This window comes from Vombatus ursinus, unplaced genomic scaffold (genome assembly GCF_900497805.2).
Source record: "Vombatus ursinus unplaced genomic scaffold, bare-nosed wombat genome assembly UNPS02014786.1, whole genome shotgun sequence".
Classification (NCBI taxonomy): domain Eukaryota; kingdom Metazoa; phylum Chordata; class Mammalia; order Diprotodontia; family Vombatidae; genus Vombatus; species Vombatus ursinus.
The window spans coordinates 46,717,575-46,789,663 of NW_020954564.1; the positions used below are offsets into that span (position 1 = coordinate 46,717,575).

Here is a 72,089-nt window from a genome sequence, read left to right on the forward strand (position 1 = left end):
TACCAGGCTAAGTGGCCAGAAGGCTGGCCATAAAGGGATAAACACATTTGGCCACTGCCATTCATGATGTTGTGGAGGCAGGATTCATCGTGATAAAGCATGGAAATCCACATATACAGATATGGATATACCCATATATATGTATATCCATACATACACATACACACACATATTTGTATACATACACACACATAAGAGGTGATACTGAGCCATATGTGCTTACTGGATTTGGGGAACACATGCTATTGGGGAAACTCTAATTTTCCAATCCAGGGAGAAATATAACATGATAGCTCTGCTGGTCCCAGCAGCGGTTATATACCCGTAACATCTCATTCCATTACAAAGGATTAAAGGCCAAAACAGACTACCCAGAAAAGAGGACAGGTCACCTGGGAAGATTTGTCAGACTGAGCAAGAGAGCAAACATGGCCTTTTACTGAACAGGTTTCCATTAGCCCAGGTTCACACAGGAGAAGGCCTAGCCTGAGTATGCATGCAAACTGGGCTAGTTTAGGGCCTGGGACAAATCATCAGCCCAGAACCTGCAGGCAGCTGGGGGAGCTCCAAAGTCTATTAGTCCCAGCTCATGGAGGGTGTGATCTGTCCTGAAAAAATGTGAGGTAGTTTAGAGAGTCACACCTCCCTGGCCAGGGCATTTAGCAGGACAGTAGCATGGTGAAAGTTGGTTAGGGCTAACTGGCCCAATTCACAGAGCTGTAGAGTTGGAAGGGATCTCTGAGTGTACCTAGTTCAGCTTGGATCTGAAGTCCCCTCTGAGGTACCCCCAAATAAGCATCCAATCTCTGTATAAATAATCGATAAGGGAATTCACCACCTTTCAAGGCAGTACATTTCACTTGGAGACACATTTCCTCATCTCAAGTCCTTGTGGTTGATGGGAACCTGGTATTATCTTTGTGTATTTTTTCAACCTCATTAGGAAGTGAGAAGCAGGCCTCCTAGATGGTGCAGATAGCTCTGGGCCTTGGAGAAAAGTCCTTACTAAATACACTCAGAGCAGTCACAGACAGTACAGGTAGGCCTATTCTATCGCTCTGAATTGCTCCCCTCCCACTTTAAATACAGGCCCTAAGTGGTAGTGGAGGAAAAGCACCCTTGGTCTTCTAACATTTCCTACCATTCCAAAGTAGAGGAAGCAACAGTGAAGAAAGGGGAAAGCATCAATTTCAAGGTTCTAGAGTACCTGAGTCTTGTCTCAGTGTCTGTGATCAGTTGGTCCTTTTAACTGCCTACCACAACTCTGACATTTCCAGGGAGAGAAAAAAATGTGTAGGTTTGGAGACATGAAGAAGAAGGGGAAAGGGTTAGAAAAGTTTTGGTGACAAGCTGGTTAGCCATTCCACACCAGACCAGGGGTGAGACAGACTGGGAGAGTCCTTATCTGTGCCAGTGCAGGGTTGGTGTCCTATTCAAGCTGGTTATCCCTAGGGCCTGGCAGGAGGCCTTGAAGGTATTTAATCAATGTTTGTTGGGTGACCAGGGTGATGCCTGCAAAGCATCCTGTTCTTCTCCTCTTTCATTCACTTAGACAACATTTTATTTTGGCATCTAAACTGTTGAGGACTTTGTCGAGGGAAATGTAGCTTAAGGTACTGGCTGGGCTAGATGGTCTCTCAGTTCCCTTCCAACTCTAATATTCTCTTACCAGAAGATCTCCAAGCTCCCTTCTGGCTCTAAATCCACTGATCTTACGATGAAATCATTTCAAAGGCCTTCATTCCCAGAGATGAATTTAGCTAGCTGGCCAGCTGGCTAAACTGTGCTCTGCCCACCTTGATTCTTAGCTTAATATATCAACTTAAAAAAATTAACCAACAAAAAAGCCCCAAGCCACCTCCCCAAGACTGATGGCAGGTGTACATTTGCTTAGTGTTTGCTGGTAGAAAAAGACAGTTTGCTCTCTGGCTCAAACCTGTGAGGTCTGCTGAGAAAATAAGGGAAAAGTCAGTACTTGAATACCACCTTTTCCTTGAGGTAGTCTTAGTCAACACTATTGAAATAGTTAGCTCCCCCCACCCCCCACCCCCCAAATATAAAGAAGAACAAGACCTAATTAATGACAACATTGTAACATTAAACATTCTCACATTCTGTAAACTGCAAGGAAATGCATCTTTAAATTCATACAGAAGTATGTGCATTATGTTGAAGGTCATACATTCAACTCTGTCGTGAAATAAATATATAGAAAATGAGTTTTTAAAAAAACAACAAACAAACAAAAAAGATTCATGTTAGAGGGGCAGTGCTGGGCTGCCTCCATCCTGGTCTCAGCTCTCCTATTTTCTGCTCGTGAGCCCCGTGTTCCCCTGCAGGGGGCAAGGCAGGGAGCTGGCTGGGTGGGCTTATTCCTTGCTCCCACTTGTCTTGCAGGAGTGCAGAACAGCTTTAAAAAGCAGCGGCAGCTGCTCCAGCGGCACATTTACCATCTTTCCTGGGGGGCGGGGGGGGGGGGGGGGGAGAGAAGAGAATGAGTTAATGCAAAACTCGCAGTCTCTCTTCCCTAGGCAGTGTTTTAGAGGAGAGAGGTCACAGAAACACAAGGGGATGTCCCAAAGCTCTGGCAAGCCTTATGGAGGAGCCATCAGAGTCTGTTAGAGCTCTCTCTGAAGCCTTGCATTCATTTCTCTAGGTTGTTCTGTTACAGCTGGACATGTCCTTAGATATGGAACATTAGAGACAGGAAGACTCTGAGAAAATAGTTCTGTTAGGACATACACAGAACGTTAGAATACACAATGTTATGAGACAGAAGGGAGAGAATGCTACCACACTGAACACTGAATTTTAGCACACAGAATGTTATTCATAGAAGAGATCTTGGAACCCTGAACGCTAAGGGTCAAAGGCACCTTAGAAATCGTTTTGTCAATTGCCCTCATTTCACTGTCGAGGGAACCGAGGCCCAGGAAAAAACAAGTGACTTGATCAAAGTCTCATATGGCAAAGCTGCCTTCTAGTCACATGCCAAAAGAGAGGTGAAGGAAGGAACAACAGAGAAAGAACTAAGAACGGTCTTTGAAAATGTCTGGAGGATTAAGGCCTTGATGGTGATGGGTAGTTGGAGGGAAAGGGAAAAGGGAGTAGGGGGGAGGGAAATAGAAGAAGAAGGGAAAGAGAAAAGGGGAGGAGGGAAGGACAGGGAAAGGGAGAATTACCTGCAATATATCGTATCTCTGGTAAACACATCATTAGATCAGGAAAACGATTTGGTTGATGAGGGTACTTATACTCAGTGAAATCCTGGCAAATATACCAATAGCGCTTGTTCAACTGCTCCAGCTGTGAGGCATTTGTCAGGCCCCGGATATCTGAGAATGTGCAACAAAATGGTTATGGAAGAAAAGTTAAAAAAAAAAAGATACACACACACACACACACACACACACACACACACACACACACACACAGAATAAGAGGGAAACATGAGACCCATGTTCAAGTATCTGTAGGGAGAAGTTTGGAAAAGGGACTTACACTTGTTTTTCTTGGTCCCATGGGATAGAACTAGGAACAATGGGTGGAAATCACCAAGAGAAAGATTTTGGTTCAATTAAGAAAAACTTCCTAACAGAGATGAATGACCAAGACTCAAATGGACTGCTTTGAGTGGTGGTGAGCTTCCCATCACTGAAAGTATTCAAGTAGAAGTTGAGTGATCACCTACTGGGGATGTTGTAAAGGGAGGGGTTGGACTATATGCCCTCTGTGGCTGCTTTTAGCTCTGAAATTCTGATTCTATCCTTAAAGAGTTATTATTTAAATACATTTTTTGGGGCGGAGGGGGTAGCCTTGTGTGCCTTACTTAAGCTAGATTCCAGTCTCAGCTCAGCCATTTATTACATGAGGAACCTTGGGCAAGTCAGGCCACCTCTCTGAGCCTTAGTATTCCTCATTTGTAAAATGGGAGCGATAAAACCTATATACTTATCTCTGAGTTTATTTTTGAATTTTTTTTGTTATTCTGTGCCTGACAAACATTATTAAACAGGGTCATTTCCTCATATACAGAAGAAAAGACAGACAAAAAGGGACTGTACATGAAGCCACTAATTCCTATTATGCAGAGCCTGACTTTAAAAAACTCAAATGGTAGTGTCAAAGTTGTCCCACCTGTCTCCTTCTGAACCTCCTTCTGTTTTTTTCAGCATTTAAGAAAAATGCTACAACCCTCTTTTCTCCTTCATTTTTCTTTTGTATCTCTATCACTAGTTCGTCTCTCCTTCCTAAATTTAAAATGAGCAAAAAGCCCTCCCTTGTAACAAATAAACACATTTAAGCAAAATAAATAAAGACACTGGACATGTATGTGTATGTCAATTTGCTGAAGTCCCCTAACTTGTCTCATAGGGACACTGTGAGGAAAGTCTTTTGTAGACCTTAATAGTTCTAGAGAGATGGGAGCTATTCTTAGTATTCTGAAAATAACAATTCTCTTTCTTTCTGAAAGGGACTGGGCTTTGCCCATAGGGAGTTAAGCAGTATAAGAATGAATGAAAAAGGTTTAAAGAAAGGCTCATGGGGAAAAGAAGAGGCCTGCTTAGAGAAGGTAAGACTAAGAATGGTGACAGCATCCTATAAGGGTATAACATCCCCCACTTTTCAAGTGCACAGTATTTGCCACATTCTCCGCAGAGAGGCAAAAAGACTTTCCCAAGGTCATACCAAGCGGTGGAGCCAAGACTAACAACAGCTTTGTGGAAAAGGTGCCAGAAACATTACTATTCCTGTCTCATAAATGGGAAACTTTAAGTAGTCTGCTCAAGGTCCTATGGCTAATAGGTGGTAGATGCAATGCTCAACAAAAGATTCCTGTGAGGTAGGAAGTGCAAACATTATTCTCTTCATTTGACAGATTGGGAAATTGAGGATCTAAAAGGTACACTGACTTGTCCAAGGACACAGAGCTAGAATAGTTGGGACTTGAAAATAAATCTTCTGATTCTAAGTCTCTTGCTGCTGCTGCTTCTTTTTTTTCCCCCCTCTTTTTAATCACAATACCTGTGTAATATGGTGTAGTAGAAATCTGCTCCTAGAGCACATAGCCCAGAGCCTGGAAAGAAGTGTTTTAGAGTTAACAACTAAGATAAAACGTAAGCCATGCACCTTTCCAATGCAGAATAACACACACAAGAAGGGAAACATAATGCTTCATTCATCTGCAAACAGCATTTTTGTGCAATACTGTCATGCTGTGATTGGGCTTTCAGAACTGGCAATCTGTCACATCAGTCTTATCTAGGCCGGCTTCATCAGTCACTCTGTTCTTCCTCAGCTGCTAGTAAACTTGGGACGTATTTTACATGACGCATGTACTGTCCTTGGTGTCTATGTTTAAGTGCATTAAAATGGACTAAACAAAGTGGAGTCTCTTCCTTCCTCCATGAGTTATAGGATTGCTGCATTTCAATTTTCGAAAAATACTAGATGACTTTCCTTACACTAAGGGGACCATGAGCCTGCCATGCCTATGTCCTCAAATGTGAGAGTACTTGAACCAGAAGAGAGCCTAGCAGGTGTCTAAAACCACAGAAATCAGAGCTGAAAGGGGCACTAGAGACTATCTCCTCCAACCCATTCATTCTCCAGATGAGGAAACTGGGGCTAGAGAGAAATGACTTGACTAAGATCACACAGTAAAATAATAGGCAAGATCTGAACCCAGGTCTTTTGACTCCCAAGTCCAGTGCTCTTATCACAATACCATGGCTACAACCATGACATGTAACAGAAATGCCCTCTATCATACCTCGAAAAAGTGATCATCTAGCCTCTGATGGAAGACCTCCAAGGATAAGGATCTAGCATGGGAAATTAGGCACTACAATGTACCTGTCCCTCCGAGCTTCCTGTGGCAGGGTCAGACAGCTTTCACTGTCAGCAAGTTTATCTTTATACTGAACTAGAACCCGCCTCTCTCTATAACTTGCCATCTACTATTCCTGGTTCCATTCTCTGGGGCTACGTAGAAAAAAATCTAATCCCTTTTTTTACCTGACAACCCTTCAGATATTTAACATAATGACGATGTCCACCTTATCTTCCTTCCCCAGTTTTTGCTTCAGGCCACAATGTCCCTAGTTACTTTGATCATTCCATTTCTAGCATGGGGTGCACAACCTCACTCTTCTGGATCCATTTGTCCAGATATAGTCTGACCAGACTGGACAACAGTCAGGCACCTTCCTTGATCCACACACTACACTCCTATCCACGAAGTTTAAATTGACTCTGGTCCCAATGTCACACTGGTAACTTACCTTGAGGCTGTAGGTCCCCAGATCTCCCAAAGTGATTTGGATATCTGCCTTGACCTAAACTTCTGCAGCTGATTTTGTTGAACTCAAGTGCAGGACTTTATATTTTTCCCTTTTGAATTTCACCTCTTTAGGTGAAATTTAAGGATGCTGGTCCCACTTGTGGAGCTAGTAAAGGAGGGGCAGGTTTGTTATCAAGGTAGCAGTTAACTCTGAAAAAAGCCTTGTCCCCACACTCACCTTGATTGAGGAAGTTGATGGCTTTCATGCAAGCATACTCCTCATTGCTGACCTTCAGTTGGTGAAACTTGCGATACAGGTAGATCAGTCGCTCCATCACTTCCATCCCTTCTTCACTAAATCTGTAGGGAAGAGGAGGACGTACATTTCAGGTGGTACATGGGCTAGGGCACAAATGATAGATTCAGAGATGTAGTGCACATTAGAATATAGTGTTAAAATATGGAACCAGAAGATCCCTTAGAACACGATATTGTAGAAAAAAAAGGAAAGCAGATATCATTTAGTCCAAGTTCTTCATTTTATAAATAAGACGACTGTGACTAAAACAGATTTAAGTAACCTGCCCAAGGTCACACAGTTACTGAGTAGAATAGCGGAGATTCTAGTCTATATCTTCCCATTCTAAATCTAGTGATTTTAAACTCTACTATGATGCCTTCTTCTTGAGGCCAAACCCCTACCTACTCCTTGCAGCACCAATAAACCTTGTGTCCATCCATCCTTCACAATGTTGCCTGATTAATTTTTCTAATGGACAAATCTGCTGCTGTCATTCCAGTGCTCAGAATCTAGAAATGGATTCCCCTGTGGCCAACTGAATAAAGTCTGAGGGCTAGACTATGGTGTTTGAGGTCCTCCACAACCACGCTACTTCCAAATCTTATGAGGTTTATCTCATACTACTACTCCTTAACCATGTGCAACACGCCTCAGCCAAGAGGGATGATATATAATCCCCTTCCTTATATTTAGGATCATGAAAGATGGAATGCTTAAGCCAAAAGGGATCGATCTTAGCCCACAGAATGTAAAGGGAAAGGACAACTTCTAGTCAAGAAGACTGCTTGAACAGAGGCAGACTCGTCCAGTTCCCACATACTCACTTCACTCAAAATCGAAATCATCACCAGACAAAATACTGATCAAGAAATTCAATGAAGAAATGACATGGCCAGCTTCGCTAGAACTAAAACAAAAATCAGTCAAAAGCCTGGTGCAACAGGAAAGGGAGCCATCAGCAAAGCCAGGGTCAGTGTATATAAACAGATGGGCATCCTCCCAGTGCAGACAGAAAGATTGGAGGGCTTCCCTAAGAAATCTCCAGGGTGGTCAGAATTCCATGGGGGGACCTTGGAAGCCCCAGAGAATGAGAGTAACCAGGACAGCATAGCAGTGCTGAGACCAGGATGGCTCAGGCACACACACAACCAGGGGAGGCTCTAGCACTCCGACCTGAGATGACATAGAGGGTCCTGATGATCTAGCACTCAGAACTTCAAAGATCCAAAGAGGGGGAACGGGGCTAACTGCAGAAGGTGGATGTCAACACAAAAACTCGGGGCAAGATCAACCAGGACCGAAAAGCACAGCATGGGGTATGGCCTGGTCCTGGCACAAAGTTTTGATTCAAGAACTAAAGCTGGAGAGATGAATAAAACAAAGAAAACATTGACCAGAATTTTTAAAAAATCTAGAGATGCCCCAAAATCCAGCCTAAAATTAAGAAATTAACTCACTAACAACTGTAAGCAGAGACTGAAAGGAAAAAAAAAAATTGATTTTTCTACCAGGATTACATGATAACCTAGAAGCATGAAAGACATAAAAAATGAAACCAAAGCTCTTCAGAAAAGAATGAGAAGAACTAATTGCTTAGAAAAGTGGTATTCTAGACAGCAAAAAAATTAAAACAAAATCAAAAGATTGAAAAAAAAAAGAAAATACAAAGCATTAAAGAACAACAGCAACAGCAACAACTGGGGAAAAAAAAAAACCCAGACCTGGAAAATAGGAGATAAATTTAAGAATCACGGACTCTCTGAAAACCATGATAAAAAAAAAAAGTCTAGACACAATATTTCAAGAAATAATAAAGGAAAACTACACAGATCTGTTAGAACCAGAGGGCAAAGTTGGGACAGAATTCACCTGAAAGGAATCCCCAAAGAAAAATATCCCAGGAATTTCATAGCCAAAATCCAGAGCTCCCACATCAAAGAAAAAAACAAAACCCAACTATAAGCATCTATAAAGGAGTTGCAGTACCATAGTCACACCAGACTTTGCAGTTTCTACTATAAACCAGAAATCTTGGAATATTATATTCCAAAAGGCAAAACATAAATGCCCACATAATACTCGGGGGGGGGGGGGGGGAAGAGAAGAGAGGACCTTCAAGCACTTCTGAACAAAAGCAGAGCTCATTCTTGGCTTTGGTCTTTGCATAAGAGATGAGTAGGAACTTTGAAATACAAACACAAGAGCCAAAAGAAATCTAGAAAGGTAAATTTATTTGAGCAATTGGAAGGGGTTGAATGATGATGGAAGGCAAGCATTCTAATAGGGGAGAAGAAATAAGTTTCCCTTCAGAACCTTAATGTCTTCAAAGGATATCAAGGGAGTCAATGAAAAACAGAGGAGACCTGGGGGATGGGGGGTGTTCAGAGAGTTTTAAGAGGGCAAAGAGAAGGGAGAGTGAAAAAAATACACTGGTGTAGAAAGGAGGAAAAAGGGGTACAACTTACTGCTTCTCATAATGGGTGTTCTTGTTGAAAAGAATATATAAACATGGAGAAAGAGGTAGGATATCTATCTATCTATCAATCAGATGAATCTTATTCCTATCCATTACAGACAAGGAAGGTTGAAATACACACACACACACACACACACACACACACACACACACACACAGACTTTGGTCTAGAAATACATTAAACTCAACAGGGAAACATGGGGATAATGAGGAGTTGAGGAGTGGGGATAAGAGAGTAGGAATAATCACAAGCAAAATAAAACTTCCTGATCTGAAAGTGGGGGATTGAAAGGTTAAAAAAAAGTACAGAACTAGAATCTAAGGGGGCACCTGTCAATTGGGGAATGGCTGTGGTATGTGAATATGATGTAAAGATGCATTTAGAGAATCCTAGTTAGTATGAGCTGATCAAAATGAAGTGAGTAGTATCAAGAGAACAGCTTACATGAGAACAAGAATGTAAAGAAAAACAACTTTGAAAGACTGAAGAACTCTGATCAGTAAAAAAAGATGGGATCTGGAAACATAAAATACTAGAACTGAAGGGGTTTAGAGATCATCCAGTCCAAGTTCCTCATTTTACAGATGTGAAAACTTTACCCAGAGAGTAAATAAATAATGACTAATATGACTTGCTGAAGTTCCCACGGACAGTGCATGACAGTGCTAGACTTGAACCCGGGTCTTCTGACTCCAGTCCTAGGCTCTTGTTCCATTACTTATTGGAGTCATCTATGTTTGTCTCTTACCCCTTATTGGTTCAAGTTTTCTCACACTTTACCCTTCACCATGCACTCTGCTCCAGGAATACTGGCATCCTGGCTCTGGGCATCGTCTCTCGCTGTCCCCCATGCCAGCTAGGAATCCTTCTTGATTGTAGTGCCTTCCTTCTCTAACACAGCTCGGTACATGTTTGCTTGGTGTTGCCTCCGTTAGACTGTGAGCTCCTTGAGGGAAGGGACTGCATTTTACCTCTTTTGGTATCCCCAGTGCTTAACACAGTGCCTGGCACATAGTAGATGCCTAATAAATGTTTATTGACGGATTGCTGGTAAATTAATCAGGATAAGACCACAACTTCACTAAATGTTGTATCTATCCCTTTACCTGAGTGCATGGCTTTGCACTGCACGGTAGGTAAGAGTCAAATAGATGTATTAGATTAATAAGTTATGTTTCCATAGCACTTTTCAGTTTACAAAGCATTTTATTACATCAGTCCTATAAGGTACATTAGTTTAAATGTTATCATTCTATTTTTCAGTTGGGAAAGCTGAGGTTTACGAAGAAGAAATGACTGGACCTGGCTTAGTGAGCAACAGAGTTGATTGCCCTGAATCCAATTCCAGGGTCATGGATCACATTGCCAGTTACTGGTAAAGAGCGGCTCCATGATTCAAAGCCAAGAATTGGGTTCTTTACATAATACTGCCAAATGGCACTTAATGGTGAATTCCTTCAAACCATTTCCAAACGCTATGTGTTAATGACATTATTTAACATTTTCGTTATTTCCAACACTCAAAATCTTGCTGCGGTACACCTGAAGAGTATTGAGTATCTGGGAGACACCTGACGTAGAACCTTGGTTCTGCTACTTACCTGTATATACCTGGGCAAGTCACTTCCCCACTCTGGGCCTCAGGTGTCTCACTTGGAAAACAAGGAGGACGGACTGGATGATTGCTAAGGTCCCTTATAACTCTAAATTTTATACTTCGAAGCTACTTCTTTGAGGCTCAGTTTTCCATTCTGTAAAATGGGGGTATTACTTGTAATACCTACCTGCCTCATACAATGTTGTAAAGATCAAACAAAATGATGTAAGTCAAGTTTAAAGCACTATATAAACATTAGCCAGCTCTTGCTCCTGCTGAGCTGAACTGCTGAATTTTAGAGCTGGAAGTTCCTGAGAATTTAATTGCTGGGTCAGATGGGCCCTTCAGCATCATCTTGTCCAATCCCTTCATTTCATAGATGTAGAAATGCAGGCTTAAAAGACGTGAAATGATTTGTTCAAGGTAATACAATTAATAAGTTTTAGAGTTGGGACATGAATTCACGTCTCCTTATACACAGTGCAGCAATCTTTTTATCAGTAAAAACAGACACCTAATATTCTGATGGCTTACAGTGGATACAATAGAAGTCAGTCTGAAGCTAATCATATACTTCACTGTTTCCTTTCCCTTCTGTGATTATTGGAAAAGTTAGAACTTGAATTAAGAAAACAACTCTGCCATCCCAGCCTCTCTAAGGGTTCACAAAGCGCCCCAAGGAAGACCAGTCCATTTCTGCTTCTGATCTGTCATCCCAGGCCAACTGCTTTGCCAGGTGGAAACAATATTCAGGGTCACAGGTGGGAGCTCGTAAGAGCCAGGGGAGAGATTACAGCCAAATGGGGGAGGCAAATCCTACCCTGAATGAGAACTTGGAAGGCAAGGAGGAGGAGGCATGCAACTGCAGACACACTAGCTGGAAGCTTAATGTTTTCAAATCAAAGAGAATACCAGAGCATGGAGAGGTGAGTTAAGGCAAGTTACCAATACTCCTTAGAGCCAAGGACTTCATCTCCATCATCATTATCAACACTGGATTTGGAAAATCAGGGCTCAGATCCTAGTGTTGCCAGTCACTCCCTTTATGCCTTTTGCCTTGGGGCAAGTCACTTCCCATCTACAGCCCTCAGTTTCCTCCAAAGTTAAATTAGGGGATTGGACTAAATGATCTCTAAGGTCCCTTCTTGTTACACATACTATGAACCTTATCATCATCAAGAGATTAAGAAAGTATTTTGCAAACTAAAAATGCTATGTGTTATTATCATCATCACTGATTTTTATCATACAGGACGTTAGATGATTCTTAGGTAACATTTCATCGTTTACTAGAATTGATGTCATTCTCATCGTGGATGGAGGTAACCCTGTACTCCCTCTGGAAGTTCTGACAGGTGGAAAGACCTGGTGAAATACAGCCTGTGTTTCGGTCATCTATGTAAATGTGTAAATCACAGAACAGTGAGTGTGAACAGATTAGGAAATCTTCTGGCCACAGTGACTCATAAAACAAAGAAACTTGAAGGGCTGGGACTGACACGAGGGGGAGGACCACAGATGAAATCACAGACGTTTTCAAGTATTGACAGTTAATATCAAATTCAGAGAATGAAGTTGCTTTGAATAGGCAGCTGTTCATTGAAAAGGCCCCCTAGCATTATAGGATTTAGAGCTGGTCAAGGTCCTTATAACATAGAATTTTAGAGCCACAAGGGACCTTAGAACAGAGAATGTCAAAACTGGAAGGGACACCTGTAAGAAGAAACCATGTAATTCAATCTTCTCACTTAAAAGAGAATTAAAATTCATCACAAAGATGCGAAATGACCTGTCCTGGATCACACAGCTAGTAAGTCATACAGCTGCAGCTTGAATCAAGATCCTCTGATTCCAAAGGTGGAAGCTCTACCCAGTATGCTTTAAGGTTTCTGTGTTGTTGATAGAACACCTATTCTACTGCACAGTGAACCTTGCTTAGATGGGCAGTCACAGAAGGCTGAGTAGGGGATTAAGAGCTTCACTCTTTTTAACATGGTTATGGATGATAAAGCACTTGTAAACCATCAAGTGCTATAGAAATGGGAAATGTTATTACAATGACTGAAGCTTCCTTTCTCTAGCCCATTGACAATGCACACCCTCTCTTCCAACCTCCCTAGGAGCTGAAAACGGCCACTGACCATTGGCTGTTTGCCCCAGTGAGCTCTGCCTCATCTTCCAACAAACTGGACTGCTGTGTTTCCACACCTCCCCTTTTCAAACAAAGCAGCTCTCTGTTCTGTGGGGCACCAACTCTTCCCCAGTTCTGGCTTTCCCTCCTCCACAGGCTGCCTCCGCCTCAGGGCTCTGACATCCATATAGCCTCTGGCTACAAATTATCAGCATTCAAAGCAAAAAAAATAAAAGCTAAGACAAACAAGGTCTTTCTTCTTTTCCCCATTCCCGTCCACAAGTATAACAGGACAAGGAAAACATTCTCAGCAGGTTCTCCAAAAACCACTGGACCATTTCATCAACAATTGAAACTGACATCGAATAAATTATGTCTCATTAAAGGTGTAGGGAGACCAATTCTCTTCTGAAATGTAGTGCCCAGGACTGGACACATTATTCCAGATCTAGTTAAGCCTCAGCTTTTTCCTCTGTAAAATAAACGGATTAGACTAGATGGTTTCTAAAGTGCCTTCCAGCCCTGGCATTCTAAGTTCTTCATTCTAATACTCAAGGTTCTAAGGTCTCTAGCAAGAAGGGTCCCTGCTAAGTTCTTTTTTTCTAGCATTTGATGCTCTAAGGTCTCTTCTAGCTCTAATAATCCATGATTCTATGATACTTTATTACTTCACAATTATATGTGTGTGGTCATTGCCAAGAGGAGATGTCAAGTGAATCTAATGGGTCCAAGATAGAAAAGTCTTCCATGGCTCCCTAACTTATTTCCATGAGTGGGTTTAGAAAAAAGAAACAAATAACCCAGGGAGAAATAAAAGAAATATTTAGCGAGCTTAGTGAACAGCATCTTGAGAGAGGAAGCAGAATATGTGGGGAAAGAGCACTGTATTTTAAGAGGCACAGGCTTAAGGCTCTGCTTGGCCACTCACACTGCCTGTGTGACTGTGGGCAAGTCATTCTCCCTTTTCAACTTCAAGTTTCCTTTTCTGAAAAATGGGGCAGATAATCTTTATAAATACTCTACCTACAGGTTATTGCGGGAAAGTTGTCCATCAATCTTAGTACAGAAATGAAAATTGTCATGATTATCCATTCTCCTCTCCTGAATACTACTTCTCAGTCCCCCTTCTCTTCTTAGGAGTAGGGAAAACAAAACAAAACAAAACAAAAAACAACTGAGTCTATCCCTCAGATGAGGACTAAACAACTCATCAGAAAATCAGAAAAGACAAGTCTCTGAATCAGGTTCTTACTAAATGCTGCATGGTCAAAGGCAGGTTGTTCCACCCCTCTGAGCCTCATTTTCCTCATCTGTAAAATAGGAACAGCATGCTTGTAGTACTTCATAGGGTTATTGTGAGGAAAATCACTTTGTGAACTGTAAATTGCTATAGAAATAAGAGTGGTGATGTTGAGGATCACGATAATGATGAAGACTACCATGGCCTGGATTTGGCAGTTTAGGAGTAAAAGCACAGGAACCAGAATGAACCATTAAAAGAGAGCTAGAAGAATCTTAGCAGCAAAGTTCAGAAGAGCTCATTAGGGCCAGGAGCAGTCTCGGGCTGGTGCTATAATCTGCTTTAAATCAAACTCACTAAGTCTCACTCTCTGATAAGAGACTGATTAAGGGAAATAGGGACCATAAATTTGATCTAATATTAGCAATGCAAAAAAAAAAAAAGAAGAAAAAGAAAAAGAAAGAAATGAATTGCTCCTGCAGTTAAAACTCTTTTTTACTCTAAAACTGTTAAAAGGTAAAGATACATCTGGGCAGGGGATAGGGAGGAGAGGGAGCAGGAGAATAAAGAAAGAGCTAATGCCTCCTCGACGAACACAGGCTCATACTTTAATCCTAGGTATACACACTCCCCAGCACAATAGTGTGTGTTTTACATAGTAAAACAACCTGGTAACTTTCTTTCTCAGTCTACTGCACTCTGAAGTTCCTCAAACTTATATGTATGCCTATTGACAAAGAACTTTATATTGTGTAATCTTTGGCAATTCACTTAATCTCCCTGTGCCTCAGTTTTCTCACTTGTACAATGAGCATTAGAATTTTTACAAGATTTCATCTAGTTCAAACATCTGTATCTCAAGGTCCCTTATAGAGCTAATGTTTTAGGTTCCATCATTCCATGATTTGAAATCCCTTTTAGTTCTACACTCCTTTGTTCTAACATTCTAGAAACCTAGATTTGGGATGAAGAGAGCAAAAGATTCAAATCCCATCTCTGATATTAGCTGTGTGACCGTGGTCAAGTGATTTAACCTCTTTAAGGCTCAGTTTCTTCATCTAAAAAATAAGGATAGAAAAATCTGTAGTACCTACCTCACAGGACTACTGACAATCAAACAAGATCGTCTGTAAAATACTCTGCAAAAGCACTGCAGAAATGCCGGCTACTGTTATTTTTATTATTATTTTGGTATAATGTCCCTAACATCCTGTGTTTGAAAGTTCCTGCTAGTGCTAAAATTCTATGATTCCAAAAGACATTTTCATGATCCCTAAATCAGATGTAGGAATAGAACATACTTGTTAATTCCTTCTAAACAGGTTGATTCCACTAAGGAAAAAAAAGAAAACCTTTTGCTATCTGGTCTCACTGTCTCTCACTATGTTCTTGTTCCCCCTAATTCCACAATAACACTGGGGCCAGAGGGAGTGCTGGGCCTCACCAAGCTCACATCCCTAGAGAACACAGACTGCCAACAGCTCTATGATATCCCCTGACCTGTGAAGTGACTCCAAAAATTCATCACCCTGGAATGAACAGCGCCCAGCAGCTGACCCTGCAGAGAACTCCAGGCATGCCAAATGCAAACAAGGAGGGCTGGCAGCCATCTAAGCAGACCCTGACAATATTAGGATAGGCCGCCTGCTATCCAAACACTTGGCTGCCCAATGCTAGGTCTGAAGAAGACCAAAAGAAGGGATGAAAATAATGAATTAGCATCTCTGGCACTGGTTAGGTCACTCAGAACATCAGATAGCTCTGTTTACTAGACAGAGTGTCAACTCGGTTAAAAATACTGTCATTTATATCTGCCCCCCAACCTCCACCCCAGCCTTTAAAGATCATTTATAATAGAATATTATAACAAGGTCAGGAAGACCCAACCTTCTCCTTTCATTAGCCTCCCAGAAAAGATACAATTGCAAGAGCTTGCAGATCCAGCCTCTGCTGGGGGCCTTCTCTTCTCTCTCTCCATTCTCTCCTGGTAACCTCATCAGTTTCCATTGGTTTAATTATAATCTACATGAAGAGGAGTCAGTACTATATATCCAGCCCAGTCTCCTGAGCTCTAGTACCAACTGCCAATTGGACATTCCAAATTGGATGTTCCAGAGACACCTTGAACTCAACACATCCAAACCAGAACTGATTCTCTTACCCCTCAAACCCATCCCTTTACCAAACTTCCCTATTTTCATCAAGGCCACCACCATTTTTCCAGTCACTTGGTTTTGTAACCCTGGTGTCATTCCTAACTTCTCGCTTTCCCTCCTCCCAAAGATCCCATCAGTTGATAAATCTCACTGTTCTCACTTTCACAGCATCTCTCACAATTGACACCATCACTCTACTCACAAAGCCATCACCTTAGCTCAGACCTGTATCACTTCTCACTGGACATCTGCAATGGCCACTCAGTTGGTCTCCCTGCCTCAAACCTCTCCTTCCTCCCATCCATCAATCCACAGAGCTGCCAAAGTAATTTTCCTTAAGCACAGATACGACTATGCTGATGTTGTTCATCCTTCCATTTTTGAAGGGGACCAATGACATCACAAGGCGATGTCCTGACTTGCTCCTGAATTGGATTTAAGTGAGGCAGAGTTGTACAAAGCCATCAGCCTGACTCTCTTCCTGAGTCACTGAAATGCAGTAGCAAGACAAAGGTCAAGATGATTGGTGATGGCCTGGGATGCCACGGATGACCATGGTCTGTTTGATGCCTGACCAAACTCTAAGTGCTTCAGTCACCTTCAGAACAAATCGTTCTCAACCACACATTCTACTGGGGGAAGTCTTCTCATGCTTGGGGGTTGACATCCCCCTACTCACTGACAGATTTGAAGCCTGTCATTACCCTTAACTTGTTTTAGCCCATCCACCAAAAGGGGGTGAGGCCACTGTGCACGTTACAGCTTTTCGGAGCCACAAATGAGAGTTGGGTGAATCGGGTGGGACACCAAAGGAGGCTTAGAAGCCTTGAAAAGGGCTTGGCAGCCTTCATACCCTTTTACTCAAATTCTAGTGGTTCCTTATTGCTTCTGGGACAAAATAAATTCTGGATTAGCACATAAAGCCCTTCATAACCTGGTCCCACCTATCTTTCAGTCTGTCTGCTACTTCCCTTCCTGTATGCCATGGTCTGGCCAAACTGGCCTTTTTGCTCTTTCTTACACACAAGCTCTAGCTCTTCTCTCAAAGGCCTTTGCGGAGGCCATCTCTATTTCTGGAATTCACTCCCTCCCTCCCTCCTTATCTCTAACTCTTAAAATCTCACATTTCCTTTAAGAGTGGCTCCAGTATCATCTTTTACACTAAGCCTTTTGTGATTCACTCTACTGCGGCTAGTGCCCTCCGTGACTGCCTTGAATTTATTTTGTCCTTGTTCTGTGTACACTTGACAATGTACATCTCCTAGTAATAACAAAAATAATGATAGCTAATATTTATATAGCATTTACTGTGTGCTGGGCACTGTGCTAAGTGCTTTACAACTGGGATCTAATTTGATCTTTGCAACAACTCTGGGAAGTAGGTGGCATTATTATTCTCTTTTTACAGTTGGGGAAACTGAGGCAAACAATGGTTAACTAAGTTGCCCAGGGTCACATAACAATTAGTGTCTGAGGCAGGATTTGAACTTGGATCTTCCCTCTGCACCACCTGGCTCCTCTGATAAGCTCTCCAAGGGCAAGGACTGTTTCATTTCTGTCTTTGTCTCCTCTGAACCTAGCATAGTGCCCTCAATGTGAGAAGCCATGATAAGCACTTGTTGATTTGACTGAGTGTTCTGATACAATTTCCTATTGGCTTTACAAGCTTTATTCTAGGTTCTTCTTTGGGAAGAAGCCATGTTTTTGAGAGAACACTCGGTTCTTCAATATTCATATACAAAAAACTGGAGTTTGGCATCAGCATCAACAGACCTGGGCTCTGCTTTTATTTTTGCTACTTTGGGCAAATTACATAATCTCTCTTGGTCTGTTTTTTATAAATAAGGCAGGGGGGAGGCGGAATACAGACTAACATGATCTTGGAAATCCATTTCAAATCCAAATTCTGACATCCTGGTACCTTCTGGCTGCAGGATTTCCCCACTTGTCTTTTTGCTTCTCCACTTCCCTATCAAACAGTTTCTATCCTCTCCTGTCAACAGCCTAACACATGAGATTCAGGCTCATGTGAGGTCACCTAAGGGGGATGACTTGTTTGGAGGGGGTAAAGATTACGCATAGATTATGTAATGTGAGATCCAAGGAAAGGGACAAAGGTTCTGTTCTCTTCCAACAAGGCTAACTCCATGCACATTGCTTGATTGATAAAAGCACAGAGGTAACTTTGTTTAATGATCCTCAGATTATCACTATCAGTAGGGGCATAAAATATGCTTGCTAGAGGATATCTGTCACTGTCACAGAGACAGTATCTAAATGGAAGAGGGTTTCCCAAGAGTGAGATCTTGGACAATGTGATGATATTACATTGATTGCATCAAGTCCCAATACTCCTCAACAAGATGCAGTTACTCAAGACACTAGTTTAACAATCCAAATAGGAAAAGCAAAGTACATGAAGAATGCCTATTGCCCAACCAATCAACAGCATTTATTATGTACTTATTATCTTCTGGGAACTGTGCTAAGTACTGGGGATACAAAGAAAGGCAAAAACACTGCCCCTACCCTCATGGGGCTCACATGTAAATGGCAGAAACAACACGTAGGCAACTACATACATATAAGATATCCACAAGGAATATGGAAGGTAAGCACAGAGGGAAGACTCTTTGGAGTTGTGGATGGGTTGAGGGGGAAGACAGATAATATGGTACTCGGAAAGGCCTCCCACAGAAGGTATGGCATGCAGTAGGACGGGCAACCACTTGAGTTAATCATGACAGCTGACATATAGCTCTTTCAGGTTTGCTCTTTATGTCTTAACATAAAGGTGGGTTTCACTACATTGTAGGTTATTACTCATGATAACCTGAATGCAAGAAGTGACATAAGGAATATTCATCCAATAAATGTATAAACAGGAAAGGCATGAACAAGTAACATAGGTAAATCAAGGCATGACATGATGGATGCTCTGAGTGCTATATCTAAGAAATGTCGAAAGATCTAGGGCAATGCCCCCCGTGTGTTGGGTGAAGAATACTATTCACAGGAGAGTACTATCAAGAATCGCATAGGATGATATAAATAGATTGTAATTTGATTAGACCCTGGCAGCTCTAATATTCTGAGTCTCAGACCTGTAACACCTACACATCACTGTAGGGGCTCAAATGAGATGGTGTACCTAAAAATTTTGCAAACCTTAGTGCTAAACAAATCATTTGTCAGTTACTGCCATTTCAGCCTACAGCTCAGAGCCCTTCATATTTAAGTTTTATGTGAATTATTTTCACCTATATTTGTCACCTTCACTTTCATGAAGCCAAAGGCTTTGATCCCCAGAAAGAAGGCTGAGTGAAAGCTGTGGAATGGTGGCTCCTGAAGGTCTCCCCAACCCCTCCCTCACCTGTGCAGCTCCTCATCAGAGGGCGAGTACTTGGAGGTCACATCTGCCAGCTCCCCAAAGATGTGTTTGCTGTACACGGTGAGGGATGACAGCAGAATGAGCTCCTGCCATGTGGAGCTCAGGAGGCAGGTATAGTCCTTGATTGAGAGCTCACAGAAGAATGGCAGCTTCTTGATCCAAGCAATCTGCCTGAACAGCAGCTCATCTGCCAGGCGACACAGCAGCGCAAACAGCTCAGCCTGAGTTACAGTGTACCTGGGGGCAAAAGCAGGAGGAACTGAGAATTTACCAAATTGAGACTTCTTGTCTAAGGGTGGTAGGGAGGGGAACTTCACCTAAATCTCTCTTTCCACCAAGACCTGGGATGCATACACTGAGATGACCTCTAAACACATACCTGACCTTCGATATAAAAAGTCACACCATAAATTAGAGAAGCAAGCAAGAAATTATAATGACAGCTACCATTTATATAGAGCTCACTATGTGCTAGGCACTGTGCTAAGTGCTTTACAATTATCTCCTTTGATCTTCACAACTCTGCAAGGTAGGTGCTATTATTATCCCCGTTTTACAGGTGGGGAAACTGAAGCAAAGAGGTTAAGTGACTTGCCCAAGGCCACTCAACTAGGAAGTAAGAAACTGAATTTGAACTCAGTTCTTTCTGACTCCAGGCCCAGCACTCTATCCACTGTGCCATGATTCAAATCTATGGACTGAAAACAATTCATGATGAAACAAGCAACAGAGATAAGATAAAATGGGCAATTTTAGTTATATAAAAAGTTTTATTATAAACAAATCAAATATAGTGAAAATAAAAATGGAAACAAGTTACTAGGAAAAAGCTTGCAACAAGTTCATTTTGAGATTTCATACACACACGCATGCTCACACACACAGACACACACATTTGTATGTATAGAACCGATTCAAATTTGTTAAGACTAAGAGCCATTCTCAAACAGATATATGGTCAAAGGGTATGGTATGACCTGGCAGTTTTCAAAGGAAGAAATCTAAGCTATCAACAATTTTATTAAAAATTCTCTAAAACAAAGGTGTCAGACTAAAAAAGAAACATAAGCCACTAAACTGTATATAAGGATCCCTGCATGCCCCATATTGACTAGTTTTAAAATATAATGCTATCTATGTTTTATTGCATTTTTACTTGTTAAATATTTCCCAATTAGCTTTATTATGGTTTGGGCCATACTCAGGGAATGTTTTGGGCCAAATGTTTTGACACTTTTGCTCTAAATCACTAATAATTAGAGAAATGCAAAATAATAAAGCAACTCAGGGCTCCATCTCACACCTATCCAACTGGCAACGCTGACAAAAGAAGAAAACAGGGCCATGAGAAAACAAGTATGTTGGTGGAGCTGTGAACTGGTTTAGTCATTCTGCAAGGCAATTTGGAACAATACCAAAAAGTGACCAAACTGTGCATGTTCTTTGACCAAGAAATACCACTACTGATTCTATATCCCAAAGACATCAAAGAAAGGAACATAATCTACATATCTATATCTATACACACAAACATAATAATAGCATAATTTATTCAGCCTTTCTTCAATAGGAGGATACCTTGTAATTTCTAATTTTTGATTGCCATGAAAAGAGTTGCTATAAATAGATTTGATGATATGGACAATTTCAGAGGAAACTAAGAAGATGTACAGAGCAAAACGAGCAGAACTAGGAGATAAACTTATACAATGATGATAACAACATAGAGTAAAACAATTTTGAAATACTTTAAAAGTATGAAGAATGAAGTATGCCACTTCCTTCCCCGAGAGAGAGAGATGATGAACTCAAAAAAGCAGAAACACATATTTTCAGATATGGGTAATGTGTGAATTTGTTGTGCCAGACTATGTATTGAGGAATTAAAAAAAATTTTTTTGCTTGTGGGAAGGACAGATTAAATTTAAAAAGAAAAAAAAAAAACCCCAACAACTTAAGATGGCAAGTTAATTGATTGCTCCAAATAGTGACTTTATCCTGCTGCCCACAGTGTCCTCTAGTGGTGAGGACCCACAGGCTTGGAGCCTAGGTGGGAGCAGCAAGCAGCCTGCTCAATGCTAGTCTATGCCAGAAGCTCAATAGAGAAAGCCCCAGGTAGACTGCTAAAGCTGGAAAGGCCTTTAAAACACAGTGTGTTAGAGCTAAAAGGGACCTGAGAACACACAGCATGTTAACAATGTGACTACATTTTACTGATGAGGAAACTGAAGTCCAGGGAGTTCAAACAATTTTGTCCAAGATCATGCAACTGGATGGGGACAAAGTCAGGTCTAAACCCTGGATATCTTAACTACTACTAGATCCATTTCCATGTTCTTTTGCTGGCACCACACTCATGTGCATGCAGACATTCAGTATCATTTCATTCTGGATGTGTTGTGATCTTTTTTTTTTCTTTTGGAAATAACAACTCCAGCTCAGCTGAATTTATGGTTCTTATGAAAGGCCATGTCAATGGTAATACAAGCATTATTACCTCCATTTTACAGATAAGGAAACAGATATTCAAAGACATTGATTAAGTTGGCCATGGGGAAGGGGTAGGGAATAAGCATTTATTAAGTGCCTAGTAGTGGCAGTCAACTAGGTGGCATAGTAGATAAGAGTTCAGACTTGGGAGTCAAGAGAACCTGAGTTCAAACCTGAAGTCATTTACAAGCTGTGTGATCCTGGGCAAGTCACTAAATTCTGTGTGCCCCAGTTTCCTCATCTGCAAAATGAACTGGAGAAGGAAATGGCAAACCACTCCAGTATCTTTGCCAAGAAACCCCAAAAGGGGTCACAAAGAGTCAGACATGACAGAAATACAACTTAAAAAAAAAAACCCAGTAAAGTGCCAATTACTGTGCTAAGCACTTTATATTTGATCATCATATGGGAGCACCTGGGAAGTAGGTGCTATTATGATCCCCATTTTATAGCTGAGGAAACTGAGGCAGATAGAGATTAAGTGACTTGCCCAGGATCACATAGCCAGTAAGTATCTGATGCTAGGTTTGAACTCAGGCCGTCCTGACTCCAGACCCAGTGCTCTATTTACTGTTTCACCTAGCTGCCATGGTCCTGCTGAGTGTGTCCCAGAGAGAATTTGAACTCAAGTTTCCTGACTTCAAGTTACCTGCTCTTTCCATTATGCCATTTGGTCTCTACAAACATCTCTTAAGGCCCAGACATTAAAAAAATGGGCTTCAATGTAAACTGTTCAAATAACAAATATTTTAACCTTAAGTCTCTGCCTTCCTTGCTCCCCAGTATCCCATTCCAGTCCCTGGAGTGTATGGAAAGAAATGCCAGATAGCTGTTGGGAAGCAGGAACCTGCGATCTAGTGCTGAGTTTCAGGCCCCCAAATGACCATCTCTCGGTGTCTCAGGTCATGAACCACTCACCCGTCTTCAATCAACATGGGTGTGCCCAAGGGCTCCAGGTCCTCAGCAAGCACCAACTGATGGATCAGGCTGTGGGACTGGGGGTCCAGGCTCCGGGCTTGGGGGGGCAGCAGAGGCGAATGAGCGGAATAGCTAAAAAGGTGCGGTATATACTGATAGTGTGGGGGTACCGGGGTACCCATGTATTGCTCCCTGAAGGCAGTGAATCCATTCAGCTCCACAGACCTACTAGAAGAGAAAAATTTTATCTTAATCAAGGCAGCTACAGGCTTGACCATCTTGTATTCACCTTACGCCACTTGAAAGAATGAAGCACACATCATACCACTACATTTGTCCTTGGCACCTGCCCAGGAAGGATACAAGCAGCCATGTGTGGTGAGAAGAGGTTTCAAATGAGAATCAGGAAGCCTGATTCTTAAGCTTTAGAGCTGAAAGGGGAAGATGAGGAAATTGAAACCCAAAGAAGGGAAAAAACTTCCCCAAAATCATGGCTAGTGAGCAGCCGAACTGGGAAGGAAGTCACTTAATCTCAGCTTGTCTCAGTTTCCTTCACTGTAAAATGGGGATAATAATAGCACCTACCTCCCAGGGTTGTTGTGAGAATCAAATGAGATAATAATTGTAAAAAGTGCTCAGCACAATGCTTGACATATAGTAGGAGCTATATAAATACTTCTTCCCTTCCTCTTCCCCTGTTGGGGGAAAGCTTGAAAATGCTATAGAAACGGAGGTTACCTCCTCACTCTTTCAATCTGAAGTCTCCCTTTGCTATGCTATTCCCCACACCTGAAATGGGCTTTGTCCTTACCCCTGCCTACCTCCATCAGTTGTATCTCCACATATTAAAATAATTTATTTCCTCCAAGGTCCTGCTCACGTGATATCCCTTGTGAGAATTAAGTCTACTTTCTTGGATACCTCTTGACCCTCGGGCTGGGCTGGCAGGGATCATCACCCGCCCTCGCCTCACATTTCTTAGAGTAAAGTGTTTGGGACCTCTCCTTTGCCTTCATCACCTTCTAACTTTCATTGTATCTATCTGTGGTTCCATCTTATCTCTGTAACTAGACCACAAACTCCTTAAAGGCAGGAACCATGGTCTTATTCAGCTTTGTGTCAATCACACTTACTCTTAGGACAATACCTGGTTCAGAATAAGTGCTCATAATTAATAAATGTTTTTTTTAACATAACAATAGTTTACATTTATAAAGTGCTTCCAAGTTGACAAAGTGCTTTCTTAAGAACAACCTTCTGAATTAGGAAGTACGAGTACTATTATCTAAATTTTTACAGATAGAGAAACTGAGACTCAGAAAAATAAAGTGACTTGTCCAGTGGGGTCATGGAGCTATTCAGGGGCAGAGTCTGAAATCTAAGTCCAGTGCTCTTTCCACTATAGCACAGTAACTTGAACAATGATAAAAGAAAGCTCTAATCTCACTTTACTTCATAGCAGAGGAAACAAACACAGAGCAGGTTAGATACTTTGTCTAAGGTCACAGAGAAAGTTCACAGGAGAAACCAGTTTCCAGCCTCTTATGAACTACAAAGTGGACCATACCATCTCTAATAAGAAACTTCATAAATTTTCAACCCAGAAATGCAATTCTTTCAAAATAAAGATTTCCAAGGAACTACAAACCCATAACTACAGATAACAAGTAGAGAAAGACATAGGATCCTGGAAATGGTCAAACACACAATGTTAAAGTCAGACAGGGCCTTAAAAAAATTAAGACTGTTAGAACAGAGACTATTCAAGTTGGAAGGGAGCCTAGAACAAAACCTGTTAGAACAGAGAATGTTGTTTATGTCAGTGTCTTTATTTTATTGATCATCAATGAAACTGAGACTCAGCAGATTCAAAGATAGAAGTGACAGAATCCAACCAGATTGATCTCCTGACTCATTATCCAGTGTGTCCCTTATACTAAATCAGGCCAAAGAAAATATATAAACACACAACTTCATTTTTTTTTTTTTAAGGTAATTGGGGTTAAGTGACTTGCCCAGGGTCACACAGTTAGTAAGTGTCAAGTGTCTGGTCTGAGGTCGGATTTGAACTCTGGTCCTCCTGACTTCAGGGCCGGTGCTCTATCCACTGCGCCACCTAGCTGCCCCCTATAGATACTTTTTGACAGAACCTCTAAAACTTGCTCCTTACTACCATGGATGTCAACAGAAAACCAAACGAGTTATTATCTTATAGACTTTTTCAGGGTATTGCAAATCTTAGCTAAACCAGGGGTGGGGAACCTGTCTCCGGGCTACATTGGCCTTCTAGGTCCTTGGGTGCGGACAAATTCTTTTATTAAGGGAATTCATTCTGTGAAGTTTGGATTCGGTCAAAGGGCTGCAAGTGAGGACCGAGAGGGCCTCGTGTGGCCTCGAGGCCACACATTCCCCACTCCTGAAGGACATTTTACCTCAAAATAAGGTAGGCAAAAGAGCTGCTAACTGTAGAGGCCCATTTCTAAAGACTTATTAGTCCAACATGATAGACGTTGGGAAAATAACAGGAAAGTACAGTCCTGTGGAGGCCCCCACCTTGAGGACAGTGTAGAAACTGGTGAAGGCTGGTTGCTTTCAGAAACTCCATGGCCAGGAGAACTGTGGTCGCTGTCTCCATTGGCGCTCCAGTGGCTTGCCTCTTCCTCAAATTCTTGCCCAGACATGATTCTTTCAATCTCCTCCTCTGATATCTTTGACAGGGAATGAGAAGCACATGTCATTATGGGGATGCAGCTTATAACTACAGAAACATAAGATGTCACAAGTAAAAGGGGCTACAAATGTCACCACATGGAATGCTGGGACTGGAACATTCAACACAGAATATCTGGAGCTAAAAGGGAACATATAATGTTAGAACTGGAAGGAACCTCTGAACATAGAACATCAGATGTTCTCCAGTCCAACACTGCTATTATTTCCTAGATGATTAAACTGAAGCTCTGATCAGTGAAATAACTTGTTAAAAGTCACAAAATCAGTTCATAGAAGAATAGACACTAGAACCCGACTCTCCCAAGCCCCAGCCCAGGGCTCTATCCACTACACCAAAGAATTGGCTGACATGAGTGGGGATCTTGTCCCTATACCAGTTGTATAGTTGGTTCCTGGGGTATTTGACATGGTAAAAAATGAACTCACTTGCTATTTATTTACACAGTTACTTCTTTTATTTTCTGGTCACATGTAGAGAAAAAGCAAATAATTTTTCTTAGGGGGCCTAGAAGCTATGGGAACAAATTACAAAGCATTTTATATGCCCCATCCAGACAAATGGTATCATCAATCAACAGGACATTTACTAGGTCCCCCACTTGCAACAACTTAAGACAAGGTGATGACAGGATTTATTGAAGGCTTTTCAGGGATAGAAGAACTTGCTCCATTTTAGAAGGGACAGCCCAGCCCCATCAATCAGATGGTGAAGAGGTTGGTCAGTATGTTTGGGTGGTGAAAAGGTTTGTTAGTATGTTTATGTACTGAGATGATAACAGACACCCTGGACCTAGTGGGGCCCCAATTGATAGAAATTGCTTTCATTGGGCATAACAGGCCACACTCCTTTTATCACACAATGCTAACACTAGAAGGGTCCTTAGAACATGGAACATTAGAGCTGTATGAACACTGCAGAATGGCAGAGATAGAAGAAGTCTTAGAACACTGAATGTATCCACGTGTGGTAGCACGTATCAATAAATCCCAGTTAGGAGGGAGGATGAGGACAGCTGATCTGAGCTCGGTCATTCTGAGCTGCAGTCGACTATGATGATTGGGTGTCCCCACTAAGTTTGGCATCAATACGGAGATCACCCATTAGCAGGTGGCCACTGTGCTGCATTAGGAGGGGTGAACTGGCCCAGGCTGGAAATGGAACAGGTCAAAACTCCTGTGCTAATCAGAGTGGTATCAGGCCAGTGAGTAGCCCCTGCACTTCCAGGCTAGGTGAGATAGGGAGACCCAGTTTTTAGGAAAAAAAAAAGGGGGTGGGGGATGGAAGGGAAAGAAGGGGAAGGGAAAAGAAGAAAAGGGAAAGGGAAATAAAGAAGAGAAAAGAGAATAGAGAATTTAAAGAACATAAAGTGCTAGATCTGGGATGGACCATAAAACTTACAATATTAGAGCTAGAGAGAATCTCGGAGATAATCTGGTCTAGCCCCATCATGTTACAGATGAGGAAATGAAGGCCAAGAGTGAGGAAGTGATCTGTCCATGTCACATAGCTAGCTAGGTCTCAGACAGACCCAGTATTTAAATCTAGGTTTCTTGGTTCCCAGTCCCATGTTCATATCAACACATGATTTAAAACCTATATATTAAACACAGGCAAAACCCCCTGATATATTATCATATAGAAAGGCCAGAGTGCTTAATTGTCTCAAGAGGCAGTATGGTACTGCAACAAGAACTACAGATTTGTCTGCAGAAGACTTGGGTTTGAATCCTGGTTTTGCTACTTATTACCTGTATCACCTTGACCAAATCACTTAATTTCTAGTCTGTAATTCCTCATCTGTAAAATGAGGAGGTTGAATTAGTTGATCTCTCAAGTCCCTTTCCGTTTCTAAATCCTATGATCTATACTTAGGAAAATCCTAATACAATTTGACTTACACAAAAAGTACTTGTCAGTGATGGTTATTCACTGGGGGTGAGGGGACATTTAAGAGTTCTCTTCATGCATAAACTTTCTACTACTGGAATTCACTATAACCTGAGGTGATGTTAAATATACCAGAGCTAGGCGGTTTTCTACTTCTATTTGCAATCAATGCTATTATATATCCTGGCACGACTTGAGTAGCAGTTCTGCTAATTTCTGAAGGGCAAAATTGCTTACGATCACATACAGATCAGATGATAAATTCTTAAGAGAGGCTTAAGAGTTGCTAGAAAAAAAGCTTTGCAACAAGACCCAGGCACATTATCTGTTAAAAATCTTAAGGATGTTTTGGGGGACAAAAGGCAACTATTCCACATACTCTGGCATGAGGGGAAACTCTGCCCCTGGCACAGATGTAGTCACAAGGCCTAGGAGTGAACAGATGGGAAAGACACATATTGCCCTTAGGAAGCCTAATAGGTAGGGGCATAGTACCAACCTGGACAGGCCCGATGCTTTTGTTCCTGCCCCCTGGCATGCCATCTTCTCTGATTGCTGAAAGGAAACAGATGCCAGAACAGTTAGAAACACATCTCCAGAAATCTGGAATAATAACAATAGCTCACATTTCTTTCCGTAGCACTTTACACTTACAAAGCATTTTCCTCATAACAACCTTGTGAGGCCAACAGTTCAAGAAGGTGGGAAGGACTTTAGAACATATAATGTTAGAACACACCACATGTAACAGAGGAGCTAGGAAAGGTCTCTTGAAGGAGGCAGCATTTGGGCACAGTGCCATGGAGAGCCAAGAGCAGGTTTCCTATTTAAATTCCCTCATATTTAAGAAGAGGGAACAGGGGTCCACAGAGAAATATATGGAAGTAAAGCAAAGGGGGAGAATTAGGAAGATTTAAAAAAAAATGGTTTGTTTAAAAACAAAACAAACCTCAAAACAAAAAGAAAAGGTGGCTTTTAATTTAGTTAAGGGATGAAATCTTCAATATTCTCTTTATACAATAGTTTATGGACAGTTTGTTTTTTGGGCAGTTGGTGGTGGCAGCAGCAAGTGAAGTTGGTAAGAAAGGTGGCCATTACTGTACATATTACTAGAATCAGGAGATAGGCTTCTGGGCTCTGAACTGCCACCTGCTACCTGTATGACCTTGGGCAAGTCACTCAGCCTCAACCAAGTCCCAGTTTCCTCTTCAATAAAATGGGGATAATATTTTAATTACATACTTAACATGGTTGTGAGGAAAGTGTTTCATAAAGTGTTTTAAAGCTACTATTTATTCCCAGTCTATAAAACTAGAAACTTCTTGAGGGCTAGACCTTATACATTTTAATGTCCAACATAAAAACAGATGCTCAATAAATGAATAAATAACCTTCTTTTACCTTTCCTACATTCATCAAATTTACCAGGATATTGCCAATCAATATAAATTCGTTGTTGTTGCTGAATTGTTTTTCAATTGTGCCTGACTCTTTGTGACCCCATTTGGGGTTTTCTTGGCAGAGATGCTGGTTTGCCATTTGTTTCTTCAGGTCATTTTACAGATGAGGAAACTGAGGCAAAAAGGGTTAAGTGACTTGCCCAGGGTCACACAGCTAGTAAGGGTCTGAGGCTGGATTTAAACTCAGGTCTTCCTGACTCCAGGCCTGGTTCACTATCCACTGTGCCAACTAGCTGCCCTCTACGCAGTATCAATAAGCAGTTATTAACCATCTACTATGTGCTAGGAATTGTGCACAGTGGTAGAGACACTTTGTACCATGTACAAAGTACCATGCTAAACACTGGTCTGAAGAATATACTGTAATGGCGGAGACAACATGAATAAGAAGCTGCAAGTTAGATGATCCTTGGGTTAGAGTGGCAAAATATGTGGTAAGGCCTTCTCTTCAATGTCAATCCACTGATAAAATCCTATCAGTTTCTGATTTTAAGTCATTTGATAGAGCCAAGGACTGTGTTGGTGAGAATGAATCTAACCTGTATCTGAGCAGGAATTTCTGCTATAAGGAACTTACTACCTCCAGAGGTAGCCCATTATTACATTTTTGGCTACTTCTGATTGTAATGAAGTTTTTTCTTCTTTCAAGGCAAATTCTAATCATCAGTAACTTCTGTGCTACTTCGGATTTCTGGGACCAAGGAAAATAGCAAGAATCCTTTTCAATACAACAGAAGCAGCAGCAGAGTATAGTCAAAAGGCCACTGAACTTGGAGTGGGCAGATTTGTGCCTGAATCCCTGTTCTGCTGTTCACTAATGTGTGTCCATGAGTGAATTATTTCACTATTGGGGACCTGTTTCTTCACCAGAAAAATGGGAAGAACAACTTTCATGACGTTTTTGTGGGAAAAGCATTGGTAAACTATGAAGCACTATAGAAAACTGATCTATTATAGCTCTTCAGACATTTACAGACAGCTATCCTCTCTGTCTAAATCTTTTCCAGGCTAAAAATTGCTAGGCCTTCCTTCTAATCAGGAGAACTAGAGGTTTCAAGGTCACTAAAAGTAACTTCTAAACCCTAGAATCAGACCTTCAGGGCTAATCCAACCCCTTGGTTTTATTTATGAGGACAGAGGCCCAAAGAGTTAAGTGACTTTTCCAAGGTCACAGAACTAGTAAGTGGGCAGTCAAGAGTCAAACCTAGGTTTTCTGATCCTAAGCCCACTGGTGCTCCAACCAGACCTGACCCTGAACTCTCCTGTGCTCATGGTTTTTGTTTCAACATGGAAGAACAGGTGCCCAATACTGGCTCCAGAGACCAGCAGACCATTCTTCTGTTTGGGAAGCTCTTATTTAAAATTCCTTTTGTGGAGCTGAAATGAGCTTCCCTCCAACTTCCAACTTTTGAAACTAACTTGTCTTGGAGACAGTAAGGGAACTAGCTCCTAGGCTGAGCTTCAATTCTCATAGAAGTATGATTATGCACTTAAGCATAATCGTATTTGGAGAAGGAAATGGCAAATCACTCCAGTATCTTTGCCAAGAACACTCCAAATGGGATCACAAAGAGTTAGACTCGACTGAAATGACACCACTACCATCACCACCACCACCACCACAGAACAACATAACTATGTATATAGAAAACGTGCACAATTTAAAGCCAGGGGCACAATGAATAGATCTGGAGTCAGGAAGAGCTGAGCTTAGATCTGGCATCATTCATTTTACTAGCTGTGTGACCCTGCCTGGGCAAGTCATTGCTTTCTAGAATTATTAGATCAATTCAGTTCCCCCAATGGTTCTTCCATGTACCCATCTTTTCATGACCCTTCCAGTACTGACTATTCCCATCTTTTGTCATCTTTGCCAATTTGCTGAGTATGAGGTCAAATCTCACAATTGTGGGGGCAGCTAGGTGGCTCAGTGGATACAGCACCGGCCCTCGAGTCAGGAGGACCTGAGTTCAAATCCAACTTCAAACCAGATACTTGACACTTACTAGCTATGTGACCCTGGGCAAGTCACTTAACCCCAATTGCCTAAAAACAAACAAAAAAAATCTCACAGTTGGCTTGATTTGTATTATTATAAGTGATTTGGAAGATTCTTCATATGGTAATAGTTTGAAATTCTTTTGAGAACTGTTTGTTCATGTCCTTATTTATGAATTGAATATTAACATTAATTCTTAAGTTTTTTAACCAATTAATGAAAAGAACTCCCACGTCCAGCTCAATAATTCTGCTTCTCTAGACTATATATACCAAGAGTTCCTTCAATTCACAGACAACCCAACAGCACCACAGGTACCCTGATGAGTAGGGAAGCCCAACTTTAGCACTCGCTCTCTCAATCTCTCTTATTAGAAAACTTTTCCTTTGGTAGCTACCTAAGTAGCTAGCTAATAACTCAATTACCAAATACTTCATTATGTAAAAGAGCTCTCAGGAGTAGAAAAAAGGTTTTTCATTTTGTAGGCAGCATGATACAATGGAAAAATTCCTAACTAGTTGTCAGGGGACCTGGATTCTGGTATTGTCTGTGTTACTAATTCGCTGTACTATTTTAGTCAAGTCATTTTACCCTCCTGAGCCTCAGTTTCCTTAGTAGTAAAATTATGAGATTAGACTGTTCAGATACCTTAGAGCTCTAGCATTCTGTGTTCTAAAGTTTTGTCAGTTCTAACATTTTAGAAGACCCTAGTCTCTTCCAGTATTAACATTCTTTGTTCTCTGCTTTAATACTTTATGGTTAAAGGTTCCTTTCAACTCTAACATTTGATGTATGTTTCAAAGTCCCTTCTGCCGCTAACATTTCGTAGTCTAGGTCTATACTAGCTTTAATGTTAAATGGTTTGGTGCTGCTAAGAGTGGATCCAACTAATGACCATTTTCAATCTTGCTTTCCTGGCAATGACCAGGAGATGTCAGTGTTTCTCTCTCAGTCAGGGTAACTGAAGCTATAAAAAGGCAAATACCGTTAGGTTTTGGTATCCTTCGCCAAAATGCAAGACATTGCTGACCACTCCCCTCTTTATAACAAAGGGAAAAAACTTAGCTTACCCAGCCTTCTCCCACAAAAAACAAAAATGTTTAGCACAAGAGGGAAAAAAAACCCCAACTTTCCAAACTTTTACTCTGTAAAACCAGGCAAACTATATAGCAGCTCCTAAAACCTAATAGCAAGGGTGTAGTGGTAAATGTTTAATAACCAGTTCTGGGGAGGGGAGGAGGGAAGAGAATATTTACATGATACACTTTTAGATTTAATCTGCATTATTAACATTTTCTCTCTCCTAAATTTAAACAATCAATAAAACAATAAACAATAAATCAAGCCCTGATTTATAACATTTGCCAATTTCTGAGGTGTAAATGGTATATCTTTAAGAAGGAGCCAGGCAGTAAATGGAAGTGAAAAAACTCAACAGAAACTAAATGACGGGAAAGGGAAGAGTGAATCAGTTGCAAAGCTAGCAAGATGTTGTTATAAGATGATTGAGGCTTTAGAGAGACAACCTGTAATAGCAAGAATACTAGACTTGGAGACAGGAGACTCAGCTCTGCCACGTACCAGGGACATGGCTGTGGGTGAGTTAGCTATCTCCCTCTCTGGGCCTCATCCAGACAAAGCCCTTTATTTAAAACAACCTTACAAAACAGAAAACACAATATTGTTATCTCAGTCTACAGATGAAGAAAACAGATGTCCAAAAACAGCAAGCATATTATGAAGAGACACTCTATTGCTTACTCTCGGTGACAACGGGAAAGTTATTTAGCCTCTCTGGTTCTCAGCTTCCTCTCTGTAAATGAGGGGTTGAAAGAGATGATCTGTAAGCTCTTTTCCAGTTTTAAACCTCTTGATTCCCTGATCAATGGGAGAGCTGACATGTTCATCCTAGTTTTCAGATCCCAAGGCAGTGTGATGTAGCCGAAAAAACACAGAATTTCGATCTAGAGTTAAAGGAGCTAGGTTTAGAACTGACTGAATGGCCTAATGAAAGATAGTGAAGGACTCTGGAGAAGTATGGATGCCCTAGGGATTTGTAGTTGCTTTCTGTCACTTCTTCCTCTGGGCCTTAGTTTCTTTGTAAAATGAGTGGAGAGGATTAAAAATGTAAGGGTTTTTAGAGCTTCAAATCCTATGGTTCTTAAAGTCCAGTGCTAATTCCAGTCCAATGCATTGGCTATCAAAACAAATCCAAAGTCCCCTTTTCAGTCACTAGCCAGTCTTATCAGAAGAGATAGGAGAAGGAACTCATCTTTATGACCTGTAAGAAACACTTGATGTCAGTCCCTTTAGGTAAATCAGTGACCCTGAACAAGAACAATGCATTGCCAAAGACTTTTTTATGTTCTGATGTTCTAACTTTCCCTGTGGGTGAAATTCATTGAGCATTGAATCTGGAATTGGTAGCACTTGGGTTCAAAACCTGACCAGCATTTACCAGTTGTCACTTAACCTCTTTAAATCTTGGTTTTCCAATCAGTAAAATGGGAATAATAGTTATAGTGTCTATCTCACAGAGCTAGGAGGCTTGAAATGGCACAGTATATGCAAAATGTTTTGTAAACCTTAAAGCAAAATATAAATATCAGTTATTGTTATTATTATTGAACCAAAAAAAAAAAAAGCATTCCATGAAGAACTTTTGTTGTCAAGCATCCAAACAATGGTGAGCTTCTGTAAGCCACAGGGAACAAGCCCAAGGAATCTGTTACTGGCCCTGAAATCCAAGACCTCCCTGAATTCCTTAGAGAAGTCAAGAAATGAACACCTGCAGGAAGTTTTAATAGGAGTCACACTGCCAATGTAAACATCCCTCTCTCTCAGCCCCCTTGTCTATAACATCATATCTTAAAGAAGTAGACGCATAATGTGCTAGAGTTTTAGACTTAGGGATGGGAGATCTAGTTCCAATCTGGTTTCTGACACTTAGTAGCTATGTGACAATCTCATTTTTTTTTAAAAGGCTACTTGACTAATAGCTCCTTGGACATAATATTCCTAGATTTCATCAAGGCTTCTGACGTAATCTCTCATATTATTCTTGTGAACACGATGGAGAAATATAGGCTAGATGACAGTACTATTAAGTTGACTGACCAAAAAGAAGAATTACAATGAATGAGTTGATATCAATTTGAAGGGTGGTCTTCAGTGATGTCCTAGGATCTGTCCTTCACCCTGGGCTAGTTAACATTTTTATCAATGACCAAGGATAATTATATAGATGGCATAGTTGTTAATTTTACAGATATGAAACTGGAACAACAGAATCAGATTCCCCACCAAAAAAAAAAATCTCTAAAAGCTAGAATTATGGGGGAGAAAAGGCTAGAGCAACAATTCCTATAAAGAAAAGTCTTGAAGGTTTAGTGAACTGCAAATACAATCATAGTTGGCAGTATCTGTTACATAGCAGCCAAAAGAAGCTAATGTCCCCTCAGATCTCATACTAAAAGAAGGATGTGATAAGCCACTGCAGTCTGACATGGTTAGACCACCTCTTCAGCATTTAGGTCTCTGCATCACATTTTTTTTTTCCTTTGGGCAAGGCAATTGGGGTTAAGTGATTACTTGCCTAGGATCACCCAGCTAGTAAGTGTCAAGTGTCTGGTCTGAGGCCGCATTTGAACTCTGGTCTCCCTGACTCCAAGGCCGGTGCTCTATCTACCATGCCACCCAGCTGTCCCTCTGCATCACATCTTAAGGAAGGCATCAGCATTAACAAAGAAGAACATGTCCAGAAAAGGGTGACCAAGATGCTGAGGGAAGTGGAGACCATCAGGATTAACTGAAGAGACTGGGAATGTTTGGCCTGGAGTAGAATATAATCTCCTTGAAGTTTGCGACTCTTTTTCATTCCACCTTTTTACTCTGAGTGTCTAGCATAGTGTCTCACACACAGCAAGCTCTTAAGAAATGTTTGTTGGATTGTAATGGAAAAGTACACCTCAAACTCTCTCAACAGGAAGGCTTATCACACAGATATTTAGGACCCAGCTAGAGCCATGACACAATTGTCAACTCCTTGAGAAGAGGAACTTTTTTTGTCTCCCTAGAAAAATACCATGCAGTCAGTGGATGCTCAATAATGCTTGCTGAACTGAGGTGAATTGGTCATAACATTAGAGGACAGAATTATATTTTTGATAGGGGTTTTAGAACAGTGTTAAAAGTGGCAGGGTTTTCAGAGCATAGAGCATCAGACGTTAGGGCAGGAAGGACATAGCTGCCCCAAAGCAGTAACTCACATTTCACAACTTTAAGGTTTACCTCTTTCTTCACAGCAACATTGTGAGTTAAAAGGAATCAGTATTTTCAGTCCCAATTTGTAGAGGAGGAAGTTGAGGTCCAGAGAAGTAAAAGGATATACCCATAGGTCACAAAAATTCTGCCAAATGGAGCTGGGATATGAACCCAGATGTCCTGACTCCAATTCTAATACTCTTTGTACTACATCAGCCTGTATCTATGCTTATGACAGACAGAATGTTCAAGTGGGAAAGAACTTTAAAACACATAAAACACATTAGCGTAGTTGAGAGTTAGTATAATAATAAGTGAGTCACTTATTAGATAAGGACTAAAGTACACTTACACTCTTAAAATCTTTGGCCCAACCTGGCCTGGCATGCATCAGGCACCATCCTTCTTAGGTTTGTTTCAATAATGGTGGTACCTTAAACCAGTGACAATGAAAACATGGCACTCCCAGATTCCATAGACAGTCAGCTCTTTTAGGGTCGTTCTCTGTCGTTTAAATGTCTTGAGCAAAAAGGAAGAGCCTGCTAAACAGTCCAAGGAAAGCAAGCATTCTATATATAAGAACTCTGGTAATGCTAAGAAGGGGAGAAAGCCAGAAAAAGAGGGCCCTCAGTAACATGACTGAGAACAACAATCAAATAAAAGCATTGAAAAAGTCCTTCAATCCTTCATTTCCCCTCACTCTCTATAGCCAACCAGTTGCCAAAGAAACCAATCAGTAAACATTTATTAAGTAGCTACTATGTGCCAGGACTGTATGGATGCTAAGAAAAGAAAGACAAAAGCAAAACAGCCCCTGGTTTGAAGGAGCTTACAGTCTAACAAGGGAGATAGTCCTGTCTATTCTACCTATACAGCATCTCTCCCATTGACCCCCTCCTCTCCATCCAAATGGTCACCGTCCTAGTTCAGACCATTATTATGTCTGTCCTGGTCTACTGTAATAGCCTTACTTGGCAGCACTGCCTCTAGTCTCTCTCCTCATTTGGTCCTTCATGTGAACTGCCAATATATAGTTAATGAATGTTTCTAATCATGACACACTTTTATTCAAAACCACACTTGATCCCAGAGGATCAAGTCCAGACTCCTAATTCTGTTGTTCAGGGATCTCTACAATTTTTTAGCACTCTTGTTTTCCATGATTTTCCTCTTCATAAACTCTGTGCTCCTGCCCAATTGATTTGCTCTCTGTCCCCTGAGGACCATTTTGCCACCACTCCCAGGCCACATTTGTCAGATGCTTACCCATTCTTTGAGGTCCCATTCAAAGGCCATCTTCTCTAGGAGGACTTCCCTGATCCTCCCCACCAGCCATAGCCAGAAGATATCTCTTTATCTCCTATGCACCCACATAGCATGATGTCTTTCCCTCACTGCAGTGATCACCCTTGGGCTTGCTCAATAGTTACTACCTGTGCCCTGATCTTTTCTACCCTACTACACTAGGAGCTCACTGGGGTGTGGGGAAAGTGAGAAGGAAGGGACATATCTTATGACTCCCTAAGGTCCTTTATAGTTTATAAGGGGTTTTATAGACCTGATTTTAGTAGATTCCCCCAATACCTCTGTAAGCTATTCTGTATAGCAGGCATGATTTCAGTTCAATTCAACAAATATTTAATTAATGCCTACTATATGTCAAGTCTTTGGGATACACAGACAAAACCAGAATAGGTCCTGATTGCCACGAGTTTACTGGGGCCTTGGAGGGAAGAGAAAGAGGAAGAGACAAGAGGTACACAAATAAATACATAAATGGTAATTTGAGGAGGGAGCGCTAACAATTGAAGGGTCACTGAAGCTTTCACAGAAAAAAGTAAAATCTGAATGAAGCCCTGAAGGAAGGTGAGGACAGCACAGAGGAGGAAGGATTATATTCCAGGTATGGGGAACAGCTTGTCTAGAGACAGAAGACAGAAGGTCAAGTTAGGGGGAAAAGATGAAAGAAGACTAGAAAACTGGGTTGGAGCCAGATTGTGAAGGGTTTTAAAAGACCAGGACAAGGGGTTGGCAATGAATCCCAGAGGCAATAAGAAGCCAGAGAAGATTTTTGAGCAAGGTGGTGATATGATGAGACCTATTCCTTAAATTTTTTTTGGCAGGGAAAGAGACCTGTGTAGAAAAGGAAGAAAGCAAACAGGGACATCAACTAGGAAGTAATTACAATGCTTGAGGGAAGAAGTGATTAAGACTAGGACTTGGGTAGTAAATAAAGGAGTGAAGAGAAGGGAAGGATTTGAACGATATTATAGAGGTAAAATTAATAAGACTTGGCAATAGATTGAAGTTGGGGCCCAGAGAGAGTAAGTGATTTGCCCAAAGTCTCTCAGGCAGCAGGTAAATGAGGCAGGATTTGAACTAGTCTTTTGGCTCTAAATTGAGTGTTCTTTCTACCACACCACAGCTGTCTGGGCATATGTCTTTATTCCCCTACCTATGAGGCCCTTGAGAGGAAGGATTATGTATCTTATTGATGCATTGATTTGTATTTTCGAAGCACAGTCCCTTGCAGATAGAAGGCACTTAAGAAATGTTTGTTGAGGGAATTACTGGCTGCCTAACCAGTTCCCCTGTAATGAATCTTAGCACACAGAATGTTAGAACAGAGAACATTAAACCTGAAAAAAAATTTACAACAGACAAAATGTTAGAGCTGGTAAGGACTTTAGAGCATAGACCATCAAGAACTAACTAAAAGGACTCTTAAGTACACAAGTTAATGTATATAGAAGGGACTTTAGAAAGCATTTGGGTGAGGAGCAACAGATATAGAAAAAGAAGTGATGCTCGAAAGGAATTGACTATAGACGTCTTGGACATGAAGAATTAGATGAGCAGTTTAGGAACTTCAACTCTCTCTAGGTATTGTAGGTGTTTTCTTTCTCTCACTCTATACTAACTGGAGCAGCTGATAAATATGTGAACTTCTTTAGTGAAAACTTCATCCTTCAAGAGGTGAAAGAGGAAACAATGGAAATACTTATTCGACACCTAATCCTAACAAAGAATTACTTTAGTAGAAAAAAACAGGAACCTTGGAAGACCACGACTATTTTATTAGAGTCTGTGCTAGGGAAGGAGAGATGGACACCCTAAATTGTGGGAGAAGATTTCAAAGATTCAGAAGTAGAAGCAAAGGCAAAGGAAGCTCGATCAAGAGTACTGAGAAGCTCTTAAGAACAAAATTCTGAGGGCCTAAGACAAATTCTTCCAATGACCAGGAAAAGCATGCATTGTCCCCAAAAGACTAAAAAGTGGGTTACACAGGCAGCTCATCAAATTCAGATTTTAAAAAGGCTGGCATAGAACATAGGAGTGAGTGTAAATAACTCAAGATAGACACAAAAGAAAAGCAGGCCTAGTAAGAATGTATCTGCATTGCTAATGTGCAGGATAAGCTGAGGCTAGCAAGGAAAATTAAAAACAGAAAGAAATTTGGAATGAAGGACAAGGAAAAGGATCACAGGAAGGATAATGCTGTTGCTTAGCGTAGACAGGCTGTTAAGAAAAAGCTAAGAAGGCGACAATACTCAACTTTTTATTCTGCTTTTATTTTCCAAGGAGAATGATCTTTGGATTGAAAAGGACAGATCAGGGGCAGCTAGGTGGCACAGTGGGTAGAGCATCGGCCCTGGATTCAGGAGGACCCGAGTTCAAATCCGGCTTCAGACACATAACACTTACTAGCTGTGTGACCCTGGGCAAATCACTTAACCCCACTGCCTAACCCCCCCCAAAAAAGAAAAAAATAAATAAAAGGAGAGATCAAAAATTATTCACAGGGAGTAAAAGCCAAGATAAATGAGGAAATGGTCCAACAGTATCTAGCAGTTCTCAATGAGTTTCAAGTCACCAGGCTTGTAAAAATAATATTTGAGAAGATGTAATTTCTGAGTTGCTATTATCAATCTCTGCAAGACAGAGAAAAGAAGAGGAGGTGTTGCAGGAATGAAGAAGGATAAATGATCCAATTTAAAAAAAAAAAAAAGGAAAAGTAGAACCTGTAAACTGGAGGCAAGTGAGATAGTTTTATTTCCTGGCAAAATTCCAGAACATATTAAAAAGATGATTTCTGTACACTCAGAAAGGGAACAGTGATCATTAAAAGCATGCCTAGCAGGTCATGCCAGATTAATTTCATTTCCTTTTCTCATAGGGTAGATTGGTATGGGCATAGCTTACTGAGATCTTAGCAAGGCATATTATAAGGTTTTGTATGCTATTCTAGAGTTTAAAATGGGAGAGGTAGCATGGTATAGTGGATAGTGAGCAGGCCTCCAAGTGAGGAAAACCAACCTTGTCTAGAGAGGAAAGCGCTACTTTGACATATAACTGTTGTGTGATTCTGGGCAAGTCACTTAATACCAGTTGGCTCTCTAAGACTCTGTTGCATAACAGTTGCTGATCTGCACTGGTAAAGTTTTCTTTATCCAGGTTCTTCACTGGGAGGCATTCCTGGTGCCAGTGAAATTGGGTAGAGGGAGAAGGAGAAAAGTAGATACAAAATACAGTAATGAATGATATGATGTCAACCTGGAAGGAGTTGTGGGTGCCCCAAAGATCTAAGCTTGTCCTTATACGATCAGATTTTAACCAGTGACATGTGTGAAGGCATAGATGACATACTTGTCAAATTTTCAGCTGACATGAAGCTTAGAGGGCTAGCTAACAAGTTGGACGAAAGTCAGAATCCTAAAAGATTTTGATAGGCCAAATTAATGAAGTTTAATAAGGATAAATGTAAAAGGTATGGCATAGATTCAAAATCAATTTTACAAATGCAGGATGGAGAAGGTATAGCTAGACAGCAGGTCTTATGAAAAAGATTAGGGATTTTAGTGGACTACAAGCTCAGTGTGAATCAACAGTATGACACAGTAGCCAAAAAAGCTAATGTTATCCAAGGCTGCATTAAGAGAGAGAATAGTGTTAGTGTAATCTGCTCTGGTCAGACCACACAAGAATACAATGTTCTGGGAATCAAATTTTAGAAAGGACACAAGATAAACTAGGGCATGGTCAGAAGAGGGTGGTCAAGATGATAAGAGGATTAGAAAACATGCACAATGAAGATCAGCTAAAGGATTGGAAAAGAACCCCTAGAAAGCCCACAAAGGTGTTGCCTTTAAGTATATGAAGAGTTGTCACATGGAAAAGGGATTATGCTCGTTCTGCTTGGTCCTAGAGGTCGGAACTGAGAATGGGGGTTACAAGTTGTAAAGAGGTACATTTTAGCTGGCAGTTGGAAAACCTTGCTAATGATGAAAACAATATCAAAATTGGAATGAGCTTTCCTAGGAGGTAGAAGGTCTTCAAGCAAAGGCTACAAAAACTATTTGTTGGAGATATCGTCAAAGATTCTTGGTCAAAGATAAGATTTGTAGTAGATACCTCTAATCCAGTTCTTAATCTTATCCAGTTCTTAAATTCCATAATTAGTACATGGCTCATGAGAACACAGGACATTGTGTGTTGGAAAGAACCTAACACTGGAAGGGGTAGCTGTGTCTTCACAGGGTTTCTCTTACCTTTCCTGTTCATCCCCATCTGCAGGCACTTGAGCAGGCGGCAATACTGACATCGATTCCGCTGTTTCCGGGACATGACACAGTTCTTGTCACGACTGCATCTGTATACCCGCTTATTACAAATGCTCCTCTTGAAAAACCCTTTGCAGCCTTCACAGGAAATGATACCATAGTGCAACCCTGTAGCTCTGTCTCCACAGATAAGGCAGGTTCGCTGTTCAGCTCGATCATCTGGAACAGAAACTAAAAAAAAAATTTCATGTTAAAAAATGTCCTGTGAGCTAAAACAAAGATTTAAAGACTGTGGTATTGCCACAGGTATCTTTACCCCATGAATCCCACCTGAATTTAAGGAAATGTCAGAGTCTGGTATCTACTCTGGGAAACTCGGAAACCTTATGGGAAAGTACAGTCAGGGCCTAGTCCAAGTTATACAAGAGACTGCAGAGTCTCTCAGAACACAGAATGCTAAAAGATACTCTTGAATGGTAAGTCGGGAAAGGATCTTAGCTCTCATTTAGCTCAGCCTTCTCATTTCAGAGACAAAGAAATGGATAGAGGAAGGGATTTACCCAAGGTAAGTAAGTAGCAGCACTGAGATGGGAAGACAGGTTTTCCTAGATCCCAGACACTGGCCAGTCTACTCTTTAGTTCAAAAAAAGCAATAGCTTAATAGCCACATTTCCCTCTCCTCTTCCTGTTAAAAGTGTCCATAAGCAGATGAAGCCAAGGTTTAAAAAAAAAAAAGTTAAGTGGCAAATTAAATAGCTACTCGAGGAAATGTAGGGGACAGAGTTGATCAAAATCCAGTATTGTTGCCCTAGTGCATTGTTTATCTGGTACATAGTAACTTTGGTACCTGAACATACTGGTAAAATTAAAATTCAACAGGTGCTTATGTGAAGCATTCAAGGGACTGAGTTTCATGGTAGGAGACATGAAGAAACAAAAAACATACTATCTGTCCTCAAAAGAGCCTATAAGACCTATATACTCTATCTTTATTGATACCTTAGGAGAGGCAGCTTAGGGTATTCAAAGCAGTAGGACATCAGTTCAATTCTGCCTCTAACACACACAGTCTTTGAGTTACTTACTGTGACCCTGGGAAAGTCACACAGACTTGAGTTTCAAAGTTGCTACCCTGTTTCTTATGCCAGTGAAATCAAAGGCCCAGTCTCTCTCCCTTTCACTAATGACACTTTATCTTATTTCCAACAATTATTGCTTCAGATCTTTTCTCCTTTCACTATTAACTCATTTATCATATTTAGAGCAAATGACTTTCATTAAAAAGCCTGAGGACTTCTGATAGGGATGTCCTTAGTTCCCCTGCTCTAGTCCTGAAAACTTCTCGTAAGTAAGTAGCACCTTTTCCTTCATCCTCTCCTTCAATTACAGATGAAGATATCCCCACTACACATTAAGGCTAATCTCTCTACCTCTGCCTTTGGTTCAATTTGCTCTATTTCCTAAAAGTCCTGATATGATGAGTAGGATGGTTTCAGAAAAACCATCTAAGACTTATATGAAATGATGCAGAGAAACTGAGCAGAACCAGAGAAACATTATACACAGTAACAGCAATATTGTAACTATGATAAACTGTGAAAGACTTAACTACTCTGATCAATACCATCATTCAAGACAATTCTGGAGAACTTACAATGAAAAATGCTTATCCACCTCCAGAGGAGAGAGAACTGACAAGTCTGAGTACAGACCTAAGCATATTTTTTTTCCCACTTTCTTTATTTTTCTTGCCTTTTTATTAAGTAACATGGCTAATATGAATATATGTTTTGCACAACTTTCCATGTATAATTAATACCACATTTCTTGCCTTCTCAATAGATGGGGGAGTTGCAGGAGGGAGGCAGAGAATTCAGAGCTCAAAAAACAAACACTACACCAAAATACATAATTAATAAATTGGGGGAAAAAAAGAATAAATAAAAGTCCTTGATCCTGTAATCATTCAATCTTCCTCACATAATTATTTTCTTTCTCACGCATCTTCAAGCCTCTGTGGAAATGTTTATTTCTCATTTGCCTATGAACATGCCTCCTGGACTCACTACTAAATTATACCCAATACACCTCAACTACATCAATACCTACTTTCTCCTTAACTCTGCCCCCACCATGTTACTGAAACTGCTCATTTTAAGGTCACTGATGACTTTCTATTCAGAGCCAATGTTCTTTTATTCAGCCCTCATCCTCCTTGACTTCCATGCAACTTTTGACCATCCCATTGTAGATGGTCTTCTCTCTCAGCCTGAAATACCTCTCTCCACCATTCCTTCTTTTTAAACATAATTTTATCTTCATAATATATGAGTGAAATAAGCAGGAACAAGTGATACCATCTATATTTTAAAGAGAGAAATATTGTGTTACAAGGTAAAATAATTGTTCGAAGTTGCCCTTAAGGAAATGAAAGACTATTCTCTTCATTATTTTTATATCCTGAACTGCTGACCACTTTATCTGTCTCCTTCATTAGCTCATTCTCACCCATCTCTACTTGCCTTTCTCTTTTCTCTGTACCATCCCTATAGTAATTTCATTAATTCCTACAGCTTCAGTTTTTACTTTTGCTTCTATACTTTTACACAGAAAATTCCTCAAATTTCATCTATGGTATTGACCTCTTGACTCTGAATCTGCTTCTTTAGTTTCTTTAAGGATATTACAACTTATATGTCCTACTGACATTCAACATATTTGAATTCAACATATTCAAAATTGAATTCATTATCTTTTCCCCTACATCCTGTACTGACTGTAGTACTAGAGGATAGTGCTATAGTCAAATTTGTAGGAATTTACTCAAGCAGTGGTTGAAGGATGGATTGGAGGGGTAAAGCTTGGAGACAAGAAGATCATTTAGGAAGGTTATTATTATAGTCCAGGCAATAAGGGTTTGAACTACTACTACAAGACCAGTGGGACAGAGAGGATATTATTTTGGAGTCAGAATGGAAAGGATTAAATTAGAAAGGTGAGGGAGGAGGAATTTAAAGATGTATTTATGATTACAAGATTAGGAGACTAAGGATGTACCCTCAAAAGAAATTAAATTAGGAGGAGCAACTGGTTTAAACTAGAAAAGGAATTTGTTTTTGACATTTTCTTGAATTTGAGGTGCCTCTGGACATGCAGGAAGAAATATCCAGCAAAGAGTTGGAAATGCAGGATTGAGATTCAAGAGAAAGGTTAGTGCAGGCCTGCACAACCTGTGGCCCAAGGGCCACTTATAGCACACCAAAGGATTTTGGGTGGCCCGTGAAAAATGTAAAGGAAAACATCTTCCAGTCACAGGTTGTGAATATCTGGGTTAGCTGTTGATCTGTAAGAGAATCATCCCTACATAAGTGGTAATTAGTATGTTATAAAACCTCAACTGGATCCTTACTCCTGCAAGGCAATCCTTATATACTTCGTTTATAAACTCACTCTCCCAATCTTTACAGTGTCTCTTCCAAACCTTTTCATTCCTCCTCAAACCTTCCATGGCCACCCCTCCTCACACCTCTTAGCTGAGAACTTTGCCTCATATTTGACAGAAAAAAATCGAGGCCATTCACTGAGAGCTCTCTCTTCTCCTCTCTTCCTCAATTCATAGTCATTCAGATAATAACCAAAACAAACTCTTCTATCTGTACATGTCAATCCATTCTATTCTGTCTCCTCCAACACATTGCCCCCTCTGTCATCCCCACTCTGTCACTGATTTTCAGTCTCTTCCTGTTTACTAGCTCCTTCTCTGCTGCCTAGAAACATGTCCATGCTCCCCTATCCTCAAAAAATATGTACTTGATCCTTTTATCCCAGCTAACTACTGTCCTATATCTCTACTGAGTTTTGGGACAAAACTCTTTGACCTCTACTCTCGTTCTCTTCTTAATCTCCTACAATTCAGTTTCCAACCTCATCATTCAATTGAAACTGTTACCTCCAAAGTTACCAATGATCTCTTAATCGACAAATCAATGACCTTTTCTCAGGCCTCAGTCTTCTTGACTTCTCTTCTGCCTATGACACTGTTGATCAATCAATCAATTAATAAACATTTAAGAGCCTATATGTGCCAGGCACTCTGCTAAGCACTAGGGATAGAAAAAGAAGCAAAAGATAGTTCCTTCAAGGAGCTTAAAATCTCATAGGGGAGACAACATGCAAGCAAATATGAACAAAGCAAGCTATATGCCATATATATCATATGTATGACACATAAGAGATAATTAAGAGGGGGAGGCCCTGGAATTAAGAGGGGTTGAGGAAGGCTTCCTCTAGAAGGTGGCATTTTAATTGGGACTTAAAGAAACCAAAGAGGTCAGTAGGTAGGGAGGACGGAAGAGGGAGAGTGTTCCAGGCATGGGGGACAGCCAGGGAAAATGCTTGGAGCTAAGAGATGGAATGTCTTGTTCAACAGTGTAAATGGATCAAAGAGTACACGTCAGAGAGTAAGGTGTAAGAAGACTAAAAAGGTAAGAGGGGGCTAGGTTTTGGAGGACTTTGAATGCCAAACAGAGCATTTTGTATTTGATCCAAGAGACAACAGTATCCTAGAGACACTGGAGTTCATTCAGTAGGGGAGTGCCATGACTGGACCTCTGCTTCAGAAAAATCACTTTAATGGTTGAATGTAGGATGGATTGGAGTGGGGAGACTTGAGGCAGGCAGACCCACTAGCAGATTACTGCAATAATCCAGGTGTGAGGTGATAAAAACCTATACTAGAGAGGTGGCAGCATCAAAGGAGAGAAGGGGATGTATTTCAGGGATGCTGCGAAGATGAAATCGACATGATTTGGCAACAGCTTGAATATGGGGTTGAGTGAGAGATAATGAGGAATTCAGCATGATTCCTAGGTCGGGAGCCTGAGGGACTGGCAGGATGGTGGTGTTCTCCACAGTAATGGTGGGGATTGAAGGCTAGGAGAATTGATCATTAATACTCTCTTCTCTTTAGGCTTTTGGGATACCTGTCTCTCCTGGTTCTTGTCCTACCTATCTGCATCCTACAGATCATGCACTCTAACTGTAGGTGTCCCACAGGGCTCTGTCATGGGCCTTCTTCTCCCTCTGTACTACTTTATTAGTGACCTTATCAGCTTCTATGGATTTAATTATCATCTCTTTGCTGATGATTCTCAAATCTATCTATCCTGCCCTAACCTCTCTGCTGACTTCCATTCTCACATCTCCAACATCCTTTCAGGCATCTTAAAGGAGATATCCAGAATACTTCTTGAACTCAATATGTCCCAAATCGAAATTATCCTTCCCCCCAAATCCTAATCCCTTCCACACTTTCCAGGGCACCACCATCCTCCCAGTCACACAGGCTTAACTAGGTGTCATCCTTGACCCCTCACTATCTCTCACCCTTCCACCCCTTGCTCCCCCCACCCCCAATATGTTGCCAAGGCTTGTTGATTTCACCTTTTCAACATCTCTCAAATATACTACCTTTTTTCCTTTGATCCTACAAACACTCCAGTGCAGGCCTCCATTATCTCATGATTGCATGACTGCAATAGCAAGCCGGTGGGTCAGCCTGCCACAAGTCTCTTCCCACTCCAGTCTATCCTCCATTCAGCCACAAAATGATCACCCAAAGCCACAAGTCTGACCATGTCACCCTCATACACAATAAACTCCAGTGGTTCTCTTTACCTCCAAGATCAAATGAATATCCTCTGTTTGGCATTGAAAGCTCTTTATAACCTAGCTGCCTCCCACCTCTCCAGTCTTCTTATACTTTGCATCCCCCCATATATTCTTCAATCTAATAACACTGTGGCCTCCTTGTCGTTTCATGAACAAAATATCTCTTGGCTCTGGGCATTTTCTCTGGCTGTTCCCTATGCCTGCAATGCTTTCCTTTCTCATCTCTATCTCCTAACTTCCCAGGTTTTCTTCAAGTCCCAATTAAAATCCCACCTTCTATCTCCTCCTTCACCCCTACTCTTATGAAGAGGTGGTCTTTTTCCTTGCCAAGGCAAACTCCTAGGCAGAACATGTAGACATGCATCTTTGATCCCATCCTATTTTCTCTGGTCGACTGCCCCTCATCAGTGTCTCTCTAATCATCCTCATCATCATCATCCTCATCATCCTCATCCTCCTCATCATCTCATTCTCTCCCTATCCACTGGCTTCCTCCCTGCTGCCTATAAATATTTCCATGTGTCCTCCATTCTTAAAAACCTACATTTGATTCTTACCAGCACAGCTAGTTTCTTTCTTGTATGTATCTTCCCCTTCTCAGCTATAATGCCACTGACAAAATTGGATATACTCCACTTCTCCTCTCACTTCAATCTAAATCCTCTGCAGTACAGCTTCCAATTTCATAATTCAATTTACCCTACTTTTTTTGTGTCACCAGTGATCTCTTAATTGCCAAAATTTAATGAGTTTTTTTCCCCCTTAATTATCATACTTCTCACCCTCTCTGCAACCTCTGACCATGCTGATCATCTTCTATTGGATATGCTTTTTTCTCTCGAATTTCATAACACTGCTCACTCTTGATTTTCCTACCTGTTCAACTCCTCCTTTTCAATCTCCTTTGCTAGATTTTCATTCAGGTCATACTCACCCATTCTGGGTTGTCTGTCAAAGCTCTGTACTAGGCCATCTTCTATTCTCCCTCTATACTATCATGTTTGTTGATCTCATCTACTACTGTGGATTTAACCATCACCTCTGCAGAAGATTCCCATTCTATATATTCAGCCCTTAACCTCAATGAGTTCCAGTTTCAAATTACCAACTGCCTTTTGGACATCTCAAATGAAACACAGAAAAAAAAAACTAACTCATCATATTCACCTTTCCCAATTTTTCTCTTTCAAACCCTATTTATTTTTTAAAATTCAATTTTGTTTTATTTCAGTTTCATATCTCTCTCCTCCTTCTACTTCCCTCACTCACTGAAAAAGCAAGAAAAATAAAATCCATTATAAATATGTAAACACATACAGAATAGATTTCCACATTAGACATTTCCAAGGGGAAAAAAAGCAAGAAAAAGGAATAGAAGTAATGCTGGATTAAAAAGTATGGATAGTTTAATACCTTTTTGGATAGGTCCAAATTGCTTTCCAGATGGTTGAACTAGTTTACACCTTCACCAGTTTATACTTGGAACTGCACTCTGATTTCATTATCATTTCCTTTATCTACAAGTGGCTAGCATGTAACATCATGAGTCCTTTGGAATTGTGGTTGGTCTTTGTGTTGATCAGTTATTAAGTCTTTCAGAGTTGATTATCTTCATAATACTGCTGTTACTATATAAATTACTCTCCTGGTTCTGATCACTTCACTAGGCATCAGTTCACACAAGTCTTCCCAAGTTTTTCTGAAATCATCCCCTTCATTATTCTTATAGTACAACAGTATTCCACATTCATATAACATAACTTGTTTGGCCACTCTCCAGTTAATGGGTATCTTTTCTTTTTCCAATTCTTTGCTAACACAAAAAGAGCTGCTATAAATAATTTTGTACATATGGGCCTTTTTCCTCTTTGATTTCTTTGGGATACAGATTTAGTAGCAACATCGCTGGATCAAGTTCAGTAGCTTTTCGGGTACAATTCCAAATTGCTTTCCAAAATGGTTGGACTAGTTCACAGCTCTACCATGAGTTCATTAGTTTACCTATTTTCCTACATCCCCTCCAGCATTTGTCATTTTCCTTTTTTTTTAAAAAAATCATCTTAGTTAATCTGATGGGTATGAAGTGGTACCTAAGAGTTGTTTTAATGTGTATTTTTCTAATTATTAGTAATTTAGAGCATTTTTTTTTTCATATGGCCATTGGTAGTTTTGATGTCTTTCTCTGAAAACTGCTTATTCCCATCCCATAACTTTTTATCTATCGGGGTATGGCTCTATCAAACTTTACTATTACTTTCAAGGGTACCACCACCCTCCCAGTAACCTGGGCTCAAAACCTGGGTGTCATCCTCAACTCTTCTCTCATAACCACTCCACATATCAAATGTGTAGCCAAATCTTGCCATTTCTCCACTTCTCTCCACTTAACTCAACCACTATCCTAGTTCAGGCTCTCATCATCTCAATACCTAGACTACTGAAATGGCCTCTTGATTCCTCTCCTTGTCTTCAATCGCTCCCCACTCCAATCCATTCTTCATCCAGCTGGCAGAGTTTTTCTGAAAGTGCAAGGTCTGACCACGGCATTCTCACTCTCTAACTCCAACTCCTGTGGTTCCCTATTACCTCCAAGATCAAATACAATTTGTTGTTTGGTGTTTAAAACTCTTCACAACCTGGTCCCTCACTCCTTTTCTGGTCTTCTTACACATTACCCTCCACAACATATTTTATGATTCAATAACACTTGCCTTCTAGTTTCATAGATAATATTCATCTTGTCACTGTCTATCCCTCTTTCCTGGAATGCTCTCACCCCTGCCTACTTGCTTCCCTGGCTTCCTTTAAGATAGTTCAAATCCTACCTTCTGCAGAAGATCTTTCTCTATCCTCTCCATAGCTTGTAACTTCCCTTTAAGAATCTTAGACAACTTCCTCCAAGATTCCCTTTGACCTTCTATCTACTCTCTATCTATCCTATACATACATAGTTGTTTGCATGTTGTCTCTCCCATTAACCTGTGAGGTCTCTAAGGACAGGGAATGCGGATGTGTGTGTGCCTTTCTTTGTATCTTCAGTGCTCAGCAAGGTGTCTGGCACATAGAAAGCACTTAACACATGCTTGTTGACTGACTTACAATAAGTAAACAAGTCTATGTGAACTTGGTGAAAACCACTGCTCATCACGCAATATGAAGCAGAAAAAAAAATGCTTTCAAATGAATACACGGGAACATGGTAGAAATCATATAGGCAGTCCTATTTAAGGCAGGTTCCATTACAATCAGCACCCAGGTACTTCTGACACTGATGACCTGAACCTCAATAATACAAATTTCAAGAAGCAAGTCTGAGCAGAATGGTGTGATCTAGGCAAGTCTCCCTCAACTCAATTCAATTTATTAAGCACCTGAGAAGTCTAAGGTAGATGCTGAGACAAAAAGACAAAAAACAATTCTGAAGTATGTTGTCACCCTGTCCTATGTTAATACAATTTGTGAATTTCTGTGCTTCCCTCCGAACCAGTCCATCCAAGTATAGCCCAGAGAGTGCGGACTGTATATTTGTGGGTATATACAAACCTACATATAAGAATTCTGCCTGTCTATGTATACTTATAGGTCAGAAACCAGGGAATTATGACTTGATCACATCCCTGGGACTAGTACTAAGTGATTATGAAGTCTGGTCCCAGATCACTCATGAAACTGTCAAAGTAGTTCTGTGGCTCCACCTGTCTGTACTCTTTATGTCTAGCACTTGAGGAAGAAGGCACACTTCCTCATGTATCAAAGCCTTGGGGAAAATAATCTTATAGGAGGTGGAGTCTCCATGTTCTACAGTAATGGTAATTAACATTGTGGAAGAACCACCTCAAATCAAATTCTCCTTTAATAGTTCATCTTAGATAGTATGAAAACGGCTTTGAGTCCCCAGAGGCTAAGCCAAAGGAGCCAAAGTCCTGGCAAATCAAAGCAGGCTTTGAGGACAAGTCCAGTCTATTCATAGAATCATAAAATAATAGATTTAGGGATGGAAACAACATCAAAGGCCATCTAGTCCAAAAAGTCTACTTTTACAGATGAGGAAATTGAGGCCAAGAGAGTTTAAAGAACTTGACTAAGGTCACACAGATAAGAAGTTACAGTCAAGATCTGAATAATCTAGGTCCTTAGATACCACTTCCAGCACTCTTTCTTCTGTACAGCATTATCTTCCTAATCCATCCCACCAAAGGGATGGTCACTAAGTAACAATATTTTTCATCACCCAGACCCAGTAAGACCATCTGATGAGGGCAAGCCACTATCTATATTAGCAGAGAGTAAACCTACATTGATTAAGTCACTAATTTTTTGAATGTTGTAGAATTTATTTTGGCTTAATTCAACTTATTTCACAGACTCATAGGATTTAGAGTCAGAAGAGTCCTTAGGGACTCTTTAGAGACAGAAGAGTCCATCCAGTACAACTGTCTAATTTTGTTTTATCCAAGATGGAGAGGAGGAGATGATCTTAGGGGAGACGTGTTGTTGTGGAAAGAGTGCTAGATTTGGATTTAAGTCCTGGCTATGTCATTTACCACCTGTGTGACTTTGGTCAAGTTAAAATTTCTCTAGGCCTCAGTTTCCTCCACTGTAAAATGACCAGGTTGAAATGACATCTAAGGATTTAGACTCAGTCTTGAAAATGAAATGTAGTATTCTTGCCACTATTCAATTCAAACATTTACTAAGCATACACTATGTGAAAAATTCTGCACGGCACACTGGAGGATACACTCAATTTAGATAAAACACGGTCCCTATCTTCATTGATAATACAGCATACCCATAGTATACACTATTGTTTAGTTAAGAGCATTAGAATGGTGCAAAACTCCTCAAATGTCTGTTGGATACAAATAAAAGTTTGGTTATAACTATTGTAGCTTACCTCTCCCTGCTACCTACCATCCCACCTTGTTGCTCCCCAGACTCTTCCTTGATATGATTCCACCTCCCCCATTCTCCATACAATATTAGCACCAGAAGGCTTGATTCAAAGTAAACATCATTTAGTACAGACCTATTAAGTGCCTGCACAGTTTCCCATGACTGCTTCATGGGTTCCTTTTAACTGTAGTTAATGAAGAACAGAACTAAGATCAAAGACCAAACAGACATACTTCTTTTTATGTGGTATGCAGATATTGTATTACCTCTAAGAACTCCTGCCTTCTCTCTTTTACCTCAAACATTCTCATTTAAACAGTATGCTTCATATCTGGCATCAATAAAAAGTCATTATGTCTTAGCAGACTTGGAAACACAAAGCAGTAGATTAGGAAATACAAAAGACATTCAAAACCACTGATTGGAGCCCAATAATCAGGCCAATTCTGGAAGCCCAATTTTTGTCAAATTTTAGGAAAGACACCGCTAAGTCACTTCTTCTCTGAGCCTCAGTTTTTTTATTTGTAAAATGAATGAATCAGAGTAGATGATCTCAAAGTTCCCTCTTCAACTCTAAATCCTATGTTCCTATAAACTAAAGCCCAGGGGCATTTGAAAAGCAATCATATACAGATCTGACCATATGAATCTCATATGCAATCCACTCCAGTGGCTTCCTAATTGTCCCTAGGATAAACTCCTCAGTTTGGCTTTTGAAAACTTACATAATCTGTTTTTACCCTATTTTTTCATTCTCATTGCAAATTACTCTCATTCACCATCTGGCCAAATCGTCCTCTTCTCTCAGTGCCTTTGCCCTAACCATCCCACATGACTGGAATGCACTTCCTCCTTACCTACACCTAGGAGTCCCTCTCTTCCATTAGGAAGCTTGATTAAGCTTAAGCACCATCTTTTGCATAAAGCTTTTCCTAATTTTCCCAACTGTTAATGCTCTTCCTCCTAAACTTCCTTGTATTTAACTGTTTTGTATAGATTTGTATTTATTCACACTGCATATATTTTTGTACATATTTGCTGTCTCCCCATTAGAACAAAAGTTCTTTGAGAATAGAGAATGTTTCATCCTTTGTACTTTTATTTGCAGCACCTGGCATAGTGCCTGGCACGCAGCAAATGCTTAATAAATACTTGTTGACTGATTGAAGTATGTGTGATAAGTAATTCCTATGAGAAAACTGAGGCACAGAGAGAATTGATTGGACCAGGTTTTAAATAAAAAGGACTTCATTCTTTCAAAATCATCTGGCACAGGTTTACAAATCATCTGACACACCAGAATGTGACATACACAAATGGCAGTCATACTAGCAGGTTAAACTGGACTTGCACTGAAATGGAACCTATTATTTTGTTGTTTAGAATAGTGACCTCAAACTCAAATAGAAACAAGGCCTAATGATTTGTACAAGAGTATCCTACTAGCCAAACACTGGCTTAGTTTTTAAATTTGTAATATTATCTATGTTTTATTATATTTTTTACTTATCTTGTTAAATATTTCTCAATTACATCTTAATCTGGTTCCTCAGGCAGTGTTTGATACCTTTAGTCTACCTCATTGAAAGGTTAACTGACTTGCTTAGGGTTAAGCTACTATGTGAAAAAGCTGTACAACTGTATATAAATATGGAGTAAGTTTCCTGAGCAGCCAGGATAAAGCTTCAAATACCTGTCTCAGTGATCTGTCTTCCAGTATTGACAAAGAAAAGATACAATGGTCCCTTTTCGAAATCTTAGAGGATATTTTAAAATGTAGATTGTATCACTCTAAGACAACAGAAATGCTTAAATTATTTCATGTTCTTAGAACTTAAATACTCCCATTTATATAGAATCAGGTTGATACAGACCTGATCAAAAGTATTAGTGGGCATATATAGTAATTATTAGTAACAGGTATCAAATAAAAGGAAGAGAAAGTTAAGACAATGGATAAAAGTTAATCTAGATGGAATCTTACCACCTATCTCCATAGTGGTAACACTTCATATTGTATTTTAAATAATTCTTCCAAATAGAGCCAACTGTGATATAGCGGAAAGAGTACTAGATTTGAGAGTCAGAAGACTTGGGTTCAAGCTGTGACTCCGCTCACTTCTTTGGGCCTCAGTTCCCTCACAATAAAACAAGGGATTTAGATGAGATGATCTCTAAGGTCTCTTTTAACGCTAACATTCTGTGTTTCTGAGGCCAAAGTTCATTGAAAAGTCTTTCATATTTCTTACTCTATCTAGCCCAAAGAACTATAACAAAAGTCCAAAGAGGCAGCGAGGTGTAATGGAAAGAGTTGAGACCAAGCTCAGTATGACAGTAAAACCACCCTAGACGCTCTGATTGTCCTACTTTTCTCTATGAAACTCAAAGGCATTAGGGCTTTGAGAGGGCATGTTTCTTCCCTGCCTATTAGCATATAAATGATTCATCCTCATACAATCTCTTCGAAGTCATCGACTATGTGTACCTTCCTATGTTTCTCTTGCCTTCTGTGTTACCATTTTTTGCGTCCATTCAGTCCTGGCCTTATCCTCAGGAATGTTTGGGAATCCTCTATTTCATTAAAGACCTACCCTCCCTACCACCCACTCACTACTTCCCCATACCAGTGTATAAGCCAGGGTAATAGGAAGGCAAAGTGCAAACAACCTAGTCTCACAGCACCCAGCATAGTGAGGCAATGTTGACCTAAGGGCTTCATCTCTATTCTTTGTGAGAGACAGGGCCAGACTAGAATGCACTACAAAGGATTAGGGGCCATATTATTATGGACAGTTTCCAACATGACGAGGAGCAATTCAGGGGGCTTATCCTCATTTCAGGCAGGAGGTGGGATCAAAGTTGCATTGAGGCAGCCTTCACTCATCCTAGCAAACAAGCAGCCTATGCCCAACCTAGCAGCAGGCCTTAACTACAACAGGAGGCATAGCCCAACAGTTTGGGCTTCTCCATATCATCCAGGTGTACAAGAGCTGATTATGATTCAAGCAGAAACCCACAATCAAGAAACTGAGGCTAGAGATATGAGTAAATGGAAAAAAAAAATCAAATATAATGAAGAAATACCTTGGACTGAGAGAAGACTAAACAATAAAGCCGGAAGAAGAGAGTAAATTCGTAAGTCCAATTACAGCCTCGAAGAAAAAAAAGTCCTGGCTACAAGGACTAGAATAATATCTGAAAGAAATGAAATACAAAATGGATAACTAGGAAGGAAAAAAATAGTAAGAAGAATAACTATAATAAACAGATGGTGATAAACCTTAGACAAGAATTGAACAACTTGAAAATTAGAATGGGCAAAATAGAAAGTGACTCCATGAAGAAACAAAAAATATTTAAATAAAATCAAAAGACTGAAACAAATTGTAATATGTATATTGTATAAAAAACTGACCTGGAAATAGGTCTAGCAAAGAGAGATATCTAAGAATCACTGCATTACTTTAAAATCATGAGGCCCCTGCCCCCCCCAAAAAGCTTGAATACTGTAACTCTAAAAGTCATAACTGAAAACTAACCAGATCTCTTAGTACCAGAGACTGGTACAAATGACAAAAGAATCCATTGATTACTTCCTGAAAGAAAACTCCCAAAAGTTTTTTCTAGGACTATAGCCTAAATCCAGAGCTTCCAGGTCAAAGAAAAAAAATATATACTGCAAACTGCCAAAAGAGAAAGAGTTCAAGTACCAAGTATCACATAAGACATGGCATATGTGCTAAAAGATTCGATAAGCAAAACCAAAGAAGAAACAAAAGTATTACCTTTTCTAGAGGATATATATATATATATATATATATATATATATATATATATATTTATACTTAGAAAACCAAAAGAGGTAGAGTTAAGATAGCACAGTGAGAGGAAGCATTTTTCTTAGCTCTGCCAGCATTTCTCTTCCAAAATGACCAAAAAAAATGCAACCGGACCAAATTCTGATTGGGAAAGTCTAGAAAAAGTCACATTGAGTCATTTTTATCTAGCACAGGAAAACATAGGGAGGCAGACAGAGAGGTCTACGGACACTAGAGTGGGGGGCTAGCCAAGAGTACATGTGTCAGTGACATGGAGCATTCCAAGGCCCAGGGATAGAAAGTGGGGAGATGCAGCACCAGGACAAGGAAGCACTAAGGCAGAAAGAGATCTCGGGGGATCTCTGAACTAGTGTTGGGTGCAGTAATGGGTGCCATCTCACAGCTCTGTGGTCCATTACCTTGTTCCAGATTAGAGAGATCTTCCAGGGCAGAGGAAAGTTAATCATGAGAAAGAGTGGGCCCAGCTGTGTGCTGAGCAGGAAACAAGTTCCAGAAAGAAAACTATGTGACTCCGAGCTTAGAAGCAGAGCAGCAATTCAGTACTAGCCTTTAGTCCAGCACATAAGTTTGCAGTGGAATAACCTGGGGAGAAGTCCTAGACCAAGGGTTGGGAACCTGTGGCCTCAAAGTCCTTAGGTGCAGCCTTATGATTGAGTTCCAGTTTTACAAAACAAATCCTTTTATTATAGGAATTTGTTCTATGAAGTTTGGATTCAGTCAAAGGTCCTCACTTGGCTGCCCTCTAGGACCTAGACCAATAAGGATACACCAGTTCAGTAACTCTGAACCTGCAGAATCTCTCAGTGGGCTAACAGTGATTAAATCTAGCAGCTGTTTACTGGAACCATTTATAACCATGTACAAGCCAACAGACCCAAACCTGGGTCAGGAACTTGCAGAGCTCAGATCAGGAGGGTAGTAAATATGTATCTCCCTGGATCACACCACTTTTGAAGTAGTAAAAGCTTGCAGGTCTCCAGACTGAGCTGTAAAGCAGAAGAAGGATGTAAAAGAACAGAATCTCAGGTAAGATGTTACTCCCTCCTCCACCAAAGAAATGTGCAGAGCCCAGAACTAACAAAGTCTAAAGTCAAGAAGCAGGTTTAAGAATGAGCAAACAAAAAAAGAACCCAACCAAAAAGAATTACTCTGGTGATAAGGAAACATGAGACACAAACACAACAGAAAAGAATAACTTTAAAAATATATAAGCAAAGCCTCAAAGAAAAATGCAGATCAGATACAAGCCCAACAAGAATTCCCAGAAAAGCTAAAGAATTTAAAAAGAAAAGAACAAAAAATGATTTTAAAAACCAAATGAGAAGTCATGTCAGATCTCAATCTGTATTATAAAGCAGTAATTATCACAATAATCTGGTATTGGCTAAGAAACAGAGTGGTGAAGCAGTAGAATAGATTAGGTACACATTACATTATAATAAATGACTACAGTAATCTAGTATATGATTAACCCAAAGATTCAAGCTTTTGGAACAAAAAACTGATTATTTGACAAAAACTGCTGGGAAAACAGCAGGACAAAAACTAGGTATAGTCCGGAGGTTCCCAAAGTAGTCGATACTGCCCCCTAGGGGGCACTGGAATGATGGAGGGGGGAAGGTAGCAGCCTTGGGTACAATTGGGGGATGTTGAATAAGAAGAAGGGGGTGGTAGAAGCATAAGGAAAGAAGAAAAGATAGGAAAATTTTGAAAAATCGTTTGTACAAGTTTCATCTGTTATGTAACAGAGTTAAAGACATAGTGATTACGTTATTTTCCAAATAAACACACAAAATACAAGTTATAGCGGATCAGTGGTCAAGTCTGCCAATAGGGTTTAACAAGCAACTGTTGGCAGGCAAGCAGGTCACATATGGTTGGGAAGTCCAGCATGCATGGGCAGGAATATGTGCATGCAATGACTAGTTTATAATACAATACTATACAGTTACATGATGCAATACTGTGTCATAAAAATTTCAATGCAGGAAAACCCCCACAAATTACAATAAATTATTAAATTTAAATGAGTTGATTTTTTAAAAAAAATTGATACTTTTTTTTGAAATTATACAATTTTTTTAAAAAACCATTAAAGGGTTAAAGATTTCCAGCCCTAAGTAATTTTTTTTAAAGGGAGTGGTAGGCCAAATAAGTTTGGGAACCTCTGGTATAGATCAATACCTTACACTGTATACCAAGATAAGGTCAAAATGGGTACATGATTTACACATAAAGAATGATACCATAAGCAAATTAGGAGAACATGGAATAGTTTATTTGCCAGATCTATGGATGAGGGAAGAAGTTAGGACCAAAGAAAATATAGAGAGCATTAAAAATGTAAAATATATAATTTTGATTATATAAAAGTAAAAATTTTTGTACAAACAAAATCAATGCAACCAAAATGAAAGGGAATGCAGAAAACCCGGGGGGGGGGGGGGGGGGAGAAATTTGCAACAAGTTTCTCTGATAAAGGTCTAATTTCTCAAATACATAAAGAACTTACTTAAAGGATATGAACAAGCAGTTTTCAGACAATGAAGTCAAAGCTATCAAAAGCCATATGAAAAAAATGCTCTAAATCACTACTGATTAAAGAAATGCAAATTAAAACAACTCTGAGGCATCACCTCACACCTATCAAGTTGGCTAATATGACAAAAAAGAAAAATGATTAATGCTGGAGGGGATGTAGGAAAACTGGGACACTAATGCACTGTTGGTGGAGTTGTGAACTGATCTAACCATTCTGGAAAGCAATTTGGAACTATGCCCAAAGGACTATAAAACTGTGCAAACCCTTTGATTAAACATTATCACTGCTAGGCCTGTATCTCAAAGACATTTAAAAACAAAAAAAAAAAGGGAAAAGGACTGATTTGTACAGAAATATTTATAGCAGCTCTTTTTGTGGTGGCTAAGAATTGGAAATTGAGAGGTACCTATGAATCGGGGAAATGGCTTTAAAAAGCTGTAGTATATAATTGTGTTGGAATATTATTGTGCTATAACAAATGATGCAGAATGATTTCAGAAAAACCTGGAAAGACTTACATGAACTGATGCAAAGTGAAGTGAGCAGAACCAGGAAATTATTGTACACAGTAAGAGCAACATTCTATGATGAAGAACTGTGAAATGACACAGCTATTCTCAGCAATACAATAACCTAAGACAATCTCAAAGGACTAATGAAGGAAGCATGTGATCCAACCTCCAGAGAAAAAACTGACGTTGTCTGAATACAGACTGAAGCATGCTATTTTTCACTTAAAAAAATTTTCAGTCTTCTTGTACAAAATGACGAATACAGAAAAGTTTTATATGATTGCACATGTATAACTTATATCTGGTTGCTTATCATCTCAGGGAGGGTAGAGAGGAGGGAGGGATAGAATTTGGAACTCAAAACTTTAAAAAAAAATTTAAAAATTATTTTAGCATGTAATTGAGGAAAAATAAAGTATAATACATTAAAAAATAAAGTATATAGAACCAATAAATAAATAAATGACAAATGAGAGCTATGGGAGACAGATATGAAGAGAGAACTAACAGCTTGGTAAAAGAGGTACAAAACTTTACTGAAGAAAATAATTCCTTGAAAATTAGAATTAGTCAAATGGAAGCTAAAAGTTCCATGAGATATCAGGAAATAATAAAACAAAGTAAAAAGACTAAAAAAATAGGGAAAAAACAACTGACATGGGAAACAGAAGAAGGAAAGATAACTTATAACCAGAGGACAAAGTAGAAATTGAAAGAATCTACTGGTCACTTCCTTAAAGAAAGCACAAAATGAAAACTCCCAGGAATATTATAGCCAAAATCCAGAACTCCCAGGTCAAGGAAAAAAAAAAAAACTCCAAGAAGCCGGAAAGAAAGAATTCAAATGCTGTGGAGCCAGTTATGATCACACAAGATTTATTAGTCACCACAAAAAGGAATGGAAAGCTTGGAATATGATATTCTAGAAACAAAGGGGGAAAATGGAACTTTATTGAAATAGAAGAATTTTAAGCCTTCTTGATGAAAAGATCTGAGCTGAATAGAAAATCTGACATTCAAACACAGAACTCAAGAAGCACAAAAAAGGTAAATGTGATAGAGGAATCATAAGAGACTAAACAAAGTTAAATTGTTTACATTCTTATTTGGGGAGATGATACATATAACGCCTTATAACTTTATCATCACCAAGGGTCTTAGAGGGAGTCAAATTATAGAGAAGGCCCAGGTGAGATTCTATTAAGTTTGGATGATCTCAAAAGCATACTGGAAGGGTAGGGAAGAAGAATGCACTGGGAATGGGGGGAAGGAAGAATAGGGAAAATTATCTCACACAAATGGACAAGGAAAACTTTATATAAGAAAAGGAGTAGGGAGAGAGGGGGTAGAGAGCGAGCAAAACTTGAACCTCACTTTCATTTGAATTGGCTAAAGGATGAAAGAACAAACATACACATATAGTTGAGTACAGAAATTCATCTTATCCAACAGAATAGTAGGAGGGAAAGGAATTAGAGGAGATAAAAAGAAAAGTAGATTAAGGGAGAGAGTATCAGAAGCAAAACCCTTAAAGAGGGGATAGTAGAAAAAAAAAAGAAGGGAAAGTACTAAGAGACTAGGATGGAAAGAAACACACAGGTAGCAATCATAACTATGAATGTGAATCAGATAAACTTACCCATAAAATATAAGAGGTTAGAAGACTGGATTAAAAACCAGAACATAACAATATGTGGTTTACAAGAAATACATTTAAAGCAGAAGGCTATCCCGTAAGAGTTAAAATAAAAGGTTGGAGTAAATTCTATTAAGCTTCAGCTGAAGTTAAAAAAAAAAAAGGCAAGAGTAGCTCTCAATCTCAAGACAAAGCAAAAGCAAAAATAGACAATTAAAAGGGATAAGTAGGGAAACTACAGTTCGCTAAAAGGTACTACAGACAATGAATTAATACTAATACTGAATAACGTACACCAAATGGTATAGCATCTAAATTCTTAAAGGAAAAGTTAAATGAGGTATAGAAAGAAATAGACAATAAAATTATAATAGTGGGGAAATCTCAGTTTACCCCTCTCAGAACTAGATAAATCAAACCATAAAACAAGGAATAAGTTAAGGAGATGAACAGAATTTTTAAAACGTTAGGTACGATAGACCTCTGGAGAATACTTATAGGCAATAAAAAAGAATATACCTATTTCTCAAATGTGCAAGGCACTTTCATAGAAATTGAACATGGGACATAAAGTCACAAACAAATGCAAAAAACCCCCAAAATATTAAATGCATATTTTTTACTGTGATGCAATAAAATTATATTCAATAAAGGGCCTTTGAAGTATAAATTATAAATTAATTTAAAACTAAGTAACTTCATCCTAAATAATGGGTGGGTCAAAGGATAAATCACAGATATAATCAATAATTTCATTAAAGACAATGATAAAAATAAGACAAGCCTTCCAAAATTTGTGAGATGCAGCCCAAGCAGAACTTAGGGGGAAACTTATAATCTGCAAATGCTTACATCAGTAGAGATAGGTAGAGAGAGATAGGAGTGATCAATGAATTGGGCATGTAACTAAACAAATTAGGTCAACAAGTTAAAAAAATAAACACCAAAATTAAAGCTCTGAAAATCAAAGGACAGATTAACAAAATTTAAAGTAAAAACCTACTAAACTAATATCAAAAGGAGTCATTTCTGGAAAAACAAAACAATAAAATAGACAAGCTATTAGCTAACTTGACTTCATAAAAGAAGAAAACAAAATTACTAGTAATCTAAAATTAAATAGGTAAATTCACAACAAATGAAGAAATAAAAGCAATTAATAGAAGCTCTTTCAACAATATGTTAATAAAAGAATCTAAATAACATGGATGAATATTTACAAATATATAAGTTTCTCTGATTAACAAAACAGGAATTAAAATACTTAACTGACTTTATCTTAGAAAAATAAATTTAACAAGCCATAATTGAACTCCCAAAGAGAAAAAATAACCGGGACCAGAGGGATTTACAAGCAAATTCTACCAAACATTTAAAACCCAAATGCCTTACAAAAAAAAAAAAAAAAAAACAACAATTCTAATAAACACAAGCTGTTTGAAAAAATTGGGTAAAGAAGGGATACTACCAAATTCCTTTTATGACACAGATATGGTCTTGATACCTAAGTCAGGGAAAGTAAAAGCAGAGAAAGAAAACCACAGACCAATTTCCCTAAGGAATTATTTAAATTTTTAACAAATTATCAACCTTTCAATTGGATTACTGCAATATATTGTATGCTACAACTAGTCTTGATTCATACCAGGAATGCAGGACTGGTTCAATATTAGGAAAAGTATAAGCACAAATGGCCATATTAACATATTAATAGAAAAAAAGCAAAAATCATATAATTATTTCAACAGATGAAGAAAAGGTTTTTTGATAAAATACAACATCCTTTTCTATTAAAAACACTAGAAAGCATAGGAATAAATTGATCTTTCCTTAAAATGGTAAGTAGTATCTATCTGAAAGCAGGAGTCACCATTATCAGTAATGGCGATAAGCTAGAAACCTTTCCAATACAATCAGAAGTAAAGCAAGGATGTCCATTGTAGCCATTACTATTCAATATTCCACTAGAAACGCTAGTTATAGCAAGAAAAAAAATTAAAGGAATTAGCACAGGTGAAGAAGAAATAAAACTATCACTTTTTGCTGGTGATATGATGGTTTCTTTAAAGAACTAACTAAAAAACTAGTCAAAACAATTAACAACTTCAGCAAAATGGCATGATATAAAATAAACTTGCATGAATCAACTGCATTTCTGTATATTACCAACAAAATCCAGCAGGGAGAGATAAAGAAATTCCACTTAAAATAACAACAGACAGCATAAAATACTTGGGAATCTACCTGTCAAGATACATACAGGGTTTATGGATAGGGGAAGAGCTCGTGACCAAACAAGAGACAGTATGGATCACAAATGATAAAAGGGAGAATTTTCATTATACAAAATTTAAAGTTTTTGCACAAATGTAATGCACTAATCCAGCACATAGCACAGTTCCTGGCACAAGCAGGTACTCAAGAAATGCTTATTGGCATGTTGACTAACGTAGTCAAAATTAGAAGGGAAAACGACAACTAGGAAAAAAAAAGTCTTTGCAACAAGTTTCTCTGATAAAAATCTCATATCTAAGATGTATAAGGAACTGATTCAAATTTATAAGACAAAAGAGCCATTTACCAATAGATATAGTCAAAAGTTATGAATAGGTAATTTTCAAAGAAGAAATTCAAGCTATCAACAACCACACTGAAAAAGTGCTCCAAATTACTAAAAATTAGAGAAATGAAACTAAATACAGCCTCCAAATCCCATTTTCTAGATCAACAAAGATGACAAATAAGGCAAATGACAAATTTTGGAGGGGCTGAGAGAAAGCAGGAACATTTGTGTATTCCTGGTGGGGTTATTAATTGATTCAGCCATTCAGGAAAACAATTCGGAATTATACTCAAAAAGTTACTCAACCATGAATACCTTTTGACCCAGCCTGTAGCATTACTAGGCCTAAACTACAAAGAGATCAAAGAAAAATGAAAAGGACCTTTACATATAGAAATGTTTTTAATAGTAGCCAAAAACTAAAAACTTGCACATCAATTGAGTAATGGATAAATTAATCATGGCACATGAATGTAACAACATTATTGTGTCATAAGAAATGAAGAAAGGGGCAGTTTCAAAGGAAAATTGAGACCTGTATGAACTGATATATGGTAAAGTGAGCAAAACCAGGAGAATTTATACAATGACAACAACATTAGAGAGAAAAACTCTGAAATACTTTAGGACTCTGATCAATGCAATGATAAACCACAAGTCCAGAGGACAATAGATGAAACATGCCACCCCATCTCCTGCCAGATAGATGATGGACTTTCCAAGACTACCACATGTGCAGGATTTCCCCTAGATCCATGACCCTATCACAATCTCCTAAACAATCTACTGCAGTGGCACACCAAATATTTTGATATTTTAAATGCTGACTGGGTCAGGTTTTAGATAGGATCTACAATTTAAAATTCAAGCTAGAATGCCTCATCCGAAATCAGGAGCAGGATGATTAAAATGTAATTTGTTAAATAAAATTTTAGGACTATTGGGTCTTAATGTTGGAAGGGACTTCATACATACAATGTTAAAACACAGAATGTTAAAGTTGACAAAGACCTTAAAACAAAATTTTAGAACCTAAGTCACAGAACGTCAGATAAAAATCACCTTTGTCCAAGTGGTTTCATTTTACAGAGGAGGGATCAGCGAGATGAAGTTATTTACCCAAAGTCATAGTTAGTGACCTAACTAAAACTGGAACCTAACTTTCCTGACTCACAAATGCAGAAGTCTTTCCATTAGATACAACACTGCCTCTCTTCAAATCCAAAGACATAAAGACAGATATAATTCAATTCACCCAACAGTGGAACACAGCTGACAACCTCCCTTAGGAAAGCAAATTACAGACTAAATCGTCCTTGTAATTTATTCCAAAGAGGCTCTTGTAATGTCTCTTTGGCTTCCAGTGCTTAAAATGCCTTGCTTTCCAGCAGTAACTGAAAAACTACTGAGTTTAGTAGTTTTATCTATTACTGAGGTATTCCCTACAAAGAAAGAGAACATATTGGTTTCAATAGTGGATAATGACAAATTGGATATATGTACGCTGCAATTCTAACTGTCTTTATCTCTGTCCCTCCATGGATTTTACCCAATAGAAGAGTGATTAGACTTGTTCTGCTCCGCAGAGGAAGGCAAGACTGAAAACAAATGGTGAAATCTTTTGTCTCATAAGGAAGAGCTGCTTAACAATTAGAGCTGTCCAACAAAGGTATGACTGGCTGCCTCAGGAGATGATGAGTTCCATATGATTGGCAGTGTCTAAGTAAAGGCTGATTGAACACTTTGAGGGAATGCTGAAGGAGAGATTCACAGTCAGGTACAGATTGACCAAGAAACTCTCTAACATCCTGTCCATGGCTATGGCTCAATGAATTATGTGGATTAACACATGGTCTTATCTTCAGAACTATGATGGAGATCATAATGCAAAATTATCCTCAAATTAAGCCAAAGTAAAACAAGAATTAGAGGATGACATAGGTTGTGTTTTTGAATCTGAAGGGGCCATCACAGGGAAGGATTAGATGGATTCTGATTGTCCAAAATGGATAGGAATAGAAAAAATGGGTAGAAGTTACAGGGAAATAGTTTTTGGTTCAACATAATGAGGAATTTTCTAACAACCAGAATTATCTAAGAGCAGATTTGGCTGCCTTGAGGTAATATGTCATTAAAAATCTTCAAGAAGCTGGATGACCACCTATCTGAGATGCTGTGGAGAGAATTCCTGCTTCAAGCTAGAGATAACCTCTAAGGGTCTTTCTACTTCTAAGATTCTTTGATAAATTTCACTGTAATTTTGTTCTTATCGTGGCTATTAGCACAGAACTGGAATTGAATCTTCAAATTGTACTTCCAGGGGTACCTCAGAACCCCTTTCTAGTTCTGCATCTAAATTTCTGGAACCTGATTGGAAAGCTGATGGAATCAGGCCTTTTCAAATTAAGAAGGTAGCTCCATTAGAGGAACAGCTAGACAAATTGTATTATATTAAAGCAATGGAATATTACCATACTGTAAGAAACAACAAGCATGATGAATATAGAGAAGCAGGGAAAAACTTACATCAACTAATATAAAGTGAAGAAAACAGAGCCAGAAAAGCAATACAAATAATGATTACATCAACGTAAAGAACCATTACAAAACAACCCAGAAAGATAAATGTTGTGAAATTATAAAGAACAAGCTTAGCCCAAAGAAGAGGTATGAAAAGAAACCTCTCTACACTTTTGCAGAGGGTTTATAGGTGTAGAATATTGTATAACATCATCTTTTCTCTATACATTAATCAGTTTTTGCAGATTTTTTTCTTACCATCTTCCTCTTTTTCTTTTTTAATTCATTGTCATAAGGGATGGATCTCTAGTAGGGAGAAGGAGGAGGGATATGGGAGAAAATCTAGTCAATGTAAAAACAAAAGATCAACAAAAATCTATTAAAATTTTTAAAAGAACTGCTGTAAGCTGGAGGGAGAGAGAAAAAGAGACAGACAAGACTCTAAAGGGAGTGGGCAAAGAAAAATCTGTACCACAAGATCAGTGGGAGAGGATCATATTAGTAGAGGGTCTAGAAAGGCAAGCAGGTGTGATGGCTTGATTTATAAAACTGATTTTCAGAGGCTCTTCCTTCAAGGCCCTATAAAGTAATTGATTCTAACTTCCTGTATTTCTGGGGTGTCAACTTCATATTAAAATAACAATATTACACACTCAAAATGTGATTTTTTTCCAAGTCAAAACTTGATTATGGCTTGTGATATACATTTTCAAAAAAGATCAATGAAAAGTCATCCTAAGAGACTTCCCAGAGTGGAGGCAATCCACTTCAAACTCTGCCAGAGAAGAACAAGATCTTTCAGGTCCTACCACAATGGAAAGGATTCAAAGCAAGGCACAGCATCAGCAGAGGGGGACCAGCCTAAGTATGGAGAGGTTCATTACCAGGAGAGGTGGGGTGGGAGAAAAGGATTTTTTTTTTTAAACATAGTAACTCACAAAGAACAGATAGGAAAGAATAGCAATCTGTGTTGGTAGAAGTGACTATATTGGCAGCATCTTGGATCCTTGAAGAACTATACTAAGTTTCCTCATTTGTAAAATGAGAATATTAGATTAGAGAGTTTCTACAGTCTTCCAGGTCTAGATCCTCCGATGATCTTTTCTGGTTAACCAGTTTTACATTTTTTCAGGTAAAAATTAAGTTTGAAAAGCTTGCTCTGACAGCATTAAAAAATTCTGAGTAACCTCCCCAGAGCGGAGGGTAGCTCACATAACAGATGTAAAAGAAACAGCAGAATAAGGAAAGCAAGACAGCTGAGCTGTGGGGACAGGAAAGCAACAGCTGCTACCAATATCCCTAACAAGGCCATCAGCCTCTTTCTCACTCTTAAGTGGCTTGTATAAGGAGCACATAAAATCAGGAAGAGTGTAGACCTTTGGGATGATGGTGCTCCTTAACTGGTCATTATAATCTAGGCTGTGGAGCTCAGTGAGCTGCAGAGTAAAAAGATCAAGAAAGCAGGTGAAATCTCTGTATGGGAGAGGAGTGGAAACTCGGGGAAATCCCATTACCTGGGTGACTTTTCTGTTTTCCCTAAGTCTTTTTGCTCTCCTATGTTGTCTGTGTCTCTAGGGGAAAATCTTATGCCTTGGTCTATACTAGACTCTGCTTAAAGTCACAGGCATAGAGATCACAAAAATCCATGGGATTATAGTATTCAGATCTGGAAGAGTCCTTAAGAGATGGTCTAGTAAAGAACTCACAAATGAAGCAGCTTAGAAAGGTTAAATGACTTGCCCAGTTCATGTAAGTATTAAGTAGCAAAGCTTAGGTTCAAATCTAGGTCCTCTGACCCCAAATCAAGTGTCCTTATGGCTCATTATATCTTGATGCCTATAGAGTTGTGGGATGATATGACTTATCAAATCTCCAACAGATGGTATCCTTTACAGCTTTGGAGCCCTTCTTTCAGGTTCAGGTATGCCTGGATTAAGGATTTTTGGGCCAAAGACCAAAAAAAAAAGAAAGAAAAAGAGAACGAAAAGAAAAAGAGTCCAGCTTATAGAAAGAGACACGGGCTGGGAGTCCTGAGACCAAGATTCCAGTTCTAACCTCTGCTACTAATGTATAATATGAACTTGGGCTAATCACTTTTCCAAGTCAGCTTCTCCATCTGTAGAACATAATATTTGCCCTACCTACCTTATAAAGACTGTTCTGAGGACTGAGATAATGGACGTAAATGCTTTGTAAGCCACAAAGCTTAAATCAATATGGTGAAGTATAGTGGAAAGAATGGAAGATTTGAAGTCCTAATCCTTGGGGGTTCAAATCCCAGGTCCATTCTTTCTTACCTGTGTGGACTCAAACACACAAGAAACTTACTTTCCCAGAGTCAGTTTCCTCATCTAGAACAAGCTGGCAGAGGTTCTATTGGTATCTGGTCTTCAAGGCTCAATTCTGCAATCCTATAACCTCAGTTCAAACCATGTCTCTTGATAACTTCCTTTGGAAAGGTTCCTATTACCCTTGGGTTTACAAAGGTAATGTCGGGGCTTATTATATTCCTTTGAAAGGTGGTCTTCAGGCACCAGCTGTATGGTTGCTAGTCAAGCATGTGGGAGGGGGCATCCTTGTTTAAGGGTCCAAGGTTGTGATTCTATGTGGAAATCTCTCTTAAGGTTCAATTTTATCTTCTATAAAATGAAGGGGGGGCAGCTAGGTGGTGCAGTGGAAAGAGCACCGGCCCTGGATTCAGGAGGACCTGAGTTCAAATCTGGCCTCAGACACATAACACTTACTAGCTGTGTGACCCTGGGCAAGTCACTTAACCCCATTGCCGAGACAAAAACAAAAAACAAAAAAACCAAAAAAAAAAAAAAAAATGAAATGAAGGGGTCAAACTACATAATTTCTGAAGTCCTTTCCAGCTCTACATTTTTTGATAGTTTTGTTGTGGCCTTTCTCTGGAATCTCTGAAGATTACAGACTTAAACAATCTCTATGTCAAAGAAGTCTATAAAAGCATATAAATTAGAAATAATCTATTCAACTCAGTCAAAAAGGGCAATTTACATCAAGTGACAATGCTACCAATTTGACATTACCTGAGCTACAATATAATAGGAGGGAGTGTGTGTGAGTGATGGGGGTGGGGGGAAGAGTGATAAGAGCAAATAAAGAGGACTTTGACAGCTTCGGGTAAATGGGTCAGTAACATCCGAAATGCAAGTCTCAGAGCCCACACTTTTAGCTTGCCTTTGGGTAAGTCTCTCCTCCTCTCTAAGCCTGTTTTCACAACTGTAAAACATGGATCGTAAGACAAATGTGGATTATAAGAACTAGGGGGTTCTTTTTAAGAAAGCACCTTATAAACCATGAAATGCAACCTATGCATATGCTTGTAAGGCAGTGTGATATAGTGGAAAGAACACTGACCTTGCTTTCAGTGTTGACCATAGGGAAGGCCCTACAACTCCAAGTTCCTGTCTGTTCAAATAGGAATAATATTAGCTTCCTTAGCTCTGTTGGGACAAATGAGACGATGTATGTAAAGCACTTAAAAAAAAAAAATTCAAAGAGCTACATAAATATCAGCGAGTGTGATGGTATAGTGATTCTGACATCTGACTGAAATGACCTAGAAATATGAACAAATAGGAGTTTAGAAACCTCGCCAATCCAAGAGCTATTCTTTTCTGAAGAGGTATTTTTTTTTTTGTTTGTTAAATCAGTAATTGTAGATTGACTTCACTGTTGGATGGGTTATATTAGTCCATCAATACATACATCTTGGAGAGGCATTGAAGACAGACAATGAGTTGAACCATAATTACATAGGAGGTTGTGACTGGGCAAGGATCACATTCAGCTAACTGCATAGTGTTTTCAACCATCCTAAAAGCTGTCACAAATGCTCCTCTGTTATGCCTTTCAGTGCCTTCTCTAATTCTAAAACTAAGTGGCAGAGAAGGTGCTAACCTGCATTGAGAAAGTAAGTTTCTCCACTTGGGATTTCTCTATGTCAATGAAATCACAGGCCCAGTCTTTTTATTCCTCTTCCGCATCAGTGAAATATGGCTACAATCTATGGAATACTATACTGTTGCAAGAATCAAAACACTGGCTGCCACAAAGGGCAATAAAAAGATACATGGTGGGTGTAAGCAGACTGCAGAAAGTTGCCAATGGCGATGTACATGGGGAAAGCAGCATAAAGCAACATTTTTTATCATCAAGGATAAATATGATAGAAAAAGGAAGCAAGCTGCTTATGGAGTTAGAGATAAGATATGCACAGGCTGAACACTGCACTAGTATTTATGAAATGTTGAAAGACTGGTAGGCTCTGAGCACTCTAGGTGCACTTTTCATGGAGGATTTATGGAAATACATGGACAAGAATCACATCAGATAAAAAGCACACAGATGGGCTGGAAGCTGCATCATTGGAGAGAGTAGCTCTGAAATGATCTATAATAGTGGTGTCAAACTCCAACAGAAACAGATTTTTGCTGCCAGGTATATATTGACTTAGAAAACCACAAACTGACATGATCTATGTTGTATTGTATTTTTATTTGTTTTGTTAAAATTTCCCAATTACATTTTAATCAGGTTCAGAGCACATTTAGAAGTTTGGCAACCTTGCCGTGGACCTTGAGTCTGACACCTCAGAGCTACAGTAACTGTAATCTGTCATTCCATCTGTTTTTTATTTTAAAAAATACCGAAACTTGTAGACACCAGTTGTACCCAGCACAGTTCCACATGTTCCAACTTCAATACAGGCTATCTATCTTGCCTCAAGCACACACCCTTTTTGTTTGTTGAAATCCCACTCTTTCTTCAAGGACCAGCTCAGGTGTTTTCTACTCTAAGAAATATTCCCCAATGCTCTAAAACTAAAGGTTGTCTCTGCCCCTCTAGTTTTCCTTATGCTCTTCCACATTTTTCTTCTGTCTCAATTCATTTTCAATTTTGTTTCATACCTTTTTGCAAATGTGAGCTGCTCAAGGCCATGGGATCATGGCATTTTTCATCTCTGAGTTACCCAAAGGAGCTAGATTATGGCTATGCACAGAGAAGTCAATGAATAAACTGAATTTCCAGATGATTCCCCCCAGCTGAAAGGGATTATTTCTTCCTCAAATTGACTAAGCACTCTATCTGTCACATTCTACTTTGCAGCATGCTAATGTAGCAGAAGGCAAAGCCTGGTACTTGGCATAAAACTCCCATTCCAGAAGTAAAGTTGGAGAGATGAATATCAACTAGTATTAAAAAAAAAAGTCTTTTTTTTCAAATCTAGAAATCCCCCCCAAAAGAGAGAGTAACACTGTAACACAGGCAAGCAGAGATTCAAAGAAAAAAATTGATTTTTCCACAAAGACTACAAGAATCCTAGAGAAAAGGAAACGAGAAAAAGAAATTAAGTAAAAGTTTTGGAAGAAATAATTGAAAGATGAATATCTTAGAGTAGTAATAAATCTTACCCAAGTATGAGACCAAATAGAATTCCATGACTCTATGAGAGAGCATAAAATATTAGGACAAAGTCAAAAGATTAAAAAAGAAAAGTAAATAGATATCTAACATCAAAACCAATTGACCTGGAGAATAGAAGAATTATTGGACTCTCTGAAAACCATGGTAAAAAAAAAAAAAGACACTGTACTTCAATTATAAATGAAAAATTCTTAGACCTTTTAAAACCAGAGGGCAAAGTAAGACAAAAAAACTGACACCAATACTTAGTGAAAGGAACCCCAAAAGGAAAAGTCCTAGGAATGTCACAGCCAAAAACTCCCAAGTTCTTGCTCCAAGAATAAATACTGTGGATATATAGAAAGAAGCAGTTCAAATACCAAGGAACTATAGTTAGGTTCACATAAGACTCCTCCTACTAAAAATGAGAGAACTTTGAATATAGTACTCCAAAAGGGAAAAGCTTACAACCAAAAATAATATACCCTGAAGAGTATAATCGTGCAGGAGGAAAAAAAACTAAACTTTCAATGAAATAGTTCAAAACTTTGAACTATTCCTAACAAAAAGACCAGAGCTGAATAGGAACTCTGAAATACAAACACAAGAGTCCAAAGAAAATGAGAGAAGTTAATTTTAGCAATTAGAAGGCGCTGAATGATTTCTCATCATTGGTGTGAATGAGAAGGGACCATAAACCTAGAGGAAGGGGTAAGGAAAGTGAGCATCAGAGGAACCTTGCTTATCTGAAATGGACAAAGGGAGTCTGAAAACAAAGTGTGGTGTAGAAATACAGCAAATTGGACAGGGAACCAAGTAGAGAAAGGGAAAGGGGGAGGGACAAGAAGTAGGAGAGAGCAGGGAGGGAATAGTCATAAGCAATCAGCCTTCTTGATCCTGAAAAGGGAATTAAAGGGGATATAATGATAAGAAAAGAACTAGAATCTAAAGGGATGCCTTATGCTGCCTCTGACAACTGGGGAATGGATGAATAAATTGTGGTATGTTAATGTAATGGAGTATCATTAAACCATAAGAAATGACGAAAAAGACCATTTCAGAAAATCCTGGGCAGCATAATTGAACACAATAAAAAAAGCAGATCCAGTAGATCAATGTATACAAGAAGAATCAATGCTGTATTTCTATATATTCCTCTCTCTCTCCACACACACGTACGTATATACACACACCTACCCAAAACAAAAACCAACTTTGAAAACTTAAGAACTCTGATTAATGCCAATGACCACTCACAACTCCAAAGGTCATATGACAAAACATGCTACCTACACCTCCTGACGTAGAGATGGATACAGGGCTTTAATTTTTAGATCTGGCCAAAAATTTTCATTTTACTTGACTTTGCTTATTTGTTAGAAGGGTTTTCTTTTTTTTCTTCAGCTTTTAATCAGAAGGGGATTAGCAAAAGTAGTGATCCAAAAGGACCACCGTAACATTTCTTGAAAATAATATGTAGAATTTATTATATACTTTTCAAAAGGGCAAAGTGGAGATACCTGGTTTTATGTACAATCCTCATTTTGTGTTCTGCTATGTATATGGTGATGACCCCCCCCCCTTTTTTTTGTG

General features: G+C 39.4%; 1 protein-coding gene across 1 annotated transcript; it reads right to left on the reverse strand.

Moving 5' to 3' along the window:
- Positions 1–2,165: 2,165 nt before the first annotated feature.
- On the reverse strand, positions 2,166–47,496 carry LOC114047265 (nuclear receptor subfamily 6 group A member 1). Its single transcript, XM_027868046.1, has 9 exons — positions 47,493–47,496; positions 40,877–41,119; positions 28,105–28,160; positions 25,538–25,692; positions 22,985–23,209; positions 19,559–19,813; positions 6,522–6,643; positions 3,183–3,335; positions 2,166–2,458 (listed from the first exon to the last, which is right to left on the reverse strand). The coding sequence occupies exons 1-9, from the start codon at positions 47,494–47,496 to the stop codon at positions 2,370–2,372; spliced, it is 1,302 nt and encodes a 433-aa protein (XP_027723847.1). The 3' UTR covers positions 2,166–2,369.
- Between the last annotated feature and the right edge of the window lie 24,593 nt (positions 47,497–72,089).

Excerpts from the sequence above, each read along its gene's own strand:
- LOC114047265 (XM_027868046.1), bottom strand. Across the intron at positions 23,210-25,537 it reads GTTTCTACACTGTCCTCAAG|GTCTGTGGAGCTGAATGGAT; the intron begins GTGGGGGCCTCC and ends CTCTTCTAGTAG. Across the intron at positions 2,459-3,182 it reads AGAGATACGATATATTGCAG|GAAAGATGGTAAATGTGCCG; the intron begins GTAATTCTCCCT and ends CCCGCCCCCCAG.